General features: G+C 40.9%; 1 long non-coding RNA gene across 1 annotated transcript; it reads left to right on the forward strand.

Moving 5' to 3' along the window:
* The first annotated feature begins 48,177 nt into the window (after positions 1–48,177).
* Positions 48,178–54,185, forward strand: LOC111934663 (uncharacterized). The gene is made up of 2 exons (XR_015275359.1): positions 48,178–52,899; positions 53,830–54,185. It is a non-coding gene; the product is annotated as an uncharacterized LOC111934663 (long non-coding RNA).
* Positions 54,186–72,089: the final 17,904 nt, after the last annotated feature.

Genomic DNA, 72,089 nt, shown 5'->3' on the forward strand with positions numbered 1-72,089 from the left:
TGTAAAAAATTTTACTACTGTAATTACGGCAAAAGGCTACCTGTCAAGAAAATAAATGCAAGTAATCAAACATAGCTAGGAATCTGGCTTTGAACTGGGAGAGCCATTCGAGCGTGCAGGGAGGAGGCAGAGAGAGCTCCCAGTGACGTCAGGGGCTGATGCCAGAGCACAACTGGGCTGTGAACCAAAGCCACCACATCAGAACCAGATCCTCTGGAGTTTAACTACAGCTCTCAGCCTATGCAGCAGTGGGAATTTAGGCCTGCACGTTGTGCTACTCCTCTCTGAGTGTTTCCAAGTGAATTTAGAAAGGTAGGTGAATATATATATAGATATATATATCTCAGAATAGAGGAAGATTTTTGAATGAGTGATGAGGAAATACAGAGAACATGGAAAATGCTGAATGCAGATCTGACCAAGGAAGGTGCCTCCCACTACGAGTCTCACTTTGAGATGGCTTACCCAGACCTTCCAGAATCTGATTGGAGAAACTATAGATGTAAAATCACAAATGAAGCTTGGGTGGTTTCTTTTGTCACCCCTGCTAGAGCCATTCACTTGGTTACAGCTGCAGCAAGTATGGTCTATATGTGCACGTAGGCATTTTCATTTTTCACCTGCATTTGAGCTTACTGGAATTTGCACCAGCTATATTACCTGTACCAGCAAGAAGAGGCCTGAAGAGGAGCTTGGTGATGAAAACTAAAGCACTGTCATTCCCCTCTTTGGATTAGATCTTAATTTTATTTGTTAAGTTGTAGGGGTTCAATCCTGTGTAACTATTTCTTCTACTCCAAAAATATGACAGCAAAATCATATATAATAGTTTCAGAAAACTGTCAATTTAATAATAATCTTGTAAGAAAATAATACTTTTTTCATATAATCAATTTTCATCTATTGATTTGAGTGCTTTAAAGATATAGTCTCCATTTTACAAATGGTAAACTGAATTTTTGAACTCTGTAAGTAGTGTATCTGCCATTGGGAGAACACAATAGCTCTCAATTTCTCATGTGCTATTTTAATAAAAAGAACCATTCAAGATTAACAAAGAGCATCAGTTTATATGTATCATTTTAACACCCCCTGAAGAAGTACATTTTATATCTTGGTTATTTATCTGGGCAGGTAAGAGAGAGCAGGGAGAGGGGAGGATCAGTGTTTGCCCCACAGTGCCCCAAAATTCCAGTCTTTTCCAGGTCCCAGCGCACTGCTGCTGTGGTCAGACCCTTTGTACAGGGGTGGAAACTCCTAGACAAGGCAGGAATGGGTAATCTAAAGACATTTCTGTGGTCAGAAGCTCAAAGTTAAGCAAATGCCTGACTTCCCTTAGAAGTTAGGAATCCAAAAGTCTGGAAGGATTTAGGTCTTGGTGATTTGGTGTTAGGAGTGAGGATGGAATTAATTCATGATTTGTAACCCTGTGCTCCAGCAAACCTGTATTATGGAATCATTGCAGCTGTGCTAAAGAGATCTTTGCCCAGACCCATTGCTGCTGATCCCCTCTATTAGAGCTACCTGGATAAAGAAAATCCCCCTCAGATCAATGGGGATCTCCAGCCTGCTCATGGCTCCTGAAGATTTATGAAGTGAGCTTTGAAGAGCTTCTGTGATGGTTGGATGCTGGCACTGTGTCCCACAGTTTGACAGGATACTTGGCGCTCTTCAGGGGATTCCAGATAATTCTCGGAATGTTGCTTTTTGGATGAAACCTGCTCTTAGTCATTTCCAAAAAGATATTGCCAAAACATTCCCAAGATAATTGGCTTTTATCAAAAATGGACTGTTTCATTTCTGTTCTGCTGCATTTTATGTTTATGCTGTCTGACAGTTCTGTCTGTACCCAATATCCCATCTGAGTCCTTGACTGGTATTCATGATGAACTGATGCTCAAGTTTCTGAAATATTTAAATGCCCTGTTGGTCCTGTAAGGGCTTTTGGAGCCCACCAAAGAGTGAGGCACTTGCAGAAATCTCCTTCACTCTTATACTTTCCTATTTTCCTACTCAGTTTTGAATACTTGAAAGCACCTGGGCTGGAATGGTGCAAATAAATGACATCTGATCCTAAAAGCTGGAAAACATTAAGTTCACTTGAGAGGAACAAATTTCCTGCAGTGTTCAGCAGAACTCCTCATGATGTTCAATAGAAGCCCCCATAACTCCTGGACTTGTTGGAGGCACTCAAACTATTTTCCTGTAGTTGGGGGTTGAGATCAGGGTTACAGGAAGCTTTTTGAACTGAGAAATGATTTTGACAGGGTAGTCAAAATGTTCCATCTCAAAACCTTGGGCTTATTACTGAGAAATAAAGAATTTCTTCATCCCATTTCTTTTTTTTTTTTGCTTCTTTGCCCTGCTGCTAACTCTGATCAGTTGGTTCCCTGTGACCTCTCAGAAATTCCTTGTCTTTCATGTGTGCAGGGAGCTGTTTGCAAAGCAGTCCTGCACCAAACAATTTTACTTTTTTGTGGTCTATATTGCAGTAAACCTATTTATAAATCAGAATTTTAACTTAAAGTAAAAGTAGGATTTTGTGACTAAATCATTATTGTATAGCTTCAGAATAATAAATCAGTCACTTGTATCCTAAGTGGAAAGTGAAGATTAATAAATCAAAGCATTTTATTTAGGAATTTCTCAGAGTGATTTGTAAATCTGCTGTAGAATTTGTAAATCCAGATTGGGGTATGTAAATCCATTTCATGACTTATAAAGCAGTTGAATGTTTTAGCTAAATCTAATGTTTAAAATAATGATTTCTGAATCAAAACTTTCTGCTAAAGATTTACTGGTGAGTTTTATAAATCAGAGGCAAGATATATAACTCAAACAGTGAGAAGTGCAGATTTATAAATCCAACTTGTAAATCAAGGGAAAAAAACATCATGTTTTACACTAAATAATATTTTACAAATGGCACCTCATACATCATGCAATTGCCACAAATCTTCTGCATGGGAGTCAGGGTACATAATGTGTGACTGGATCAAAGGGAGGAGCTGAGGGAGAGGCAGCACACTGGGTTAAATGCTCGGCTTGAGCCCTCCAAGGCTCACCTTGTGTTCCCTGCGAGCCAGGATCAGCCACGGCGACCCAGCCCGTAGTGGACATTTGTCCAAATCAATACACCATGGCATAATTCATAACCTTGGCAACTGCAGCATAGGGGAGGCCCCACACAGGAGTAGCAGGGGTGTTGTAGATCATGATTGAAAAGCATTGGCAGAGTTATGTAGGGAACCTTATGCAGCACCTGTCTGCAATGCACCTGTTATAGCAGGCTGTCCCTTCTCAAGGAGCCAAAATCCACAAGGAAAAAAAAAAAAAATATTAAAAAAAGCCCTAAAACCTCCTCAAACCCAAAAGACTTAACCCCATAATCTAACAGACCTTTCCCCTAATGTAATGAGATACAGATGAGTGTAATGAATGTAGATGAGGAAAAAAAAATATCCCAACAAAAAGTGATTTTCTAGGTGTATGCAAACATCATTAAAAGGATTTAGGAAAAATCCTCACTTTTCACTTTATAATTTTCAAAGAAATTTTCATTCCCACAGCAGAGCTTAGGTCTAGGGGCAAATATTAGAGAATTAGATTGGTCTGCATTTTCTGTAGGAGCTTCACCTCTGGGTGACTGGAAATTCTAAGGCTGACTTGGAGGCTGTGGGTTTGCATTTCCACAGCTGTGGAAAAGTGGGGTTGTTTTCCCCTTATCACTTATTGAGAACCAAAGATGTGCCTTAGATGGGCAGCTGCCATGGCAGTGCATTCCCTTTTCTTCCACCTTCGGTGCTCACACGAAGCTGCAGGTCTGGGGTGTGGGGTGTGATGTGCCACATCTGCCTCTTCTGGAGCCTTTTCAGCAGGACAGGCAGAGCTGTGGTGGCTCCAGGAGCACAGGATGCAGCAGAGCTCTCCAGGGACACTGCATGGACCTCTGTCTTCTCTAGTGGGCAGATGCACTCCAAAGGGAGGAACCGAGGCTTGGGATCCAAGTCAGAAAACTACTTGTTACAGAGAAAAATGATAGTGGGAGAAGGTATAGCTGTCCTTGCTTCTGACAGTGTTTTTCACCTGGGAACAGGTTCCTGTCACCTACCTGCGAGTGAAAAATATCTTGTGTCTCAAAATATTTTTTTAGAATTCAGCTGTTGGGAGGTTAAAAAATTAACCAGAAGTATCAAGCTGAGATTTCTAGATGAGTGCCACTAATTTTTATAACAGAATCCTTAACTGGCCATTTTTCAGAGTTCAGTTCAGGAACACAAGGGGCTCTGTATGTGCCCTAATGAAAACATTGAGCTAAAATAGATTTGAAATTGAGAGTGAATTTTTGGTAACTTGGGGGTAAAGGAAAAAAAGAGGGTGTTGTAATTATCCCTAAACCAACAAAGACACAGAGACACAAAGAAACTTAAAATAAAGACAAACATGTTAAAGTAGGGAAATACCTAATTAAGCCAAGTAAACAACCTTCACTGTGCCTTGTAGTGATGTCATACAGTAATTATAGAGTGATACATTTCATTGTCCACTGGAACTGATTTTTGATCCTTTGAATTTTATATTTCTGCCTTCCTGTGCAGCGTCACTACCTGAGAGGGAGCTCAGGATGTGCTGAGGGAGGAGTGAGCTGGGATGGGGAGGGTGGCTCTGAGAGGAGCAGCAGGCAGCAGCGAGGGTGTGAGGGGAGGAGGAAGAGTCATTTAGGGACAAAGGAGTATAAGGGACAATTGTGCATAACAGGGAGAAACCAGGGCTGGGAAAGTTGGCTTTTTGAGTCTTTTTTGACATTTTTAAGCAGCAGAGAGGAGCTGGGCATGGGTTCTTTTTAAAGCCAGACTACAGAGTGAGTGAGCAGCAGTGCTAAAGTGGGACCTTGGGCCTGTCAATGGGGTGGGAATGTTTCAAACAGGTTTTGCTCACCAGGGAAGATTTCTGCAAAGCTGCACCAAGAGCCATAAAGTCCCTTTTCCTGATTTGTTGCTTCCTATGTCCCTGCTCCAGAGCCATCATCTGCTGGGCTGCAGTACCCCATGGAGCCAGAGCTGCTTTCCAGGGGCCATGCAGCTACACAGACTTTGTTTGGTGGCCAAGCCTTCCACAGGGGGAACTGCCCAACATGAATCAAAGAGTTCTGATGCTTCCGCTTGCTACAATTATTAAGACTGCACCGCCAAAATTAGGCACTGATTGGGCATTCCCGTAGCCTTTAGACAATTAAATAGCACAACCTTTGCTAGATTTCTCAATAACTAGAGCATCACCACAGTCCACAGCAAACTGTAACTACCTGGAATGTTTTGAGAGTTTTTGATGCTACTGTTAAAGCCTTTAAACCAGTGGAAGGTACATCGTGTGTTAAAATGCTAAAATATTTTAAATTTGTTTGTTTGTTTGTTTGTTTTGTTGGGTTTTGTTTGTTTGTTTGTTTGTTTTTGTTAATCAAAGCATTGCTGGACAAATCATTCCAAGTTATAAACTAGGACAGGATATGGTGCAGTTTTCAAACATTACAGAGAGGTCATCCCTCCCTGTTAAGTGCTTAAGCTTATCTCAAAAGCCTTCAATTGCATTTTTCAGTTTCCTATCTCCCTTTGGATTTACAGTCCAGCAGAGATATAATCTTTCCCCTGACCCCCTTCCAACACTTGCATTTCTTTAACAAAGAAGTTCTCTTGCAATTTTTCTTTTGCAAATGCTAGACAAATGTTTTTGTTTTATCTTCTCATATTCCAAATAGGCGTTGAGTGAGTTGCAGTCAGTCCCTCAGAGAAAAACCTCTGACTGAATTTCTTCGTTGGGAAACAATGTGAAACTGTGTGGGCCTGCAACTGACCTAGCAGTTGTCTAAATGCATTAGGATAAACTGCTTTAAAAGGCAAGGTTGTGTCTGATTCCTCTGAAGTGGCTGCAGTTTCCTCAGCCAGCCTTCCCTGTTCTCCAGCAAGGTCTGGAATCCAGGGGCAATGCTCAGAAAAATCTGGGCTTTATTCCAGGAGGAGTAACAAAAAAGCAGAAATTTAAGTGGTTTTGAATGCAGAGAGCCCTATTCAAAGACATTTCAAATATTACTCTACTATTTGTCATGGATTTTTGTTTTATAAAATTTTGGTTCTGAATAGGAGACAAAGTTGAGTGGCAATAAAGTAATATCCCTTAAGCTATATGGCAATACTTGGGAAGCCTTGTGTTGAAAGTGGAGCTGTATCTTATGCCATGATGAGGAATTTCTGATAACACTAACCTCTTTAGCTCCTGCAGAGAGTGAAATCCTGAGCTAGATATGGCAGTAGGAAAGGAGGGGACGGGAGGGTCACACTGGTGAATGCAAGCATTATCAGGAAATCCAAATTATGATCCTAATGCCAAACTAAACACCTCAGCAGGGTGTGCTTCGGTGGCTGCAATCACCAGAAGAAACTGTAAATATTTCCCTTGCACCAAAACCCACACCTCAGAAAACCCATGTGCAGTTGCATGGTTGCCTAATTTATGGGCATGTGTACCAGAGTTAATTGCAGTTTTCATACCCTGGTGATTTGCTTCCAAATCACAGAAATTGGTTGAAGAATTCCATCACCCCCTCTTCTTCTGGAGGTGTATTCTGAGAATGAGAAATAAAAATACTGAGGTAAAAAAGAGAGGTAGATTAGATGCATGAAATGCATGAAAGATACTTTCCAGTTGTATGGAAATATAACATCGTATTAATACCCGCATCTTCTGGCACTGCTATTCATATAGGGAGCTGAAATTTATCTGTGAAAATACATAAATGCTACTCCAGCCTTGCATGTAGAAGAATGCATCACACAATTTACAAGAATCATATCTAATTTAGTCAAATCCATGTTCCACAGAGGTTGGGTGTTAAGACTGGGTATTCAAGCCCAAAACATTGGATTTTAAATAGGACTTTTGCTCAACTTGCAGCTCAGAATTCCCAGCAGTAAGAAGACCATGAGAATGAGTTACCAAACCGTGGTGTCCATGCCAGAAGGAGCAGGAAGCCCTTCTTCCTCTTGGGTCCCCGTCTCAGACACCTTCAGCATGGTGACAGGGCAATACCTCTGTGGTGCCCAGCTCAGCTGTCCACAGTGAAGTGGCACAGGAGAGGGGACCACTCTGCAGGGCAATAAGAAGAGAAAATGTATAAAAACTGCTGTCTTGCTCCAGAGGAAGCCATGCCATCCTGTAGCACAGCAGACAAAGCTGGTGGCAGGAGGCTGTGTCACTTTTCCAGCTCTGCACTGCTGCCCTCATGCCCTGTGCAGCCCTGGACACAGCTCTGCTCTTTGCATGATGTCACCAGCACTGGCACAGAGGGGTGTGAAGTCTGATTTCTTTCACAATCTCTGGAATATAAAGATACAGAGTCTGCTGAAGCACCAGCTCAGATTTCCCAGCTGTGGTTGCTGGTAATACTGATGCTAATGATGAGCAGTAATAAGCAGTACTGATACTTAAACTCTTGCTAACATCTTTAGTCATCTTCCTGACCTTTTCCCCTTTCCTGGCTTGCAATATTCATTTAAAAGGAATATATCATTATATAATCATGGAAGATGACTTTCCTTGTGTTTGCACTTCTTCATACTATTAGCGAATCAAATTTTTTTCCTTTTTTTTTTTTTTTTTTTTTTTTTTTGGCAGTGAATGGATTTGCAAACTTTTCATATCAGAGATTTAATAAAAAATTATTCATCATCTTCTTGAAGCTTTTGTGTGCAAGCACTTCTCATCAAGTCTTTCTCCATTTGTAACAAACAAAACTCATAAACTTTGTCTGACAAGGGAAAGTAGCTTTTTCTTCTGCTAATAACTCTTATATTTCAGATTCAGAAAAAGAGAAAAAAAAATACCAAACTGGAAAAACAGGGAACTCTAAATGCTACCATTGATTTTGCAACCATTCCTCCATCCAAATTTTAGGAATGATTTCTACCTTGTAAGGTCTGGCCTTCAAACTAGTAATTCAAGTGAAAGGTACAGATCTTCCTCAGAGAGCAATGGCTGGTAACTGGTAAAGTGCTGTACGGGTTTCTAATGCCATTACCCTCAGAGGGAAAGTCTGGTTATTCTGGGTTGCAGTCTCCTAATGTGTGTCCTCTGTCTTTGCTTGACAACTTAAATGTCCCTAGCTCCCATTGCAGGGTGATTTTTAGCATAAGTACCTGCCTTGATCCATGTTGCAGTGTGCTCCTTGCTGCTTGAGGGGCAGGAGTTAAGCTGGATGTACAGAGACATGAGTTACAATCCACTCATAGATTACAGCCCAGAAAACAGTGAAACACAAGACCAGGGGATGTGCTATTCTACCAGGGAGGAAAAAAACAAAACTGTTTTGTGAGATTGGCACAAGACTGACCCACAAAGCCATCTGCCTTGGAAAAAAGCTTTTTGTGTTAACATTTTTAGGTAAGCACATAAGAGTATATGATGTCATTTTGGCTCAAAAATCAGCTTTTTTTAGTATAAGGAACTATCTTGTACTTTTAAAGATTTAAGGACAAATGCCCTAGGGATGGACAAATGCCCTAGGGATGACTTGGTTATTGATGAAAGGTAAAATAATTGCTAAAGCAAACAGAGAAAATGATGCCTCTTGTGTTCTCCAGCAGAGAAACTCAGCAGGATGCAAAGGGAGGGTCCTGTTCCTTTCCTGGCATTTCCAACATGTTTTTACATCCAAGGGCCTTGGAAGACCCTAAACTTCTCTCACAGCTAGTCAGAGCTCCTTCAGGCTGACATAAACTCTGCATGTATTTTAATTCTTAAAATATACAGGACAGGGTCCCACACCAAACAAGTTTCTCCATCTTTTTGTTACCATTTCCAAGCATTTTCTCTGGTGCAGCATATGTAAAACTTGCAGCTAATTTGTCCAAGGAAAGGAGTGCTTTGGGAGGCGCTTGCTTGGATTCATCCCAGGCAAGGCAGGAGGTGTGCAGGTGCTCTCCTGGAATGTTTTCCATGTGCCCTGGGATCTGGAAATCCAGGTCCCAGGCTGGAGGGATCTGTGGGGCTGGGAAGCCACAGGCCACAGTGAAAACCAGAGCTGGTGGCTGCCTATTCAGACATAAAATAAATAAAATGAATAGATAATATTTTAAATTAAATAGATAAAAATAAATAAAATAAATTAAAGCAATAAATTAAAATAATAAATAAATAAATAAAAATAAATAAATAAATAAATAAAATTAATAAATAAAATGAAATCTCCATGGATGAAGATTCTCCATCCTCTCTAAGAAAACTTTCCCTGTGTGTAAATAGTCTTTCTGTGACCTTTTTTTTTTGTCCCTTTAGCCCACTTAGATTTCCTCTTCTGCAACTTGTGATTGTCTGTGGCCATTGCTTCTTGTTCTTTTTCCGAGACAAATCTCTCTTATAACCTTGCCTTAGCTGGTATAAAACAGCAGTTAGATTATCCCAAACCTCTCCTTCTCCAGGGTAAACCAATTTAGTACCCTCAAATTCTCCTCTCATGTCTCCAGTCCATTGGAATCTCCATTCCAACTGAACTGTGACTACATCTATAGCTATAAAAATTAGTAATTTTATCATTAAGATGACTGGCCTGTGGGATACTTGTAGCTCTGAATAAATACACAACCATGCTTTTCCCTTTCATAAAATTACCCAAAACTGTTTGTGTAATAAGGATGCTAAAATAATCTTGATTATACTTGTTTATATCAATTCTCATCAGACATGATAAATATTAATATAAGAATGAGTGTTAAGTAAATCGAGATGATCACAAAACAGCAATTTAAAACAGCATTATCATCCAGTGGATCACCCTGTCTACAAAGGATGGCAATAAAATGTATCAGTTGACCTCATAATTTGCTTTCATTTGTCTGTATTCCTTATGAAACTTGGAAACTGATATGAAATGTGGAATCAAGGCTTTGATTTATTAAGGTAGAATGGTTTCACCAAGTGCTATAAAGACCATTTGATTCTGATAGTTAAATTTTGTTTGTGTCAGACTATCCAGGACAGCATGTGGCACTCTGCTAACAATGTGTGTTTTTTGATTTTAACAAGACAGTCAGGGAAAATTGAGATGAGGGAAACTGACAATTAGAAGGAGTTTAATGTAAAAAAAAACCAACAAACCCACAAACCCAAAAGGAGGTTGTACAGAATTCCAGCAGTAAGAACTGCCTGAGTAACATCAGCTGTTCTGGCAAGATCTAAGGAAGGAAAGGGAGCTTGGGAACTTGAGGAAGTGAATGTGGATGGGTCTGCTAGCTGCATGAACTGACCCTTGGTGACAGAGCTGCTGAGGCTCCAGCAAGGACTCTGTGTGTGCACTGGGCTTAAGTTTCTTCCTGTTTGTTTTGTTGTTGGGTAGTTTTTGGTTTGTTTTTTTTTAAAATTTAGTTCCTTGCATGTGGATTGTATGCAGTGGGGTAAAACCCTGTGTTCTGGCTGTTTAACTGTGCTCTGAGAGGGGCTTCACTCCATCTCTTGAGAGGCTGAGCCTAAGCCTGAGCCATCCTGCAGAGTCCCAGGGCTTTGTGCCTGCTGAGCTGCAGAGAGGGACGGGGCAGCTGCAGCCCCAGTGCTGAGCTTTGGGTAACCTCCAGTGCCCACTGGACTGCCTGTGCCAGCCAAGGGAGAGCCAAGCACGTGAAAGGGGAAAACATGAAAGGGGCCTGGGGTTATACCTTGGCAGGGCCTTGAAGGCTGTGTGTGCTGCAGTGGTGAGTGCTGCAGTGGTGAGTGCTGCAGGGTGAGTGCTGCAGTGGTGTGTGCTGCAGTGGTGAGTGCTGCAGTGGTGAGTGCTGCAGTGGTGAGTGGTGCAGTGTGCAGTGGTGTGTGCTGCAGTGTGAGTGCTGCAGTGGTGAGTGCTGCAGTGGTGAGTGCTGCAGTGTGTGTGCTGCAGTGTGAGTGCTGCAGTGAGTGCTGCAGTGGTGAGTGCTGCAGTGTGAGTGCTGCAGTGTGAGTGCTGCAGTGTGCAGTGGTGTGTGCTGCAGTGTGAGTGCTGCAGTGTGAGTGCTGCAGTGTGCAGTGTGAGTGCTGCAGTGGTGAGTGCTGCAGTGGTGTGTGCTGCAGTGTGAGTGCTGCAGTGAGTGCTGCAGTGGTTTGTGCTGCAGTGTGCAGTGTGAGTGCTGCAGTGGTGTGTGCTGCAGTGGTGAGTGCTGCAGTGTGAGTGCTGCAGTGTGAGTGCTGCAGTGGTGTGTGCTGCAGTGTGCAGTGGTGTGTGCTGCAGTGGTGTGTGCTGCAGTGTGAGTGCTGCAGTGTGAGTGCTGCAGTGGTGAGTGCTGCAGTGTGAGTGCTGCAGTGTGAGTGCTGCAGTGGTGAGTGCTGCAGTGTGAGTGCTGCAGTGGTGTGAGTGCTGCAGTGGTGTGTGCTGCAGTGTGAGTGCTGCAGTGAGTGCTGCAGTGGTTTGTGCTGCAGTGTGCAGTGTGAGTGCTGCAGTGGTGTGTGCTGCAGTGAGTGCTGCAGTGTGAGTGCTGCAGTGAGTGCTGCAGTGGTTTGTGCTGCTGTGTGCAGTGTGAGTGCTGCAGTGTGAGTGCTGCAGTGAGTGCTGCAGTGGTTTGTGCTGCAGTGTGCAGTGTGAGTGCTGCAGTGGTGTGTGCTGCAGTGAGTGCTGCAGTGTGAGTGCTGCAGTGAGTGCTGCAGTGGTTTGTGCTGCTGTGTGCAGTGTGAGTGCTGCAGTGTGAGTGCTGCAGTGAGTGCTGCAGTGGTTTGTGCTGCAGTGTGCAGTGTGAGTGCTGCAGTGGTGTGTGCTGCAGTGGTGAGTGCTGCAGTGGTGAGTGCTGCAGTCGTGAGTGCTGCAGTGGTGTGTGGTGCAGTGGTGAGTGCTGCAGTGAGTGCTGCAGTGGTTTGTGCTGCTGTGTGCAGTGTGAGTGCTGCAGTGGTGAGTGCTGCAGTGTGAGTGCTGCAGTGGTGATGCTCTGGATGCATGGCTGGCACCAGAGCCTGCAGCTCCTGGCATCTTTCTGCTTGTACAAATACAGATTCCTGTACAAATGCAGCAGATGAGAAGCTTTAGTGTTTCTTTCACGTGCTTTTTCTCTGCTGTTTTTTTCATTTCCTTGCAATCACTGATAGGTTTTCTGGGCCATGCCCAGATGATTAACTGCAGTTTAGCTCAAGGCTTCATAAAATGTGGCTTTCAAATGAGTTAGTGATAGATGAGTTAGATCAGAGTGGTGTATGCAGAGCTTGGAATGACAGCTCTTGCTACTACTTAGGATTGTATTAAAAAGAGAGCTGGAAATTTCTAATTTAGAGAGATTTAATTTAAGAGATTGTGTTTATTACCCTGGCTGTGGGAAGCGTGTTTCTTATTCCATCATCCTGGATCAGTCAGGCTACTTCCCCTTTAAGTTGGTGGCCAAACTGCTGATTGATAATGAGGGAGGACAGGTGCTATTGTGTGAAAGCAGGCAAACAAGTGCTGCTGGGATGAGGGCCCTGGGGATCCTCCAGGAGCAGCCAGGGCTCCCCAGGGGTGCTGCGCTTCTGAGCTTCCTCTTGTGTCTAACACCAGGAGCCTGGGCTTGGCAAGTCATGCCATGGGTACTGTGGAAAACACTTTTAAAATGAATTCTTTTAATGAACACCGAATATTACCCGATTTTATTTTTTTTCTTGCCATGTGGTTCTCTTCCTCAATCCCTGCCCTGGTGATAATGTTTCTGTACAGCAGTGAGAAGCATGGACATCTTGGTTAAGCTGTTAGCTGCCTGTATATGCTAGGAAGTGAATAGGATTTGAAACCCTTCTAATCTTGAAAACAAATGATAAACATTGTGGTAGATGAAGAAATGGCATAACTCTTTATGCATGAAGAAAAATCAGAAGGATTTGAATTTCCCCATGTCAGAAGTTTGATAACAATAATTGTATTAAAAATAAAATTCCTCATTGGACGTGTTCAGGCTTGTTGGGCTTTGTTCTAGTCTTTTTTAAAACATGCTAATTGTGGTAGTAAAGTGTTGCTGAAAGTTTTTGTGTATGTTTGTGGATTTATGATCATGAGGAACACATATTCCATGAAAAATAGGAGGACTCTCTATAGTCTGATACTGGATTAACTTGGTCAAAATTTTGTGGAAAAATGATTCAAGTGAGGATTCAAAATTATTTCTTAGTTAGTGAATTCCAAGCACTTGATGTCTTTTTCTACCTTAGACTGTAAAAACAAGACTGGTTATGCTGTTAGATGGACTTTGAAAATGCAAATAATTATGTAATTAAGAATGTGCTTCAGTCCTACTACCCTACCCATAAAATTCCACAATCTTAAAAACAACATGTTTTAAAATATTTTACTAAATATAATTCATGTAACCAAATTTTATAGCCTACCAAGTTGTGCAATTAAATAGTACATTACTATTTCTTACAATTAAAGATTGCAAGGATCTTCCTACATACAATATGATATATTTAACAACTTTTTATGCTAAATAGTTGATATAGTTAATATTGTAGTCACTTAATTCAATTTTAATTAGCCAAACACTAGTTTGAAAATGTGAGCTTTTCATTAACTGACATTGCTCATATTTTTGCTGCTTGTTTTCCTCATAGTTCTTTCAAATTACGTATGTATAATATGTTAATGTTCATGAAATGCATTTATCATTGAAGGCAATGCTAAAATTAGTGCAGAGTGAAGAAAAATATACTTGTGTTTTTTGACAAGTGTAGCTTGAACCTGAGATGATTAAAAAAAAATTAGAAAACAATTTCTAAGTATTATGCAAGTACCTCTCCTGCAGAAAACTCTTCTGTTTTGGTTTTATCTTGGGCCTTTTGACAATCACAGGTGTCTGGACTGAGATTCTGTCACTGAGTAGCCTTGAAATACATAGAAACCAGGAAAACTCTGTGGAAAGGGATTTACACCCTGAGCATGGATTCAGGAGAAGTATTTCATGAGGGACAGTTTCTAAAAGACTTCTATAATTTATTGTTTGATTCTGAATTATAAAACTGGGAAAAGGTGATATTAATTTGACTTTGTTATAATACTTGCTTTGCACTGTTAATCCTACTATCTATATAGCTGGGGAAAAGATACCAGCTGGTTATAGGCTAGAAATTACCATATTAATGTTTTATTTGTGTGGGAATATAGTTGTGTTAATTAATGTTTTGATGTGGTTACCAGCACTTAGTGGTCTCTGAACATCCCCTGCTGACTTAGGGAAATTAGAAATATTCAGGTATGAATGTGGTGGGGCCAGTTATACCATCTCTGCCCAGGTACTTGGGGAGGAATCCCACTTTATGAAGGGTGGTGGTGGTGAGGAGCTGTGCCATCAGGGAGAAACCTGCTGGTGAAGGGTGGCTGGGGAAAGGGAGATGTGGGAGGTGTGAAGCAGAAAGAGGGGATTTCAGCTGATGTGCAGCTTGGCTCCAGCCAGGGCTGGCTGTCTCTCAGCCCTGATAAGAATTACCTCACTACATGAGAAGTTCTCTAGTGTCTGTCTTGATGCAGAAATATATTTACAATTCCCAGTTTAAAAGATGCTTATTTTTGTTTAGTCACATTTGATTCAAATATTTGTTTCTTAAAACTGCTGAGGCTTTTGTTTCATTTTTTATGCCAAGATTGGAGTTGGGACAGAAGCTCCCAAAATACAATGAAGGGATATGTTTGAAGAAAATAGAATGTTAGTCTTGATCCTTCCCTTCCCTTCCCTTCCCTTCCCTTCCCTTCCCTTCCCTTCCCTTCCCTTCCCTTCCCTTCCCTTCCCTTCCCTTCCCTTCCCTTCCCTTCCCTTCCCTTCCCTTCCCTTCCCTTCCCTTCCCTTCCCTTCCCTTCCCTTCCCTTCCCTTCCCTTCCCTTCCCTTCCCTTCCCTTCCCTTCCCTTCCCTTCCCTTCCCTTCCCTTCCCTTCCCTTCCCTTCCCTTCCCTTCCCTTCCCTTCCCTTCCCTTCCCTTCCCTTCCCTTCCCTTCCCTTCCCTTCCCTTCCCCTGTTCTCAGTCTGCAGATCTGAAAGAGTTAAATGTACCAGCACTCCATAACCTAGATAAAAAATATGCATTTTAATTTATAATAAAAAAAAAATCAAGCAGGTATGAATAGCAGTAAAATTACTCAAAATGTTTAAATTGAAGGAAAACAATTGAAAATGGATTTAGAAATATAATGTTTAGTTAAGCAAGCTATAATGTTCTGTTATTTTAATCAGTATTGTGAAGCAATTTAAAGTATGCTGGGAGAGAATTCTTATGTTTTAACCTATAATTCTCTGCCTCTCCCAAAGAGTCACCAAAAAGTCTTTAATGTTTCAGTCATATTTTATAGTCCTTGGCAATAGCAGCCTCTTCGTGCAAAGGTTTTCAGTTTTTGATCTGTTTGCTGGCTGGCCCTAGTGCAGCCAGCCCTGGACAGAGCAGCCAAGTGCTCCTCCAGGCTGTCACATGAACAAACAAGATGCTTTACATAAGACCTGGAACAACAAATAAACAGAAGATCCACTAGCAGAATTAGCATCTGGAGAGAGATGCAGAGTGTTGGCTGTGCGGGAGGAGTCTTGATTCAGCATTTCCTCTGTGCCTGCCCGCCTTGGTGGGTAACTGGGGTGCATTGCTGTGCAGGGAACAAGGGCTGAAGCCTCAGCTCTGCTGCTCTGCAGACACCTGGAGGAAAATCAGGACTTGAGAAAGGAAGAGGGGGATTGGCAATTTCTCCAGTTCCCTCCAGCCCTGGTTCTCTGATGGCCCTGACCAGCTGACAGTCCAGCTCTTCTCTTCTGCATAACCAAATCTTTGGGATGTTTAAGCTTGTGTGAATTGGTTCATAGGGATCAAATATGTAGGTGTGTTTCCAGCCACGATTATGATTTTTTGTGATGTTTCTTGATTTTTCCACTTGCAGTGAGTGAAGTGGGTCTTGCCAGTTTTCTATGCAGCTTCTTCATGGGACTTTAACAAAACTTGTTACTTTGTCCTCCTTCTACTTTGGCTTGTAGACTTGACACTGCTGGCTGTACCTCTCTGAGAACAGCTCGAAACTCCTGATTTTTTAGCACAAATATTTGCACTCTTCCCTCGACAGCAGAAAAGAAGCATTTGCTCATGTAGATTTAGAAGTTTATCTTCTCCCTCTCTTTCAGAGAGCCTCAGGTCTCGGAGGAGCCGGGGTGTCTGAGCTCAGCCAGTCTGGGGACACTGCTCTGGCGTGGGCACTGGGTCTGTCCTGCCCAGGGGCCCTTCTGGAGGAGCTGCTGTCTGTGCCAGGTTGTGTCCAGCAGCTGCTGTGTGTGGTGAGGGCCAGGACGCCGTGCTGGCCCGGAGGGATGGCTGTGCACCATGCTCTCCCCTCCGCGGCCTCCTCCTCCTCCTCCCTCCATATGGGACTGCGGGCAAAGAAGCCTCTCATGCTGACCCCAGCTTTACCCCACAATTGTTTCTGTCTGTTCATTTAAATTCCAAAAGAAGTGCAGAGAAAAGAGAAGATGCTGCCCTGTGTGTGTGGAGCACCAGCCCAGCAGCCCTTGGTTTTGCTTGGATCCTGCGGTACCGCTCCAAAAGGATTCCTCAGGAGAGAAGCCACATCGGTGATAAATCACCGTGCCTGAGGCTGCTGAAGAAGGAAAGAGGGGGAGAAGGGAAGCACTTTGCCCTGCCTTTTATTTTCAGGGTGGCTGCGTCTGTGGGCTGAGATCTGTGGGTTGCACAGGGACGTTTCTCCCCTTAATCATCCAATTCTCCTACCAGGGATCTTCGTGCCGCGGACACTTCCAGGCACAAACGGCACACTCGGGGACACCTTGGTGCTCTGCGTGCAGCCCTGGCCACTTCTAAACAAGCTTTTTTAGTATTTAGAAGGTGTTTATTAAAGAAGATTTGGGCTTTAGAATAGGTACTAAATCTCTGCAATGTGCTGAATTCCCATTCTGTGAGACTCCAGTGCAAGCGCTGAACTGAGGGGAGGCGGGTGAACTTAAATTAACCCAGGAGAGGAGGGTGAATGCTGCTTTCAAGCAGCAGATGCTGCAGCACCAAATAAGCATATTGCACAATAAATAGCAGTCATGGCTTTAATTAGGAATTCAATTGAAGTTGGAAACCACTTGCCTACAGTAAAATTGTCCTATTTAACATTTCTATCAACATATTTTTTATCATTGGCATTGTTGCTTTTAATTTAACTTTCAATTTTAACTTTCAATGTAATAGATAAAATCTTTTTTAAACACTGCATTAATAGCTCTTTCGCATGCATCTATCTTGATCTTGTATTTAAATCACAGACACTGAACAATTCGGAAAGCTCAGGGCAAAAAAAAATAGACACATCTTTCAACTAACTGTCCAAAATCTGGAATACCTGTGCTTTTGGATCACTAGATCTATTTGGAGCTCCAGGAATGTGTGCTTAGCACACACACTCATACAAAATGTTCTCTCTGAGAGCTCTGGTCGGGTGGATTGGAAAGCAGTTGAAAGGTGACAACCTGTCAATATGTGCTCAGAACGAGAAGAATTCGGATTTCACTTCCAAACAGCAAACACAGGCTAACTTTAGGTATTGAGCTTCCAAAAATGTAAGAGTTCAAGGAGGAAAACTGTGAGTGCTTTGTTACAGCAGTGTGCTTGTAGTTTATCTGCAGCAACTGTAATTGCTGGTTAACTTGGAGGATTAGCTCTTTATTGTGCTGGCAGACTGCAGAAGGATTTCTGCATTTTTAGTTAGAGTTTTGTGTATGATGGGTGATTCCTGGTGCTCATGCAAGCACTTTGTGATAATGGTGTTGTGTGTGAGGTGGGGCAGATGATCTGCTGGTGACAATCTCTGCATCTGCCCATGGAAATATTCAAGTGGGAGGGACAAAACAACGTCCCCCCTGTGCACCTCCTCACTCCCAAAACCACAGTGTACTTGCTGACAAATAATTACATATCAATTTTGTAAATATACCTCTAAGATAATCATAAAACCTTTACTATCAGAATAGTGCCACAGTTTTGAAAGGTGGAAATATTAAAAGGAAGAACTTCTGAAGCACTTGCAGGTAAAAGAGGAAAACAATCTTATGAGGTAAATCAATCCTCACAGTACAGAACAGACTAACTTTTACTAGCCCCAAGTTCCTTGTTATTTCGCTCAGGGGAATTCTTTCCTGGTACAAGACCTGGGATTTGCACTAATCCTGGGAATGTATGCAGGAGACACCAATCAAACTTTTGTGAGAGTTTAATACCAACCATAATACCAGTGTTAATACCTTTATCCTCCCATCAGATGTGGGCAGTCTGTATTGTAACAGAGGGAAGAGGAAAACCAAACCAAACCCACTGAACTCTGCAAAGTAGTTTTTCCCTACCCCAAATTTATGGGGGTAAGCAGAAACTGTGCAGAGAATAGGGGCTGTATCTGGGCCTTGTTAGCTGGGTTGAAATTTCAGACTAATAAAAGTCTGCTAAGCTGTAGACATTCATTTATTCCTACTTGGTTTAGGAAATAACTTTCCAAAGACTAGATTACACAAGCACTGTTTGTGCTAAGCTGAAATTCATCCAACATGGAGCTGGATGGAAATTGCTCAAAACTGCCCTGGAAAAAAAAATATATATATATATATTAGTAAATATATTTTAAAAAAGAAAATAGAATTGAAGAATTTGCCTGCTAGTGTAAGTTCAAATATTGTTGAAAAAATACAGTAAGATAAAAAGAAGCAAAAAATTCCTCCTGTTCTAATGGACTCTGAAATTTTTACTAAATTATGGGCAGTTAGGCTTCAGGAGGCAGCCTCTCTGTCCAAAGTTTGACATACAAGGTTCCTCAAGCTTTCTTAAACTTTAATACAGCTTAAATTCACTCATCAGAAGTGGAGAAAGCAGTGGTTTTCCAAATCTGTGTAATCTCAAGCAATGAGTCATAATCAATAAACTATTCCCAGAACTATAGTAAGGAAGAGAATAAAAACAAAGTGAAATCACACAGGAAGTAAGGAAATAACTTTAAAAAGAACTTTAGCTGACAGGATATTGGCTATTCATCCTGTATCCACTTATTTAGGTAAACAATGTGTGGAGTTTGGTTTGCTTTGAGTAAGTATAAATTGCTTTCCAATGGAAACAAGCTTAGGTTTTGTTGGTTTTTTTCCATTTGAGATTTTGGTGTGATTAATTTTTCTCCAATTTCTTTTGAAAACACAAATTCTGATTTCATGTTTTGCCAAAGGAATTTTTTTCCCAGAGAAATTGTTCTCTTTCTGTGTGGAAGTGATGTGGGGAAAAAAAAAATAAAAAAAATTGAAGACATTTATGGAGCAAGTAGTTTCTGGAGGGGTTTCTGACCCTAATTTTGTGAATTTTTGCAAGGTACTTTGAGATTTAGATACTGCAATATATTTGTTTTTTAGTGACTGTGGTTTTTTTGCATAACTGGAATTGATTTCCCTGCAAGGCATATCCACAGACTAAGAGGTGGCTATGGTGAGATTGTGAATGGAGAGAAAGCTGACCAGAGTATGGGACAAATTCTGCTAAAATGTATGTGGTATGTGTAGTCTTGCAAATAAAACCAAATCAAATTCAGTTCCTGAATGACATCTGTCACGCAGGTTAGAATCAGGAGATATCACTTTTCCCAGTTTCTTCTTGGTGGGTGATTTTGGATTTTGTCATTTTAAAAATCTCAAGGAGACTGCTTTGGATGTGATCTCTTTATACCCTCTGTATTCCATTTTAACTATGACCAGGATTAATATAACATATGCAAACTAAATCCAGGCTATTGCATTTACCAACACTGAATTTTTATGAAGATAGGGTAGCTCTTTGATAATCCTCCCTGGCTTTTATTTGCTTTCCTTTTTAATATTTCAATGAAAAAAAAAAATTTGTTGCCATTTGTTATTTTGCAATTTATTTTTGTAAAAGTCTATTTGTGTTGCTTTTGGCCAGAGAGTTTCTGTAACTTGCTCCAAATTGCTGTCCTCCTGGAGCAATCCATGGAAATGTGTTGCTATTGTGTTAGTACCAAACTATTTCATATCTAGAAGACTGAAATCACAGGGACAAATGCAATATTTTTCTTTGCTCGACTTCTGTCTAATGAGCTCTGCTGTTGGGCAATTGGAGATCTTCATTCTAGCCCTCTTTCTTGCTAGTTCCTGTGTGACTGAGTGCATGAATTCTTAATATTCCCATTTCCCCATCTGTAAAATGGGAATTTTTATACTTTCCAGCTCTATAAAATTTATAATGCAATTAATAGGATATTGACAGAGCAGTCTGAGACCTCAGGTGGTAGGCACTATATGTAAACATTTTGACAGTTTTATTATTTCTTCCAGCTTAAAAATAGAAAGGTTTAGGAATCACATTTGGAAGAGGCTAAGAGAGTTTTGTGGCTGTTGCCAATAGAAGTATTTGGACCATCTCTTTTCCTATTTCAAAAAGTTGCCTTGACATGCAACAATTTAAAATATAGTCCCCTTTCACATAACCTTTTCTGCAAGCTCTTTTTCTTAAAATAAAATAATAGAAAAGTCATTATTTCTTACAGAAACAAAATAAAAGGGAAAATAATTTTTTGGGGTATAGACCTAATATTTCTGCAGCATCTACCCATTAAAGTTGAGTGCAATGCCCTATATTTGTTGGGAATAGCAGTGGCTTGCCCAAAGGATCAGAACTAAGAATAATGTTTCTCACTATTCTTTTCAGCTGACCTTTTCCTTAGCTGTGAGCTGAGGTCATTTTCACTCTTGGCTGGGCTTCCTTGACAGCTAAGATGGCTTCTTTATGAAGATACTGAGATAAACTGGGGCCGTGCATTCATTCACATTGCTAAAACCACTTCATCAAATACTGCTTCTATATAAAATACTCCCGATCTAATCAAGAAAACATCAAAATCCTGCAAAGTGCCCTTGTTAATCCTGTCACTTACCACCTAGACCATTTTTCAAGATGATTTAATTAGCAAAGTAAAAGAACGTGCTATTCTTTCAGCATTATTCACACAAGTTAAAATGTACGCTTTGCTTTAAGATATAAATAACTTGCATAAACTAGTAGAAAATACATGCAAATGTAGCACTGACATTTAAAAGCAAAGATATATCCTACAGTCAGACGTGTTCTGATTTTCTGCCAGTATCACCAGAGCCCCAAAGCCACAGTAAGAGGTTTACCTTTGCTAATTTTCAACCAGAGTTGGAGCGAAAAAGATCTGCCACTGGAAAGAGCCACACACAGAAAAGCACAGTTAGGTCTTTATTTTTACCAGATCCAAAATGGCTTTCTAGTACCAAGAACTCTAAATGTTCCAGAGAAAAGGAAAAAGCTAGAGGAGACAAACACATGCCAAAAATAAGGAGAAGTGCAGGTGTTGTGTGCTCTATACATATATGCTAACCCATAAAAATTGGCTTAGCAAAGGCAAACCAAAAATAGCAGCAAGAACCCATGATGCTACTCTAGATTAACCCTAGAAGCAATTCCCCCTCTTCAATAAAGTGTAGACTTACTGGAGGTAATTGTCAGCATATTCTTTATTACTACTTCGTAGTTATAATATCAGAGTGCTCCTAAGGTATAATTAAAGATTTACCTAGATTTATGAGACTTTATCTTCACCAACAGGGTTAAAGAATGCCAGGGAGAGCCATTGTGTGAGGGTTTTGCTCAGCAGTTTCCACAGCAGTGAGGGTATTGTGGAATTACTTTAGTGCTTCAGGAAAGCTTGACTGCTTGGCACTAATGTAAGGGGCATTATTAGAGAGGGGACGGGAACTGCGTGCTAGGCCAACTCTGCACCTTCCCTTGTCTGGAAAGGAGAAAAGTGGGGAGAAGAAAAGAGGAATGAGAAGCCAACAGAAAGGGATAGGTGTACTCTGAAGAGTGGAAATTAAGTAGGAAGTAACAGTTATCATTTATAATGATGATAATAATGATATGCTGGAAAGTTGTCAGTGTCCACACAGCCCTCTCCATTTCCTTAATACTGATTTCCTTGGTGATGGATCAGTGTTCTCTCCCACCTGAATTCTACACAGCCCACACTTTTAAATGTTAACTAAACAGTGCTGAATGTCGTAGGCTTCCAGATGTTACCATATTTATTACATAACCATTCGCTGAATGTATTTAGCAAGCATGGATGATAGGATGAGCCTGGAAATCCTGGAAGGGATAGGAACAATCTGTGGTGGTATTTTAAGACATTATGGTACCTTATCTTCCAGTTTACTATGTACAGGATCTAGCTGCAAAGCCAAACCTGACTTTGATTAGAACTTTATTCTTCAAAGGGTATCTGAGGCTGAGCAAGCAGGAATCACTGTTAAGGGTTCACAGTTTGACTTTCTCTTAGCTGCATTTAGGCATACTAAAAAGTGATAAGTCCTTGGAGTAGAAACGTGGTTCCTATATTAAAGGCAAATTCTTCGATGATGAATTGTATCTGAATTTGCCTATGGTTCCATAGATAGATCTTGTTAGAAATTGCTCACTTCTCCCACATTCACAGTCTGTGTTGCTGTGGGAGTTTATAGAGGGCAAAGGATGAAATTTGTAGCTGAGTTAAATATAATACTCAGTTCTGCACCTGGTCTGGAAACACTAATTGGTTATCTTGCCCTCTAATATTAGTCTTTTGCAGTGTGAATCTTTGATCCTTTGGGCAAACATTTCAGTTTCTGTTTGCTAAGGAAAGGTTTCATTCTGTGCATACAGTACATGGGTGCCTACTTCTTATCACACTCACTGCCACAGTGTAGAAAAGCTAATATTCGTGGCACATGAATTGCTTCTCTTATTGCAACTTTCACATCCTGTCCCTTCCTGCTTTGCAAATTCAGAGCTGAAGCTGTAATAGAAATTTCAGTCATGTGAAAAGGATCTAAGGTAGAAAAAGAACATCTCTTGTGGGACGGATTGCCGTTTTGAAAAATGAGATAAGGGAAATCAGAAGAAAGTATAAAACAATAAGATTGTTATTTTGTGCTGCTTTCCTAGAAAAAACTTAGCTTTAAAACTGCTTTAATTAAAGAATCTGTAGGACTTTGAGCACATAACAGGCTCCTGTAAGACCATTGCACTGTATGTAAACACTCGGCTTTTAGAAAATGCTGGAAGATTTTTAAACTACTCATTCAATCTGTACTTTGTTGGTGTTGCCTGGCACGTATGTGATTTTTTTAGCTCCCTGATCATGTAATACCATTTTTCTTTTTTTTCCTGTTGGGATTTTGCCCCACCCCCCTTCTTCCAGAGTGCAGCATGAACTGTTTTCTGGACATAAACTGAGACACAATGCCAGGTAATTGTTGACAAGGCAGTTATCCTTGTTTTAGTAGCTCTGATAGTTGGAAGTTAACAATATCACTTGTTACTGCGAGGAAGGAAAAGACATGGCTAAAACATGAGAGCAAATGACATGCAAGAATCACAAATCCTTCTGCTCAGTATGGAACATACAGGGCCTGAATAGCAGAATTCCCAGGCTCTTACAAGGGTGGATCAAGTAAATCAGGCAGTGATATTACATGTGCAGATCTGGAAGCTGGAGCATGTGGCCAGGAGGCAACAGGCTTTAACTTCTGCCCCAGACTTACTCAGGGACTTTGCTTTTTTGCAAAATGGAATAAATAGTACTGTCCTTTGCCTGTGGAGAAACACCATTAGTAATTTTGAGGCATGCAGGTACTCTGGCAATAGATGTCAAAGCAATTCAGCATTTCTTGGAGCAAAATCATCAGAGGCAGAAAGTGAAACAGAGAGCTGAAAGGGTATTCTTGGAATAGCTCCTCTTTCCCTGAGTTGTGGTGCCCCCCATGTACTGCATGATGCAGGGCTTGTGTGGAGAACAGTAATAATATAATTAAAGACAGTTTATGTTACACTTAAAAAGAAAGCAGATTTGAAGTCATATGGACCACCTAATTTTAGTATTTCCTATCTTGAAAGTGCTTAACTTTCATAAAATAAATCGCAATCTCTCAATAGTCTTAGTGTAATTTCCTGGGAATTTTTTTTGTTGTTGTTTGAGAAGGAGGGAATGAAATAATTCTATTTTGTGCAGCCTTAACAGCTCCCATCAGGCATGTGATTTGACTCTGATTTCTCAGGACAGATTTAAACTATTTGAATGACATGACTTTTTAAGTTACTGGCAGCAGGAAAAGGTTCTTGTCTTGGAAAGGGTGGGCTGTGGCAGCTCTGCACTGAGCCAGGGAACCAGGGCCAGACTGTGTATGCAAGCTCATGCTCTCTTGGCTGTGTGTGCTCCCTCATGCTGGAGGACACAGGGCTGGAGGATGTGGGAGAAAGTCCTATTAAATACAGGCTTTGTTCCCCTGCAGGACATGTGTGTATTACTGCTCTATTGGCTGTGGGGTGATTTGGACTTTTAAAATGTTAATTTTCCAGCAGTACTGGGAATTCTGTGAAAATCCAGTAGATAGTTGAGAGTGGGAGGCAAACTGTTTGTAGAAGGGACAGAGTTAAGTGTAAGCTGCAACCAGTTCTTTCCCCCTGCACTAAAGAAATAGTGGAAGAGCTTCCTTAGCTCCAGCAACTTCTCCATGTCATACTTTGAAAACTGAATGGAAAGAAATTGTTTTTAAGAGTGTTTCTAAAGTCAAGGCAAAAGAGTCTTTTAAAAAAAGAAGTGGAAACTGAAAGGGTCTTCCTCACTGCCTTTGATAGAAAAAATCACAACTCTATTAGGTAGAAGTCTGAATTTTCAGAGTTTGAACTCAAACCAACAACTTGTTCTATTATTTTTATTTTCATGTGGATTTTTTTTCAAGATTTTCAAAGTGTTCTAAGAAGATTTTTCAATTCTAAATGTGTTCATTCTATAACAATAAAAAAATGATTTTGACCTGTATTGCTAAGGAAGCAGAAGGCAGAAAGGCTTAGACTCCTAAATGTATCCTGGTCCATAATTTTCACTGATTTAATAGATGGTAAGATTTCAGTTGAGGTTATAAACCTGAATACTTTCCTCCTACAGACTTTCTGCATGCTGTGCCTCCTGCACTGGAAAACCTTGGTTTCATGGTGCTATTTCTTCTGCCCAGTGATGGGGAATCATTTTAGAGGAAAATCTATGACAATAATGCTGGAGAAGCTTATTTCATCTATTTTTTTTTCTTGTTTGTTTGTTAATAACATTTTGTTAGGTAACTTGAAGCCTTTGGGCTTGCAACAGTCCCTGGCTTTGTTTCTTGTGTCCTGTGTTATCATACTCCTGTTTTCATGTTAGTATGGGTTACCACTGGGAGATGTGTTGGTATGGCCTGCCAAGTGCTTTGAAGGGGTCTGTTCTGTGCTCAGCAAATAAATGGTTCATCAGTCCTGATATAAAGACTTGAAATCCATATCAGAAGTACCTTTTAACACTTGCAGGTGTTCTCTTAGCAATAAAATGCCTCAACAATGAAGTATGCATCAAAACTTAAGCCATGTCATTCCCCTGAGCAAGCAGAACTCAACAAGGACAGTTCCCCAGAAGGGAACAGCGACTTCTATCAAGTAATCCATTTGTATATCAACACTTTTGTAGTATAATCAACCTAAACTAAAACTGGTCATCTTTTAGCCTAATTTCTTCTGGAACAGAACACACAGAGTCACACAGCCTGTTTGGTGTGTGAGGCCTTCCATGCTCAAGTATCTGTGACACTGGGGTTCAAAAGCCAACAGATGGATCCTGACTTCAGGGTATTCATTTCTCATGAGCTCCAGGTAATCAGATAGGTCACCACAGGAAAATAAAATAGATAGTATTGATAATTTATTTTAGAGAAGAACATTTACATGAGAAGTCCTGCTAAATATCCCAGCAGAGGAAAAGCCTCGGATGGGCCTTGTGGCTCCATAGATTTCATAGTTAAAACTCCAAGGCCCAAATCTACTGGAAAGAGTATTCTGGAACTATTTGTTTACTTTGAAATGTGAAACTATGGTTTTCTATGACCTGTCCAGAGAATGCTACTGGACATATGGTTGACATTGCACATTTCTCCGTGTGTGTGTTTCATAATGATGTGATGTTCTTGTCTCTCTGGTGTCTAAATTACCATTTTCCCAAGTTGAAAAGGGTTGTTTTATCAGGACTTACCTGCTACAGCAGTATTTCCAGGAAGGGATCCTAAGAAAAATGTTTTTGAAGCAGAATACTGAGTTGTTATCAAAGTGATTTTTCAGCCACCTGCTGTTATACACTGTCTCCCAGGGCTCCTGGATTCAGAGATGCCATGTGCTTCCCTGTGCTCCATCTGCACCACCAGTGGGAATTCAGCTTTGAGGAGAAACCTTTCCTCTGGCAGCACATGACTGAGTGGCAGCTGGGGAAGGGCAGCTGAAGACAGTTTAGATCCTTCAAAAATGATCTGTAGGAAGGAGAAGTGGCCACCAGAACCTGGAACGTAAAGATGAAGGTGAGATGAGATCAGCAAGGAGATTTAAGGAGATCATGGCCTGGACAGAGCTGGGGCACAGGAAACAATTTTAGCAACTGTCTATAAAAATGTTTGTGATAATTAATACTCTATTATCATCCACAGTAGGAACAGTAAAACATAAGGGCTCGGGCAAGGAGGACTAACCTACTGCTGAAATACTCCATTCCTTAAATGCTGATAAGTGTTTTTAATTCTGTTCCAGCCAGGCTAGTTATAAGCTCAGTGATATCCAGCTGTATAGGAACACGTGGCCAGTCCTGTCATCTCTCACCTTAATGAGCACTGAAAGCCAATAACTAGAAATTCTACCCAGTGCTCAGCATAGCAGTTCATTATATAAGTTCTACATATAGTTAAATTAGTAGCTTAGTTGACAAGAAGGTGACATAGCTCAACTTATTTTTTAAATTGCTTAGCTTTATCACTCTATTGAACAGATTGTTCAAGTATTTATAGAATACTGTGCTACAGCCAATGTGATCTGCAATTAAGGCAAAAATGGTCAAGTAAAATGACATGATCAAGCAGTTTAAAATGAATTGACCTCTGATTGCCATCAAACAACCAGAGGTTGAGGCTTGAACCACAAAATTGCAGTCTTTAATTCTTTAAGGAAATTGGGTGCTGGGACTGAAATATGTTTTGACTGAAACTTTAGGAAGGGAAAAAAAAAAAAAGTGATGTTATCAGACCAGGAACTTTGTTACTTTCCATTGTGGTTTAACATGTTGCTGAGTTTCAGTGAGATGACCTTCTGGAAAAAGCTGTAAACCTTACAGAAATTACAGTTGTTGAAGTACTAAGCCACAGACCTTGCCACCTTGAAGGGGTCATGTTCCTGAAATGTACAGGGTTTAAATTTTGGTTTAAAGGGAGAAAGTACTTCATGGAAAATTAATGGAAATTCATGGGGTCCAACTGAATGGTCTAAGACTTTGTCCCTAGGACTTTTGGTCTTCCAAGATTTTCATTTCAGCCCTGAAGGAATGTGGAAGTTGTGTTTCCTTCTGTCCAGGCCTGACTCAGAGTACATGATTTCAGAAAAAAAACCAAAAGAAAACTGAGCAAACAGAAAGCAAATACATTTCTTTAGCAAAATGATTTTTGTATATTTTCATTTTATGTGGAGCTAAACAATCTCTTGCTTTTGGAACCACAGTTGAAAACAAATATGAAATAATAGTATATTAAGGAATAAAGCTCAGCTTCAGAAAACTGAAATACTTCAGGTTCTACTAAACCTCTTCTAAAACACTTACTTTTAGAACTATGACCAGAACATCTAAAGTGGCTTTTTTCCCCCCTTTCCTTTCAGGAAACTTGTTTAAATCCACAGTGTGATTATTGTTTGTTTGGCTTTTTTTCTTCTAATTTCCCTTTCACAAAGATGCTTTATTTGGAAAAGGAATTCTTCCTTAACAGTTATTTTATTGACTCTGGTAAGCAATTGTGTTGGGGGAGCCGTGCCCATCATCACCTTTGGCAAACTTTTGGTTCTAGGAAGAAGAGCTGCAAAAATGATACAGAACTAGAGAAAAGAAACAAAAACATAGAGATTAAAGAATGCACGTTCAGAGGAACCTTTGAACAGCAAAAACAGAAACTTTCCCAGAGAGAACCTCACCCAAGAAGTGACTTAGCTGCCACTGATAACTTAGGCTAGAGAGCTCCTGGCTGGGGAGGTTTCGTATCACAGGAATCAGCTGGACACTGTGGTTGGAATGCTCTCACCCTCTAGAGCAGCTTTCACATCTCAGTCATGTCTGTACTCTGCTCTCAGTTATGCTGATGGTGAAAGTTCCTGTGATTTAGAAATCAGCTCTATATGTCAAAGCTGGTCAAATATTCCCTCAGCCTGAGAAACACCTGGACATTATTATCCAAGGCTTGATTTAAAGAATTAGCAATATGTCATGTTTCAGATAGAAAGTTCAACTGTTTCAAGCAAGCTTTATTCCACAAGCTGCATTGTTTTAATTCACTTGGAGGTTCCTCAGGCTTTTTGTGTTCTTAGTGTAGTTTAAAAGTTCTTGAAAAAGAAGTCTAGTACTGCTCACACTTCCCTCTAGCACAGCAGACTATATCTTGTTTCCCAATAACTACAGATTCTGAGGTTGCCAGGAAATATTTCCAGCAGATTTTGTAATAGAGGGTGTCCACTGGAGATGGGAAACAAAGATACAGGAATATCTGACATCAGTCTTGGCCAGAGCATCCGGTTCTGTTTTTAACTGGCTGCTGCTGGCTGGAGCAGAATTCATCAGCACAAGATGAAATGCTACAGAGCAGGATTTGGACAGCGTGTGGTGCTTGCTACTATACACCAAATGTACACTCAGCTCACATCCCCATGCTCGTCTCAGTGCCTTGGCTTGCTCTTCTTTCCAGTGGTATTTTGAGGTGGAATGTGAGGAGGGAGAAGTGTTCCACACATTCTTCTACTTCTCTCAGCAAAATAGCTGATTTTATCATTGGGTGTCTTGGTTTGCAGCTGAAGCTAATAGCACTGCATGAATCCTTGCAGCTCTCCTCACTGATTACCCCTGCCTGGCACCCAGGAGCCTTTGAAAGGCTTTTTGTGTTGCTTTTTGACAGGGGAAGGAGAACTTTTTGCTGCCAGGGGGTGGCAGGGCAAATTTAGCTTAGCAGCTCACCTTAATTGAGTCTGCTGGTGCCTGCCGTGCACTAAAACTTCAAATTTGATCTGGTCAGCATGGCTGCAGAGGTGGTTTGAAGTTGGATTTATCCAGCCATGGGAACTGTCTCCACCAATGAAAGGAACAGTCTGTGAGCCTAGTGGTCTGTGACAGCCTGGAACTCCAAATTGAAATGGGTGTGTTGGCAAGGGATGAGCAGCTGATCCTCAGAGCAGTTAATTCTGCTTCTGCTGCCCCCCTCTTTCTCCACACAAGTCTAAATAGGGAGTAGAAACAATATAGGTCTTATCCACTGCCCACCCCCTCCCTTTTCTTTTTTTTTTTTCTTTTTTTACCTGTAAGCTCCCTTCCCCTTTTATATTTTTGTGGTCAGTTGAGTTTGCAAAGCCAACCTTCCTGACTCGCTGTTCAAGCAAGATAAAAATTTTAGAAGTGGAAGTTCAATGCTGCAATGTGATTTAACTGTACCTGTCTAAACCTCCTAAGCTTGACATGTCAGTATCAGAATGTGACATGTCCTCATCAGAATGATGTGTGAAGCCTGGGGCGCTTCAGGAGTGCTGTTTAACCACACTAGAACATTTACTCTTAAAAAATGCTCTTTTAATTTTTCAGGTTCTGATACCCCTGATCTAGTTCAAGGTCTGTGTGTAGCTGTTTACTAAACAGGTAATCACGAAGAATGTAGCCAGGCAAACAGTGGGATTGATGTATGGGTGTTTTAAAGGAGGCAGGAAGGAGGCTCAAGAAAGGAAGACTTTGCACGTGTTCCCCCATGCTCTGGGTGCTCAGGGCTGATGGGCAAGTGTTAGTGTGCATTCACACTCAGTTTGCTTGTCAGTCCCATCCAGGAAGGCCTGGAAATCTGAGCCTCACCAACAATCACTGTCTTATTTTTCCTTTTCCACTTTTCAAGCAGGGGAACCCTGATTTCCCCCCTGCCATTTTCCCTTGTTTTCATTTGTGTGACAGAATTCCTAAGCAGTTTAGCCCCTCCAAAGGGGGCATTCTGTGCCAGGCACCACAGCCTGGGGATCCTCTCCTTGGATGTCCAGTCCTGCTGGGAATGGTGGCACACAGGCAGCTCAGAAGTGACTTCTGTCATCAGGAGATTGTTGCAGCCAAATTTTATTGCCTAAAGACAAGATGTTTAATTTCTGACACAATTTGTCTTTGGTTAACCCTAAACATTTTTTAAGACCTTTCCACAAGATTTGATGGCCAATATCATGTCAAAGAGGGGATTTTTTTCATTTGCTTCTGTTCTCCCCTAAGGTCTCCTTCATTAACTTCAGCTGCCACAGCAGAGGGTGGGAGAAATGCTTTTGTGTTTGGGCTAGAAAATGGTAATTTTTCAAGACTGTTTTAAAACATCAGATGGGAACAGAAGTTCACAAAAGTATTTCTGCTTTTTTTCTTTTTTTCTTTTTTTTTTTTTTTAACAAACTGTTTCATAGCATATGTACCACTTAATATGGCATATGTTAACTTCAGTGTTTTAATTGATTAGCAAAGTAAATAGAGGTATATAATGGGAATAATCTGTCAGCAGCATCATGAGGCTCCAGCAAGGTGAATTCTTTCTTAAGAATGTAGTTTTGTAGTTTGGGGGTTTTTGTTGCCCGTGATTTAAAATAAATTTGTCTACTGTACATTTTGCTTTCACCCCTGCAAGCTGTACTGTCTGACAGCATGCAAATGAGAGATGGCTGTACATACAGAGGGATGGAAAGGAAGGGATTAGGTGGACTGCTAAATACACAGTGTGGAATATTGTCAATGTTCCCTGGTGACCTTGGGAACAGACCTTGGCCGAGAAGAAAATGGACTGTAATTAATAACTCAAAGACCCAGGCAAGCAGGCCTTTGTTTCTCCAGGTAAGAGAAGGAAACCATTTAATTGCTGTTATCAAAAATTCTGGAGAGAACTCTGTTAAGGGGCAGGTTGGAAAAGCTGGCTTCCATGAGCTTTTCTGCAGGCTTTTCATGGCTGCTTTGTCTGAAAGAGGTTTTGCTCCTGGATAGGCTCATGGGAAGTGAAGGTGCCAAAGCACTAAGATTATAGCAAGGATTGAGAACTATTACTTGCCCACTTGCATAAGCTGAATTTCAGTTTATTAAATGTCTTTGTCATGTGATCTATTGGGTAATAAAATCCAGGCTGTAGCATAAGTGTCTTTTTCAGTAGTTAAGTCGGTCCCATGAACGTTCCTACAAACTGTAACTCCATCCTGGATTTTCAGACTTGTTTTACTGTAACTGATTTTCATTGGAAAAATTCAGCTCAGACAGCACTGTCAAATGCTCTGAGCAATCCCATTTCTGTAGGCAAGCTCGCAGACTTTGAGCTGCTCTGCAGGTGGGCCTCTCAAACCTGGGCATAACTCTTAAAACACAAGTGTTATTCTTAGTTACTGCTCTATGGACAGCTTTCCTGAGAGACACAGTCCAAACAACTTCTCTAATATCAATCATTCTATCTAGAGTATTGCAAAAACATCTATGACAGCCTTAGATTATTTTAGATGCAGGAGATAAGCGCAGTTGTTTTTTAGCTTGTACATGGGATGTAGTTTTTTCCACAGTTTTGATAACCTCCGTGCACACAGCAGTTAACAGCCGAAAAACATTTCTTTGGTTAAAGCATATCAGCAAAATACAAAAGCATACATTGAGTAGGACAAAGGCTTTGGGGACCAGGACCTCTTGTTGCTGTTCTCTGCATGCAGCTGACCTTGTCTGTACTCTATAATGGAAGTTACTTCATCATCCAGCCTTGGGCCTCTCCTGAGCAAACGCTGCCAATCACACTGAATGGTGCCAAAAGCCTCACCAGCCACGTCGTGCTGTTCTCTGCTCACTGTGGGCTCAGATGAGACCACCAACCCTTAACCCCAGCAGAACGGAGAATTTGTTTTGTTTCAGAGAAGCAAAAAGCACACAGGTCTGCAGTGTGCTTTTGTTTTTACATTAGCTGTTGGTGGTTTTCTAGGGATTACATACAGGACTAAGAAAAGAGGAAAAAAGGGAGGTTTATTGGTTCTCTGTGTAAAACCTAGTGGCATTCAATACTTGATATTCAAACTGATGTGGAATATAAGCTTCAAAAGATTTGCCTGTTAATTTTGCTTGGTTATTTTTGCTTTGTCTGTAGTTTCATTTTGCACATTTATCTTAAAAACATGAGATATGTTTGTTACAACAGTATGATACCCCAAGACCTTATAACATACAAAGCTGTTCAAAGTTCAAGTTGCAGTGTAGGTAATGGCCCCAGTTTAATGTGGGAAGTTTTCAAACATCCTACTGCATAATATTTTAGTGCTTTGTTAATTTTTGCAGCAATTGTTCAGACACAAAGTACCATTTTAGCCTTTTCCCCTAACTACCTTCATCAGCCACAGATCTTAGGACACTGAGGATCTTGGCTAACAAAACTGGGAAAAAATTATTTAGCTGACAATGACTGCAAGCAAATTTCGAAGACCCAGGCCAGTAACAAATCATATTCTCCCATTATTCAAAAATCAAGACAGTATTTTACCTCTACCAGAGGTTTCTAAGCCTTATTAGCATTCCAGATTTGCTGCAGCAAGATGCTCCTCTGTCCCCACAGGAAAAATACAAATTGATTTCTCAAGGTATGGTCCATTATCTTCCTTGAGCCTCAGAGCCACATTTGTCCTCCAATCTGAGAACTTTGCTGAGCTTCAGTCCTGGTGGCCATCTGACCATTAATCCTTTGGTTGTAGTGTGGGATAAACTGATGTTTGCTCATCACCAGGAGCCACCATTAGCCTGTGCCTCACCTGCTCTGGCCTGCTGAGGATTTCATGTCCTTCACCTTTGTCTCTTGGCACCTCAGCCAGGACCTTCAGTTTTAAAAGTTTCTATAAAAAATCAGGGACAGGGTGTGAGCACAGATCTTAGGGCCAAACTGTACTCCTAAAGTGCCAGAGAAAGCTGTGCATGATGATTTTTCTGTTCAAAACTGGGTTCACTGTACTGCAGTGAAATGTGGAATGTAAAGAATTAGTTTTAAAAGTCACTACAGAAATGGTGAAAAAGCTTCCTATATCATACTCCTCAAAATTGCTTAGGAGTGTTTCTCATCACAATCTCTGGCTCCTTTCAAAAGCCAAGTTGCATAAAACTCTTCTTTTTTTAATGTGCCCATTATGAGAATGGAAGATCAGTGACGTGGCAAAAAGGCCAAATGCAATCTTAGAATGGTGTCAGTGTCTTCACACTGGTGAAGCTGTCAGTTTATTGCAGAACTAATAGATCCTGTGCATTTTGATACCTTTGCAGCTCATGAATGTTTTTCAGTTTTCATGTCACACTTGAGTCACTTCTCTAAAGGACTTTTCCTCTGCACAACTCCTAGATTTCTCTATTGACATATTTCAATGTAATTGAACTGATTGCTGAAAAAGACATAATTCTTCTTTTAATAAGGCAATTTACATACTGGGTAACTTTAGATTTGCTTCCTGAAGGACTGTTTGAAAGTTTATTTGTAAGTTCTTTCTCTTTAGTGTTCTGAGAGTCTCTCATCTTGGTTCTATTATCAAGCCACTGAATTTGTTCAAAATAAAAGACAGTTTCTGTATTTTTCTTATTTAGCAGATTATAGTGAAGGCCTTGATTTGAACTTCAGTAGCATAAAGGTATTTTATTGTTTATTTAAAGGTCCTAAGAAAGTATCATGTGATCCCCAAAGCCCCCACAATCCAAATGGAAAGACTGTATTACAAGAGTAATCCAGCAGTGAAATTTAATATATGATAGAACTAAACAACATTCTAGGCAACATTTTAACATTGACAAATTTTAACATTGACCAAAATTCTGTTTTGGGCTCATACTTGAAATTTGATTTTAAAACATAGACTTCAACTTGATTTCTTGTGAATATTTTTGTTAAATGCCAACAGGTTTGTTTCCTGTCACCAATAAACCCTAAATTCTAGTTGTAGGTAAAGATATGCAGCAGTCCCATAATGGGATGTCCTTTTATCTTTTTATGCCAGTTCTGCAGATCTTCTGATCATTTTTGTGCTTATTATGCACAATTTAGTTCTTCCTTGGTTTGCAAATGAGCCACAAAAAGAGATTGATTTTTACAGATGTTTGCTATTCAATATTGGTTGATAAATGTTTTAGATGTGGTGTAGAGCTCATAATTAAGGGTTTATATTCCATAGACCAAAAATTCTTAATATAAAACATTTATTAGTTAATATGTACCACAGATGCTGATAGGTGCAGTGCTATTGGAAACTTCCTATATATGTGTTGATCACTGAGATCAAGTTACTGTTTCTGCTTCCCTGGTTCCCTGAGTAAAAGGCTTACATGCAGGAGGAAGGTCTGTGTAAGCTATTTGCTTGTTACAGGAGATTGAACTTTACTACAAATACATTTTCTCATGCATATGGATGGCTTGCGGGAGAACTGACATGGGTATGGCTTTTGATTTTCATTTTGAGCCTTCCTGCCAGTTCCATCCCTTTGAATAGGAGTAGCAGAAGACTCATGCTTCAGCTCATGGAATTAAAACAGATTTAAGTGGGGTAAAGGCTTCTTCATAGCCCTTGGCTAAGTGACCACCTAGAAATGCTTCCTAAGTGCAAGATGAAATCACATGAATTCAGTCATGTGAAATCTTCTTTCAGTGAAAACCTACAGGGTTGAAAGTCAGAGGCTAATAAATTTTAACAGAATATGGAGATTATATCCGAGGAACTGAATGAATGCTATCAAGGAGTCATTTGCCATTTTTAAAGTTCTTGCAATGAAATGAGAGGACAAAAATGATAGTGATGGAATTTTATTTTCCTGCCTGTTTTACTTGCCTGACCCCTAGTTAGCTATGTCTTCATTAAAAGAACAAAACTCAGAATTTCACACCCATTTAACACCAAGTTAAGTATCACTTAACCCCTTGGTACTGACCAAATGTATCCCCATTAAGCAGAGTTTTTGTTAGTACCATCCCAATTAAACAGCAGTCACAGCTATTCACTAACATTATACCAAATTAGTTTCCTGGGAGGTATCTTAATAAAGCAACCATCCCAATTAAGCCTGTCCTCATTAGATGGAGGATACAGTATTACTATTTTATTGTAATTGAAGAAAGGCTCATGGTCCCATTTCATATAGTTTAGCAACAGAATTATTAATAAACAACAGTCCCAACAAATATATTAGTGCTGACTCAGAGTATAATAACATTGACCTATTAAATATGGCATTTGCATGTAATCAGTGGCTTCTGGCTGTAGTTTTCTGAGCCACTGGAAAACACAAAGATTTTGTCTTCTTGTGATGTCCTTGCTCCTCTTTGTTGACATCATCACATTTAGTCTGTACAAAAGAAGTGTTGAAAAACATAGAAACTGCTGACTTAGGCTCCTTGGAGCTTTTGGAGGTGATGACTGTGATAAGCTGGAAATCTTTTGAGCTTATGGTGTTTGCAGTTTCCCAAATGTAATTCAGATACTTTGCTAGCTCTAATTTTTAGCTTTAGCTCCAGTTGTTTTCTAATACAATCCTGAAAGGGTGAATTTGGACAATCTCATCTTGGCCATTTTGAGCACATATGCTAGAACTAAGTCTTTTTGGCTCAGCTGTAGCTTGAATCTAATGAAAATGACAGATAATGCAGAGCGCTGTGTGCCTGCCAAAAAAGAGGATATTTCCCATGAGATAGCACCTGGTGATGCAGAAATAGACACTATAGATTTGTGATTGGCTGGTACTTACCAGTATTCATATCTAGTCAGTATTATCAACCACACAAGATCACATCTTGGATAATAACAGCAACAATGGCATGCATAAAAAATTACTGCAGCAAAAAAGGGAAAAAAATAGATCAATTATGTCAATTATATGGTAGCACTTTTTTTCTCCTCACAGTTTCAACACTGAGAAAAGGTGGCATCTATCTCTGATCTAATTATTCACATGCTTATTCATTTTTTTCTTTCACTTTTCTCTTTTTCACACACTTAAAGCATTTTCCCTTTAAAAAACAGTGTAGAATCAAGCATGCATACATTCTGTATGTGACTTACATTTTAGCAGCTGAGTAGTTGGCTACTTGAAAATAAAAAAGCATAAAAAGATTCTTGTGTTGGCTTTCTCTAAACAGATATATATTGGGATGACCTTACCTGAGAGCAAAAATGCCATCAGCCAGAAAACTGCTATAAATTAAAGTGCTATTTAAGCCCTGATTCTAGTAAAAGGGTCCAAATTTCCAAGGTGCCCCTAATGGGTCTCTGTTTGATGGTAATGGAGCTTTCCTCTGAGGGAGTATATTCACAAAAAAAAAAAAAAAGAAAAAAAGAGGGGGAAAAAAAAAAAAGGAAAAAAATCACAAACACAATGTCAAAGGAAAAAATATCATCCTCCCTTTATTTGGAATTGTTGTATGCAAACTCCAGCCTGCTAGGGAGAGTACAGCTCTGCTGAATCCAGCTTACCTAAGGTGAGATAATGAACAAGGTGATTCTGAAAAAGAAATACAAAATCATTAAGCAGATCTGTAAATTTTATAATGAATCATTTCAATTAGATTCAGGCAGCAGCAGATGTTAACTCATTTTGGCACGCCCAAGCTTTGAGGTTCTTAGGCTGAATTACTTTTTTTTTTTTTTAGGTGGAAACTTGATGAATCTCACATTTAGAACTGTGCATGAAAAAAATGTGTTATGTAAAAACAGAGCAAATGGGCCCTTCATTTGCTGATTAATGGGTCAGGCCTCTCTTCTTATACCACGAGGGGCTTTTAATGTGAGAAAGTGATAATAGGTTCACAGAGACAACAAGCTGGGGCTTAATGCTGCTGGTGAACCCAACAGTATTTCTGTGGTTTTTCTTGAGATTTCCTTGCAGTGGTCCAGCTGTGCCATGGAGGGACAGGCATTCCCCTCAGGTCACAGGATGTGTTTGCAAGCAAAGGAAAACATTTGCTCTTTTCAGTGGATTTGTTGGGCAGTCTCTGGGCAGTTGCATTCATGTGGTACGCTGAGAAAGGTTTTCCTTTTTAATATGAAGGAGGGATCCCATGAAATGCCCACCTGTGTTTGCATAGAGATTTTAATGTTCACATTTTAAAAGTCCTTGTGTTAACCTAAACAGAGACTGTCACTACATAGGATTTAATAGTCTTCTCTCTTCCCCCTTTGCTTTCTGCCTCGACTACCTGAATGGTCTAAGGCATCTGATTTTTGTCTTGCTCGCTCTTAACCTTGTCTGCTGTGATGAGAAGGGTGGTGTTTGGTTTACACTGAGCAGCTAAGCAGATGTCTCCGTGATGGCACTGTCTGCCTTTGTACTGGGAGGGAATTTCTGCTGGCTCATAGCGCTTCCTGAAAGAGCTGTCTCTTTAAGGACTTATCTCATATTTTCAGAAATTGACTGTGAAAATTCTAAGTAATGGTGTGACATGATCACACTCACTTTCCGTAGTTAATCCTTCACTAGGGGTCAGGCGCTTTCCCTGCTCAATGAGTCATTTGATTGTCATCTACCTTGCACAAAAAAACTACGAAGCCCCAAGCAGTGTCTGGTAAGGATGACAGGCAGTCACAGTGCTGAGCTCTGTGCAGGAATAACTGAGTTAGAAAAAAGCTGCTGGCACTGTAATAAAGCGTTTAATGGACAGACAGCCTCTTTTACCTTCCTTGGGGTAACACTAAATCCCTTTTTATTGTAGTTTGCACAGATGTTAGTGAGTTATCCATTTCTCTAATCATACTAGAAGTTGGCACATCCATCTTGAGTAAGAAGACCAGCCCACTCTGTTTTTGAGAGTCCTTTTTCTAATAAACTTGTGTCACTTTCAGGTCAGTTTCACCAATACAAATAAAATTCAAACAAATAAAAAGTATATTGTCTCATGATGAGATGTATGTAATTATGTCCCTTAGGTCAGTTTAAATTTACAGTGGGAGTTACACTGTGTATAACCCTTCCTGCAATCTAGATTTTCCTGCTGCTTTAAAAAATAAAACAAACCCACCACAATATTTAACCAATATATTGTAGCTGTGTGGTAGTCTCGGTTTTGGAGCTGAATGTTCCATATGATTCATTTTATTTTGCAATTATTTGTATATAAATGCATCATTGTGTCCTGCGAACAATATCTCCCCTCCTCCCTCCGATAAATCTCTGTGAATGGAATCCACTTGTTTTGTTTATCTCCTCTACAAAGTGATGCTAACTGGCTCCCTAAATGCAGAATATTTACATTTGTTTCTATTCTTTTGCGCGGTGCTGCACAATCGCATCCTCCCGTTGAGGAGTTTATTTCCCTTCACGCGGTTATTCCTGAACGCAACGCCTTTATTGATGGAACGAAATAAAATCTGGGGTTTGGGGCTGAGTGGGGAGAGAGAAAAACCCCCAGCCTTGATCGTCCCCGCCAAGGTGCTGCATGCTTCAACTGCTAGCGTGCTTACAAAGGTCAGCTAAAGTTCAGGAAGGGATAAATGATTGCTACTTTGAGGGGGTCCGTGGTAAGCCTTGTTCTTTTTTGCACTGAGTTGATGGGTTCACAGCGGTAGCTGAATTTTGATAGATTGGCAGACACTGAAAGGAAATGCTAAATCTGCCACAGGGACTCTAACTAACTTCATTTTCTAGGGGCAAAGGGTAAAAAGACAAGGGGTACTGTTCAAGGGCAGGACATCATATGACCTGGTCAACAAAGCTACCAGTGTTGTTTGTTTGGATCCTTGCCTTGTTGTACCTGGCGTCTTAACAAAAGGCCTTACCAGCAGGGTGGGCTATCAAAATAAACATTAAAGGTTCAGGGGTTGATGCTAGTCCTTTGTGTATGTAAATTTACTGCTCTCTGGGGTCTCACTGTAAATGAGAAGGCCTGTCTCTGTTGTGTTTCCTGGTAAAATACTTTTAATAAATAAATCAAAGACTATGGAACATTAACTATTTCTCACCAAAATGGAAAAAGACTGTGAGTTTGTTTTTGTTTTGTTTTTTTTAAACAGTTTCCATACTTTGCTATAAAAAAAGAAAACCTCTGTCAGCTTCCAAACACCTACAACAAGTTACACTGACAGTCTTGCAAAACAAAAACCCAATCTCCCAGGATGGCTGTTGAGTTTTACACCGAGCTGATGTGCTGAATATATCTGACTTTTTATACATGCCCTGAAATAGATAAAACAATTGATTAGGCTGAAGGCCACGTTTTGCTAAGGTCAGTTTTACCATAGGTTATGTACAGTCTAGGCACATCTGACATCCGGTTAGGACACGCAATTGTAAAGACTTTATTCACAAACTGGGTAATTGTGCACATAAATGCTTAATTAAGTGCATTTGTCCGGGTCATTAAGCTGGTTGTATACACAGTTGTGAAAACTCTACGTTTCTACCTTTTTCTTCTTTTTAATCCTAAGTTTCCTTTGTGATCTCCTAACACATTCTAGAATGAATGAAAGAATTTATGCTCTGAGAGAATGGGGAGTTTGAAATGTTTGCAAGGGAATCTGAAACCATGTGAAACCAGCTAATGTTTCAGATTTCATCAGAAACTCAAAACGCATCAGCGATTCTCCAGGTTTACAAACCATATGGTGAACCTGAGTCTAACTTTCAATGACCAGAGCCTGATTTATAGTTTTCCATGGCAATTGGTCAAAAACTGTGATTTTTCCCAGGCTTCAAAGAAAAACTAGACAAGCTTAAGTGATTTGACTGAGAGCTGGGTTTGGTCTGAAATCACCATTCACAAGTTGACTGGAGGTTGGTATTTACATGGCTTCTAAACTGCTCAACTACATTATCAGTATGCAAAAATTAATACTGCCTGTTTCACTGGTCAAATATTTTTAGAACCATTGGCTACATCTCATTGTTTATCTTCTAAGACCACTAGGGGAAGAATAGAAAGATCTCATTTGGAGTTTTTTTATTTTTTTTCCTTTTTTTTTTTGTCAGTGTTTAACAAGAACAGAGCTCACACAGCCTTCAGGAACCAACCTCTTGACCAGCACAGGTTAATTTAGCTTTGTTTCCACTTCTGGGAACTGGACAGCACATATTGCAGTGATTTTTTTTTTTTTTTTTCCTTTTGCCTAACAAGGAGCAGGTCTCAAAGCACTTTACCTCACCCAAAACAGCTCTGTGAGAGCTTTCTTCAAATGCAACACGCATTTTGTGCTCAGTAACCCAAGTAAGGACACAAAAGAGTCAGCATCTATTTATTGGGATAAATGAGAGCTGGGGAGGATTAGAAGGTGATTCGGATTGAGTTCTACAAGAAGCACATAAATGACTGTACAAGGCTTGAAAGCAGGTTGATTTTTTTCTGGGTTTATTTGGGGGGGGGAGTTTGTTTTTGGTTTTTTTAACAGGAGAGCGAGAGGGTTTTTTTCATCCTTTAGTGAGATTTCTGTTTAATGCTGGAGCTGAACACCATACCTAAATGAAACAGGAAAAATGACTTCATTGTACATGCTTCTGTGCTGAAGGTTGAAATTCTGCTCAAGCTAGTGATTTTAATGAATTTTAGATGGAAATTCTAAATAAATTATATAGGGGGAATTTCAGAGGTTATTCTAATTTGGCATATTTTGGTTTAGTTTAATTTAAAATTCAGAAGCTGGGATGGAGTTGAACTGAATGAACATTCTATACAGCCAGTTCAGCTGCTGTATTTACTAAAGTTGTTGATGTTGTTGCTTGATTTCTGTATTATTTGGATGAACTACGATCTCCTATATCAGTTTGGGGGTTTTTTTGGTTGCTTTTTTTTGTTGTTTTTTATCAAGAAGGGCACACCAAGATTGCCATATTTAATTGAAACATTTTGTGGCTAGGATATAAGCCCTGTCATGTGCAATGCAATCAGATGTTATAATCTCCCATCATTACAAAATGAGGCTTCTTTAGTGAAGAGTGCAATAAATAAGTGATATGTAGCATTCTGGATTCACAGAGGCAGAGGGTAATTTTGTCCAGCTAAATTCTCCCTGATGTTGCAGCTCAAGGTGTGGTCTTGAGAGATCACTGGTTTACAGCATCCTGGAATGTGCTTTCACATCTGTTTCTCACAAAAATAAAAGCATCTTTCTCTTGATAAATACATCAGTGGTTAATGGCGTGTCTTTGGGGAGGTGAGCCTCGCCTGTCTGCAGGCAGATGTGAGGAAGCTGCAGATGCTGGGACTGTGAGGAGCACTGAGCTCCAGGTAAGGGATCCTGTTCAGGGCTGCTGCTATGCCTGCCTCCTCCTTAGAGCCCCTGGGCAAGGAGGGGAGGGCATGGGGAGCTGACCAGGGCTTGCAAAACCCCCTGAAAAGCTGTTTGATCTCTGCAAAGAGTGATCAAACCCCTAAATCGCCCACAGTTCAGTTATTGTGCGAAGGAAAGCATCACCATTGGGGCAATGTGGGGATGGTTGTGACCTTCAAAGCCTGATGGAGAAAATATGTCTGTAAGAGATCAAGAATAGACATTTATTTGTCTTTAAAAACACCAGAGTCATACAGGAGGAGCATGCAGGTTGTAGATGCCCCAGGATAAACACAAACCATAGAGCTGCTGGTGTTCTCTCCTCAAGATGTTCTCAGTAGTATTGAATCTTTTCCTTCCTGTCCTCCACTTCTACTCATCCTGAGGTTTTCCTCAACATTTCCTTCCTCTGAGAGCCAGAGAGGAAAGGAGCTGCTGCTTGATAGCATGATAATCTTTGAGTTTATTTAGTTCATCTCTTAAACTATCATTATGGTTTCAGCAGCTCCCAATGAGCATCGCTTGCAAAACCGTGAATTTTGTCTTGTCCTGTGAATTTTATAAACAGTCACAGGGCACTGAGCTTGGTATTGCTAAAAGCAGCAGTGTTTGAGTATAAAGAAACAGATGTTTGGCTCCAGAACGTGGGCACACCTTCTAACAGAGGTGCTTCCCTAAACACAGATCCAAAGCTCAGGGTGTCTCTCCTCGCCTCCAGCGTGCTGATGGACAAGCAGATCCTGAGGTGGTTGCATTGTCTGGCTCTATTATACACAGAATGTTTGCTCATTCCAAGAAGATTCAATACTGAATTGTGTGACTCTGATAAGCTTGACAAAAGGAAGGCTCTTGTGTTTGCTGGAAGAACAAATGCACTGGCTTTCATGGTAATATGAATCCAGCAGGAGAAAAAGGCGTAATTAATTGCACTTGAGCCAGTTCAGAGCAGGAATGTAATGTCTCCCACATTTCCATCGTTGCTCTGCAACCACTCAAGACTTGAGGGGGCCTCCCAAGAGCACCCTCAGGGATGTGTGAGCACAAAACGTGGGTGTCAATTATGCATGCTTAAGTCAAATGGGTAGTTTGGCCTGACCTCGCTTTCAGCTGGCCTTGCTTAGAAACAAAACTCCTATAGAACAAAGTTCTTGCAAAAGGTAGCATTCTTCATAATCTTAACCTTTCCACCAACTCAGCTGCTATTTTATGGGTGTAACAGGGTGCAGTCACACTGGGTTTTTTTCCTTAGTGTTTCTGTCTTGAGGGGAGGAACATTTCTTTGAAAATAGAGACTGTCATAGCTCTTTATGGTGGAGGTCACCATGAAATCTTTAATTGGTCTTAAATCTGTCTTTTAAAACCCGTCTTTTAAAATGTGATCTTAGCAGAGAGAAAGACTAGCCAGACTGGGCCAATGGATCAGGCTACCAGCATATTTTCCCTTCAGGTTTTCAGGCACAGCGTTGGAGAAAACAGTAAATCAAAGAGTTGGCTGAAAATAGATACTGCATATTATTACAGAGTTCTAATTCTCTGTGTGACAGACATTTTTGAGAGGTTTTATTGAGTGATAACTGAGGAACATCTCCACATTCCCAATCAGGAAATGTAGTATGAAATTGCTGGCTATTTGGGTGCCTAAGCTTGTCCAGTGCCAGGAGAACAAAATGTACAAAATACATCATTGTAACAGAAGAATTAGTTGAACAGAATGAATCATTAGTGCTTACTCAATAGGTGGTTCTTTGGAATCATTTTATATTTAAATGCACTACAATTATAATTTTCTTGGGTACTCACAGTCTTTGAGTCAAACTGATATCCCCTTTGATTTTCTGTTAGAACACTGGAAACAAAGGTCCCCTTACAAAGCACTCTTGACTACATTTAATCTAGATTTAGTTTAGGATATTGATGGACTCAAGACACTCAAATCTATTCAGAAGTTGGTGTTCAAGTAGGTTTTGAGCACCATTTTCCAGCTTATCACAGGCAGTAATTTTGTTCTCTGCCCACAGTATTTCCTGTTATTCAACAAAGGCCTTGGTGGAAGGTTTGGAAATAGCCTGGGCAATATTGAGGCCCATTGTTTGAGGACTCTGACTCAGTTTTTGACCAAGTGGCCCTACTGCTATCTATTGCTAGTAAAGCCAGTTCTCCTCCCAAACAACAACAACAAAAAAATAAAATTAAAGCTAAGAATTCCTTTCCTGCATTGCTGCTGAAGAAGATACTTCCGTAGCAAATTGACTTGTATCCACAAAAACAGTGTGGCAAGATACCATATGTGGTAATTGTATGCAATGCTCAAAATATTTTAAATGAACTTGTTCTTTCAAAGAAATAAGTTATGAAGTTAACTTTTATATGTGTGTGAATAATTAAACTATTGTCACTACTCTAAATTATCATCTATTGTTAACTTACATCATTAAATCTTGCTTCTTTGCTAAAGAATAATGAAAAATACACTTAATTAACAGTTATTGCAAGCTTGAGGCCATTGATAACACAGTTCTCAGACTGAATTTCACAAGTGTGTTTTGTACTTGACTTGAAATTGCTGCTTTATTCTAAAGCCCTGCACAGTGATGTGGGCATAACAAATTTTCGTATCACAAGAACGAACTCCCTTAGTAAATTATGTCACTGTTGGTTAAGATTAGGTTGCTACAAGCAAACAACTCGAGTGTTATTTTTTTTTTTTTTCCAGTGCAGAGGGAGGAGTTATGGCTTGAGCCTGCTGTTTTAGTTGCTTTTAACAAATTTATGAAAGGCTTTTGCTGTGCTCCAAATCTGAGAAAGCCCCACCCCCTTTGCCTCGCAGATTCACCGTGCCAATCCATCAGAAGATTTTGGGGGGCTCTGTAACAGTTCCCTGAGGAAAGGGGCTCTGGTTAATTTCCTTGTTGTTTCGATTACAGAGGTGATAGGGCTTTTTTTCCTTGGATATTGTTAAAGAGGCTTGCCAGCACTGTAAAGAATGTGCTGCATTCTTCAGATGAAATAAGGCCAATCAGTGGAATAATGAGGAAAGTAATATCTCCCTAGAGAGTCTGATTGGGTTTTCATCAAATCAGCCAACCTTTTCCAGTCATTTACACCAACGTTCACTCCATGCAGGGTGTTAGGCTGTCTCAGATTCTTTCCTCCTTTTAAATCCCTTGTGATTATTACTGATAACTAAATAATTGGGATGAGGCAAATTTATGTATATTGTATATATTCTTCTTTTTAAAATTAATTATTTTGCTCTTATTTTTTCAGATATATTTTAAACAACTCTGCTACCCTGGAAGCTATTCCAAAGAAAAGAAGCATATGCAAGAGCTGGAAGATTTATTCCTTTGTGACACTGAATGCCCTTTTATTTTTAATATGTGGGGTAGTCTCCTATGAATGGAAGGTTACCTACTGCTAAGAGTACAATCCCATGACAAGATGCCCAATTCTTGTTGTTAATTATAGCTTGACACATTTATTTTTATTTATTCATTAATTTTCCTTTCCAAGATAAACCTCTAAAATGAGCCTTTTAATTTATTGGGGAGTGAGGAGAACAATGGTTCCCATGATCTTCCCTTATTTCCTGTTCTTTTCTCTGTCAAGAGCACAGCACTAAATGCACGAGGAACATCCAGCTACTGAGACAGAAACTCTTCTTCCCCTTCACTCACACAGAATTCAAGCTTAGAAAAGGTTTGCACACAGCTTCTGCAGGTGGCTTCTTGCTGTACCAACAGACATCAATAATCTGTTCTGAAATATAAAAAGATTGCAGTGTTGGGCCAGATCCTCCCATGGTGTAAATCAGTTTGGTTCTACTGACACCAGTAGCTGTCACCCAGCGTGAGTCCCTTCAGACACACATGGCAAGTTATTGGCTCACCAGGGCTACTGCTCATACATCATTAAGTAGCCCTTTCCTATGAAACCAGTACCTTTTTGCCATGGAATGAGAGGCAGGCAGGAGCACAAAGGATGCAGAGCACTGCAGAGCCGTGCTACTCCAGTGTTTGCAGACTAAATCTTGCAGTCAGCCTGTGCTGGCAGCTGCATACATGACTATACAGTACCTAAAATATGGGGGGGTGGTTCTGATTCCCTTCTGTGCTGTGCACTGCTCTGTTCTGGAGCACAGACAAAAAGAAATCTGGGCTCCTGTGCAAGTTATCCTCCTTCAGTGGCAGGGAGATTCAGAAACAGTGCAGCTTCGTTATACACGAACACATTTATGGCATCTTTGACAAGCTCCTGGACCACATCAGCCATGATCTGATTACATCACTAAAATTAATGTGGTCTTTGGATGTTTTACACAACAATCTGGGAGGCATTTATTTCCTGCACTTGGCGGGGGGGGAGGTGGGGAGCATGTTTAGCATGTGAAAGTTTTCAAAATTAACTGAGTTCCATTCACACCAGTCCTCCCACACCGCTCAGCAAATGATTCAAAGCCTTCAGCGTGATTTCATCTGTGCAGACTCTAATCCACTTACTTAATGAAATACATAATTAACATATTATAATTGCAGTAAAGATGGTTTTGACAGAAATCATTTCCCGTATCTAATACCGTGGTAATTTAATCTGTTCCCCACTCCCTAACACGACCCTCCGTGATTAAGTTTCATAAGAATTTTTTTGATTGATTGATTCATCTGACGTGCCTGGGCCCTGCTAAAGGAGTGTCTGTCAGTTTACAGAGCTACGTGATGTTGTGGCAGATGGTTGTGGAGAGGCTCTTTGCGCTGTCTCCCTGTGTGGTCTTTTTTTCTTTTTCCCCTAAATGCCCTGATAATCCAAATACAGCAACCCTGATCCACTAAATCGCTACATGTTTTTATATGCTGTCTTTTAGTTGTGTGTATAGTTATTAAACTAGGGAAGGCAGGATGTGTTAAACTAGGAGGTCTAAATCCTAATGCTGTCATTCACTTCCACAATAAAACAACCCACACAGATACTTTTTATTTGATTTCTCTTTCTGTTTGTTTTCAACACAATCTCTCTAGTCTGTCATTCACTCTCAGGCAGTTACTTGAGTTAAAAGGGCCAGCAAGCCAAGTTATGCAGACCTTCTCAGTTAAATATCACTTGTTACCTGCAGGAATATATGGGGAACATTACCAACCACTCGCTTTTCAAGTCAGACTCAAACGGCTGCTCTCTTGATATGGGTCATGACTCATGAGATAATATCCAGTAAAAGGTCTGTGGCAAATGATTACTTCCTTTTCATAGACTGGAGCCCTATAATTTTTTTAATGCTGTCAGTCTCCAGGAAACTGTGTCTTAGTGACATTGTGAAAAAAACCAACAAATCTCAAAGGAAGTGATGCTGGATGCCTTCCTTTCAGACAAACCAACCTTTTGGCAATAAAAGGAATCCTCCTCTCACCTTAATTCCTGTCCCTCACACCATCCTATTCTCCAATATAACTTTTTCCATCTCTGCTTTGCCTCTCCTACAGTAGGAGTTAAGCAATACTGCTCAGTTCTGTACTGCATTTTCCTTTGTCCATGGCTTCTGTGCAGCTGGTCTCCAGCATCTCCAGAGAAAAATAGGTAACTGTCTGTGTTTGGGGCAGATGACAGACAAAGACCTGGCCCTGTCAAGTCATGGATTCATTGTCAGACCTTGCTCAGCTTGGTAAAACAGACCATCCTATTGCAGGTTTGGGCACTGGTACCTGCAGACATGGTTATCCAGAGCTAGGAGGTTCTCTGACACCCTGAGCAGCACCCACCACTGGCAACATTTCCTCTTTGTGGCTTCACTGTTCACAAAATGGGCTGCACAATGAGGTGCAGTATGTGAGAGGGTGCAGGGCTGTGGTGTCTGGTTCTGTGGGGGCCAGGCAGGAGGGGGACAAGGAGCTTGTCATGTGTGAGCTGCTTTGCCCCAGGGACAAGGTGAGCATGGATTTTCCAGAGTTTCTCTTCTGGAAGAGAGCAGGTTACAAGTGTTTTAACTCTTCTAAGTCCCTTGGTTTTTGAAGGTCTGTCTCATGGGGCGAGACAGCACCAGAGTGAGATAATGGTAGTGGAAGCTCAGTCTGTCTTTGCAGCCAGGATGCAGCAGCACGGCCATCCCAGCAGCAGGACAATCCCTTAGGGGCCAATTTTGCTCTGCTGCTGTGTTAGTTTGTGACACTGGCACCAGTGTGGCACTGGGAGGAATATGGCACAAGGAGCAGCGTGGCACTAGGAGCAGTGAATGTGACACAAGGAGCAGTGTGACACGAGGAGCAGTGTGACATAAGGAGCAGTGTGACACAAGGAGCAGTGTGACACGAGGAGCAGTGTGACACGAGGAGCAGTGTGACACGAGGAGCAGTGTGACACGAGGAGCAGTGTGACACAAGGAGCAGTGTGACACATGGAGCAGTGAGTGTGACATGAGGAGCAGTGTGACACAAGGAGCAGTGTGACACAAGGAGCAGTGAATGTGACACGAGGAGCAGTGTGACACGAGGAGCAGTGTGACACGAGGAGCAGTGTGACACGAGGAGCAGTGTGACACAAGGAGCAGTGTGACACGAGGAGCAGTGAGTGTGACACGAGGAGCAGTGTGACACAAGGAGCAGTGTGACACGAGGAGCAGTGTGACACATGGAGCAGTGAGTGTGACATGAGGAGCAGTGTGACACAAGGAGCAGTGTGACACATGGAGCAGTGAGTGTGACACGAGGAGCAGTGTGACACAAGGAGCAGTGTGACACGAGGAGCAGTGAATGTGACACGAGGAGCAGTGTGACACAAGGAGCAGTGTGACACGAGGAGCAGTGTGACATGAGGAGCAGTGTGACACGAGGAGCAGTGTGACACAAGGAGCAGTGAGTGTGACACAAGGAGCAGTGTGACACAAAGAGCAGTGTGACACGAGGAGCAGTGAGTGTGACACAAGGAGCAGTGTGACACAAGGAGCAGTGTGACACAAGGAGCATTATTACAGGCCAGTCCCCAGCCTGCTAGTGTAAGGGATGCTGACATTAGTGGTTTATGGCTTGTAAGAGCTGAGGTGTGCTGCAGGCTCAGAGACCACAGTCAGCTTCTGTGTGCTGTCATGCCCCAGCTGCTGGAAATGTTTTGAGTAGCAGTCCCTTGGCTCTGTTGGTCAAAAGGTGGATGAAGGTGGTGAAGTTGTGAACAGTGAGCAAATCTTTGCTTCCTGTCAGCCTGAGCCTTAATTTTTGGCTTTCCCATAACTGAAATAGTCTCAAAGGGTCTGGTGGACAATGCTGCTTATATGTCACAGGGCAGAGACCTTGGTCTTAAAGAAATTGCTGGACAGAGTTGCAAATTGCAACATTCATTCTGTTTTACACCTGGAATGTCCAAGTGGGTGTATTCACTGACAAGGAGGGTAAAGACAGTAGAAAATAACAGAAAATAATTTACAGCCTGTCTTTGCTCTGCTTTGTTGTTTCACTTGATAGCAAGTCAAAGGTGACTCAGGCTCCAGCCTCTGTGATGGTCGTAATGCACAAAAGGGACTGGAGGCAGAGCTGCCTCACCTGTCCTGCTGCCTCACATCCTCTGAACATTAGATCTTGGGCAAGTGCTTCTGACAGAAGCCTCTGTTCATGAAAGGCTCAGTCCTCATCCTAGTAGGAGGATGCGTGAATCATTTCTGATGATGTGAAGCTACATTTAATTGTGTCATCTTTCATAAACTGAGTGTGTACCAGTGCTTGAAAACATACTGGGTGTGTGGGGCTTTGTTAGTGATGTGAAATACAGCCTGTTCATCCATTTCAGCAGTGTTTTAAAGACTAGTAGAGGTTTAGGTGCCTAATTTCTGTTGATGAGCTGGTGCATTAGTTAGGGTTTATTTGCCTACCAGTTCTCACTGACCTGTGTAGTACTGTCATGTTAGCATTTAAAGTTATGCCAAGATTATCCTAGAGCAAGCAAAGACTTTACATGGTGCTTCTAAATCTGCCACCCCTCCCAGTGACAGATTGTAAATGCTCTGATCAACAAAAGCTCTTCTTTTCCCATTGAGTTGTGAAACACTTACCTGGGAACAGCTTGAGCACAGAATGCGAGATGAATTGAGAGTCATTTATGCTAAGGGAGGGCAGAGATTTTGAAAACAGAATCTGAAAAACAGAATTCAGATGGTCAGCTTTTTAAAACCCTGGCACAAAATCAGAAGCATGGACAACACAGGCTCCCACCCCAGCCCCACAGGCAAACCCACAGTGAGTTCAAGGAGGCCACTCAGAATGATGCACACCAGCTCCCACATCCGAGTCAGTGAACTCATTGAACTTGACTGAAATTCCTGTCGGAGCATTTTCTTTTTCCTGTGAGTGTGGAGGGAGGGGGAGGCTCCTTTGTGAGTGGCAAGTGTACATGAACACCACCACATCAACTGCCAATATGTTATGAGGCCTTGGTAACAATCTGGAGTCTCTGGGGAGCTCTGCTGCAGTTCAAGTGAGTATCAGACAGAGAGAAAACAATTTCTGGTGCCAATAATGCAGCACAGATGAAAAATGTTTTAATATTTGAAGCTGCTTTATGGCAGAAGCAATGACAGTGATGGAGTCAATGTCAGCTTTTTTCCTTTAAATGTCATCTTTCGTCTATGAGTTTTTTCTGCTCTGGAGGCATGCAAGCCTGATGCTGACTGTTTGCAACCATTGATCATTGATTTTATTCTAAATGGAAAGCTTGCCAGAAGACTAGAAATTCTGGAATTTATTAGGATTTCTTTAAGAGGCACTTTAGCTCAACAGTTCTCATTACTGTCTTTACAATGTTACTTATTTTTCTTTTTATGTCATATGATTTGTAAAGGGTTAGTACTCAGAGAACAATATACGATTAAACCACTGTGCATGCTGGAGTTGCAAGCTTAGAGGGGAAAAAAAGGATTCTTAGGAAGGCTAAGCACATATCTGAGTGTTAAACAACTAATGTCTCTTCAGAACCAAAAGCTCTATTTTGAAATCTGTGAACATGATTTTTATTAAACAGCAGTTTTGATTAAATAAGGTCACTCTTAAATTAATAACTCTTAAATACATAAATAAAAGGGCTAAACCATCTTTATATTCTGACATTTAGTGCATAAACAACGTACTGTATGTACCAAGTGTCAGAATATAATGAAAGTTTGTCCTGTTAAACTAGTACTACTGATGGGCAAAAATGTCTTGGACTCTAAAACCTCTTCAGTGCATTTATTTACAGTGACATTATTCTGAACATGCCAACTAGGAGTGGTTTAGGGCTTTATTATATATTAACCTTTAGCATATTTGTGTGCTTATATATAAGTGATTATTCTTCATTTGGTTAAAAAGAATCCATTTACAATTATACAGTGAGCTAAATGTTTTCAGTTTGTGAGATGTTTCCATTGGCACAGGACTAGTTCAAACAGGTATGTTAGCTCTTGGCTGACACGCCTGACATTCAAGCTTTATTATGGAACAGCGTACCCAGGGAATGTGAATTATAGAGAGTATCAGCCCTGGCCTGCTGAAAGCATCATTCAGCCTGGTTGATTATGGAATTTACTCCAGAGTTTGAGTCTAGAGATCCATCTACTGAGCTGATGCTGTTTATTTGTTTAGTCACAAATATGTTGCAGACCAGACAAAGGGAGGAGGGTGGAGGGAAACAGGCAGCTTGGATAGCACTGACCAGTGAAAAGCAAAGTCTTTCAGGGTAAGGGGCCAGTGGTAAAGTTTACTGCCACTGTTTAGATAAAGATAATTTTGGCAAATCCTTTAGTAAACCCCCAAGTGCAGCACTTGAAGGGTAAAAGGAAACTTTCCAGCAAATAAAACATCCATCTGCAGCGTCATCTTGGATGCTGTAAACAGAGTTCCTGGAGCAGTGGGTCTGTTGTACCCCATTGATCAAATTGCCTTTAGTATTTACAGTAATGGACTATCCTGATTCTCAGTGCCACATGTCATACAATGGTTGTATTGTAACTGGGGTGGAGGAACAGCAAAATATTTTCTGCTTATCTCAGCCTCATCTACTCTGCACTGGCCATGTCCCCACATATTCATTCTCATACTTGTTAACAGGCAGGTTTCTCTGTCAGCAGCAGTGAAACTCACCTGATAAAAATGGCATATTTTCCCTTTAGTGTTGGATATCCTTCCTCTGCTTCCTTCTGCATAGATTGCCACCAAAAGGGCTTGTTTAGATTTGTTCTATGCCAAATGATCTGTTATTTCAGTCAAGGTTTTAATGATTCTCTGATGAGACCAGACTTTTTGACTAAATGCAAAAGTTGGGAAATAGTGAATACTATTCAATAGCCACTTCTTGAGAGTACCATTTAAAAGTCACTGGTGCTAGGAATATCTGCATCCATGGAGTGCAGCACCATTTGCATGAATCATTTGTGTACTTTTGGAAGGTGAATCTTCAGAGATGCTCCCTTACAGCTTAAAATTCTAACAAACATTTGCAAAATAACCATGAATTTGCCCTAGTAGGAACAGCTGGAAGCCTCTCTGAGAGTTTTGGTGTATGACTGTGAAAAAGGGAATCCAAAACAATATTTAAATATGAAGTGGTTTATGTGCATTATGCTCCCATGGTGCAGAGATCCTCCTTATCATTATTAATTTGTGTTGTAGCAGAATCTAGAGGCTGCAGGGGATTTAAGGGTCCCATCAGGTTAGTACTGCACACATGCATCACAGATACTTCTTGCACTTAGGAACTTGGTTTCAAAAGAATGGGATAGCTCAGGCAGGGGCAGGAAGTCATAGGTTGGAGAGGATCTTAGAGATCTTAGAGATCCAGTCCCAGCCCCTTTGCCATGGGACAAGGATACCTTCCACCACACCAGGTTGCTCTGTTATCCATCTGGCCTGGTCTTGGAAACTTCCAGGGATGGAGCAGCCACAGCTTCTCTGGGAACCTGTACCAGGGCCTCCCCACCCTCACAGTAAAGAATTATTTCCAGTATCCAATCTAAACCTCCTCCCTGCCAGTGTCAAGCCATTTCCCCGTCAATAGTCAATAGTCCCTCTCCACCTTTAGGTTTTCTTCAGGCACTGAAAGGCCACATTGTGGTCACCCCAAAGCTTTTCCAGGCTGAACAATCCCAGCTCTTCCAGCCTTTCCTGCCAGCAGAGCTGCTCCATCCCTCTGCTCATCCTGGAGCCTCCTCTGGGCTCTGCAGCAGCTCCAGCTCCTTGCTGTGCTGGGCCCAGGCTGGGGCAGCTCTGCAGGTGGGGTGAGGTAGAGGGACAGAATCACTGCCCTTAATCTGCTGCCCGAGCTGCTTTTGAATATGAGATGTGTTATTGATACTCAGAATCATGTGATTTGGGGGTGAAATTGAGATTTAGTAGGTTTTAGTTCACTCTTGCTAAGTACATTGCTTTAGAGCTTCCAAGAGCACCATGTTTTTTCTGCATTACATTTACTGTACAGGCTTCTGCTTGGACAAATTATGAGTTGTGTACAGGTCTCTCATCCAATCAGGAAGTGACTGCCAAAGGAAAGCACCACAAAATGTGATCTGAAAAAAATTAAGTCAAGGTAATCCACAAAGAAAAAAATTACATTTTTTTTCCTTTGTTGGGAAAACATTTTTATGGAAAAGTAAATCTAACTTTTCCATTCCTAAGTGGATTGCTGCTAAGTGGCAGCAGAGGACTGCAGAGGTAGTGGCAAGTGTGTTGAGAACACTGATATTAAAAAGAATATAATTTTCCAGAGAAAACAATTTCAGCTGAAAATCTTTGAGTAGCTCTAGTAAGGATGTTGCTCCTTTACACTGGGAATCAGTGCCTTTAGCATTCCTGTGCTCAGCAATTCACTGCTTTTTGCATTTATCCATCTTTCTTTACAAATAACCAGCTAACATCAGTGAAAGGAGTCCATTCCTTCACTGTGAGGAGCTTAGCCTTGCAAGAAACCTCCTGCTAATCCATATTCAGAGAAGTCCTGAGGGAGCTATCAAGACTATTCTGAGAGTAAATTATCCACCCAGGAAAGGATTACAAGATCCTGGCTCTGCTCAAGATCCCTAGCTAGACTGTGTCAGTATTTGACAAAGATTTGTGTCACTTGTGTGTTCCATGTGCTGATGCCCTCTGGACCACTTCTTAGAGACCTCTGAGTTAAGAGAATGAAAAGCAAAGGCTTTATTTTGGAGTTGAGGAAAGCAGCAGTCACTGGTGAATTCCAACAGGGAAGCATCAAGCTCCCAGTACCTTTCTGAGTGATGAACACATGAGCAGGAACAGAGGGCTGAGGGTGTCCTGTGGTGCTTGGAATGATTTCTGCAGGTCCTCTTCTGACAGAAAGGGGTGGGTGCCCCAAGGCAGCCTCCTGGCTCCTCTGATGGGAGCTGCAATAGCTCACATCAGCTCAGCTGGGCTGCCTCAGGGTGTGGGAACACATTTACTCTGTGGGGTCAGTCAGGATGCTGGTGCTGTGCCCCACATCATCCTTCTCTTCTTCCAGGTCATGAAAAGATGTGAAGGAGTCTCCTGCCTTGCCACTCCTGCTGACACCAGGTTGGAACACCAGCTGGGATCATCCTGTCACAGTCTGCACCTCTGTGACTAAGGAGAAAAGTTCAGCTGCCAAGATGTTCAATCTGGAACTCCTCATTAAAAAAAATTCCATTAGAAGTTATATCTTTTATAAATGGCCTATATATTATGACATAATTTAATTTAGTGCTCTGAATATATTATGGCCACCATAATAGTTTTACATTTATAGATTTCATAGTTTTACTTCTATAAAACAACTACAATCTGTACCCCTTCTAGCTAATCACAATAAAATGCTTCAATTCACATTTACAATGTAAACTAAGGGCAGAGGCGTGTGAATTCTGACTCGGGTTTATGCTTCACAGGCTGCTGAGAATGCCTAGGCTTAGCCTCCCCTGACTGAGGTGTTTTCTGGGGTCAGCTCTTGCTGGAGACCTGCCAGGACAAAGCTATGCCCACTGCTAGGAGATCCTGGGGTTACTGCTGAGGCACCACGTTTGTGGGGCTGGGTGAATATTGAGGAAATGAAAGAAGTTGGGAGTAGATACTCAAGTAGGCTGAGCTGGAGAAAAGAGAGTAACAGATCCAAGTATGATAGGAGTCACTGGGAAAAAGAGAGGAAATCAGCTACTGGGAATGCAGATTGAGCAGGGTGAGGGGAACGAAGATTTGGAATTTAAATGACAGATTCAAAAATGGTTGCATGCATTTGAGAAAGGCCTGGAATCATAGAATCACAGGACGGTGTAGGTTGGAAAAAAGATCATCTCATTCCGCCCCCTGCAATGGACAGGGACACCTTCCACTAGACCAGGGGTCAGGGAGGGCCCCGTTCAGCCCCATCCCTGTGCCATGGATGGGGCATCCATAACTTCTCTGGGCAAAGTGTTCCAGCTCCTCACCATCCTCACAGTAAATAATGTCTTCCTGATATCGAAATTTAATTTCTGTCAACTTTCACCCATTACTCCTTGTCCTGTCACTACAGTTCCTGGTGAAGAATCTCTCTGCGGCTTCCCTGTAGCTCCTTCAGATACTGTGAGGTCCACACAGAGAAGGAGAACCTTCTCTTCTCCAGGCTGAACAGCCCCAACCTTCTCAGCCTGTTTTGGTAGGGCAGGTGTTCCAACTTTACAATTTCACGGCCTCCTCTGGACTTGCTCAGCAGTTCTGTGTCCTTCTTATCTTGGGAGTACCAGAATTGCACACAGAGAGGATGCAAATGCAAAACAAGACAAGTTATAATGAGCTTCATTTTCCTATTGTGGTGTAATGTATTTACTCAAGAGCTGCTTGTGTACAGAAGACCTGCTAAAAGCAATGCTTATTTTATTTTTTTTTTTTAATTAAAACATACAATCACAGGTCCCCAGTGACTATGGAAAAAGAAAGCAAAATCCTTTCTCATTTCAAAATCCCCAATCTTAAAATAGGCTTGTGTCAAGAAAAGCAATATATTCTGAGTTAACAATAATAGAACATAACACTTAATGGACTTTCTCTGCTTATTAATTAGCAGATAGATTTCCCATATCTGCACAAATCAGCCAAAAATGAGCTACCACCTGCTTTTGATACCCTATTTGTTTAGCTTTTCACCAAGCTCTGTGTACTCAGCATGTAAGAGTCTCTAAGAGCAGCCAACAACAAGGACTTTTGTTCCTGTGAAAATCCTTACTCTGGAACCCAAATTCTTACTAAGTTCAATAGAGATGAGTCATTCCTGATTTTCAGTCATGGCCAAGTTTTTTTGAGCTTATAGTCAGCCTTCCTTTGTAATCAAAATGCTCTAAAGAGCTCAAGCTGTTTCTAGAATGCAGCTTGGTAAAATAGTTTTATGATCCCTTCCCAAATTTCCTGATTTTGTGAGGCTCTCCTCTTTAAGGAGACAAAATGTTACATTTAAATGGTTCAGATGTGGCCACTGTTTGTATCAGCAGCCACAACTGACACTGCAATTCCAGTAAGACAAATGCACATAAGAATTTCCATTTGTACATGTGATAAAAATACATCTGATTCCACATCCACACAGCAGCCCCAGTATCCCTGGGGTTTGGTGCTTTACAGGGTGGCCCCAGGTCTAATAACCTTCTTCTGCAGATGCTGTTTTTGTATGTTTTTAATCACAAATCATTCCTTATCTATTAACCAATCATATTTGCTAACTGGATTGCTTGTGAAGACCTCTTATTGTAATTAGCATGCTTCAGCTGAAGAGTAAACAAATATTCTAACAAACTACTGTGACATAAGTTGATTTTCTGTTCTCAATCACTACCATTGTGGATACAGCAAGTTTTGAATTAAACACCTCTCCAAGATGTAATGATCTCAGTCAAGAACGTTTTAATTAAATTAAGGGATTGAAACTTTTGTTTTTGACAGGGCATGAATAAATCAGCAAGAGGTGAATCTGGTTCAGTGAAAAGCTTGATCCAGAGAAATAGTCTGGCAAATAATTAAAATTGTGTTGATCAACACAACAGTGCTCAAATGGAACAGTAAATATTTTGTCAGGGGATGCTAAAACATAATGTACTACACAGATTTCAAAGTATTGTTATAAGGAGATGGGTGTTTGCCTGTGGAACAAGAGTCTCTGATGAGGAGGTCACGTATTCCACTGGCACCAGACCTTGGTTCTGTCACCCTGTGTTTGAGCTGACAGATGAGAATGTTGAGGTATTTCATCAACTGTATTAGCAACATTTTGGGAGGGCTAGATGCACTGGGGGTCTGTCTGATAGGACTGGTACAGGGTTTGTTGTCTGCAGCTTGCTGCAATATACTACATTTACTATTGCCTTTTGTTTAACTGGCAGAATAAACAGGACTGGACATCAATCCACAGCAACAGATTTATGTGTATAAAAACTTTATGATCAACATACTCAAATCAACCAAAAAGCATCTGTCTGGCTCCCTGATTTTAAGTTAGTACCTTGTTTTGAAACACACGTGCACAAACACACGTGTCTGGATAGTTAATCAGTCAAATTACCTAGGAAGTAGATTTTGAGTATTGAATATATTATGAGCTTCCAAGAAATATGTTTATCCAAAATACCTATCTGGCATCAGTATAAAGTTCTCAAGGTTAAAGTGACTTAAGGATCCAAACTGCAGGAGCTCACTTATACACTAGACAATATCTCTTTTCATATTCTTTAAACCACTGCACACCACTCTACTAATCTTAATAGTGCTCTGGAGAGTGTGGAATGGCCAAAACATGAAACAGAATAAACCAAATATACAGAAAACTGTTACATTTGCATTGCAAAACCTTGGCCTGGGTTTGAGAATAATGGAATGACAGTCTGTCCTCTAAACAGTGTCCAACCTTCTTAACCTTTAAGTGTCATCTGCCTAGGCAGCCCTTAATGCTTGTTTTTACAGATGAAAATAGGGCCCATAGGACTTAAGACAGATCAAATAACTGGGCAATAACCACTGGGCTTGCTCTTAAAATAGAAGATCAAAAAAAAGGCAAACCAAAATAGAAGAGGTCTGATTAAGAAATGGGTTTATTTGGGTACACTGAAAGCTGCAGGACATATGAAGAGATAGAAAAAAGAGTGACCTAGTGGAATGAAAAAAAGGCTAACAAAGAAGGGAACTCCCCTAAACCATGCTGTGGAAATCTTTCCTTGGTCATGTCCTGGAGGCACTAAAACAAATGCAAATGTTCTTCCAAACTCTTTCACATTCAGCTCTGTGTAGATCTGTCAGATCTCCTGCAGAATATATGAGAACTTGTACATCTCCTTGTTTTCTTCTGGCTTGCCTCCTCTTCCTCCAGGAAAGGAGTCAGCTATGTAATATTTCCTTGTGGATGTCCACCTTTCAATTTGAATGCACCATAAGAGAAGCAAAATTCTTAATTTTTCCTCAATTAAGTAAGAAGAATTATTTTTCTTGCTACAAATTATTGCCCTTGCTACAACTCCCCTTACAGACCATATCTAATTTCTCATGCTTATTGTCTCAACCTCTTTCAATTCCAATATATTCTTTCCAATTCTTGCAGCTAAATCTCTTTAGCAAGCCATCATAGTTTCATGTCACAAGTACTACAAGCTTCTCCACAGCCTTTTTAACCCCCACTGCCCCCTGAGAAATCAAATGACACCAAAAGAAACGTCTAAACAGGGGTTTCAATATGTTGTGTCAGAAAAAGTGGTGATTTTAGTCTGTAATATGACACTATAGAGAAAGGAGGGGGCTTTTTTAGGATATTTGTCCAGTTTTGTTGAAATAGTCAGCATTGGCCATGGAAATATTTTTGCATCTTCATGGTGGGAAGATGTCTTTGTTCTCTCAATAAGACTTGTGAACACCAATGAAAAATTTTGTCTTTCTCTTCCAGAACTGGTTTCACTGGCTTTGCCTTCCCTGCTCATGGGATGAAGGGCAAAACACAGCAGGAAACCGAGACAATATTATTAAGTGTGCAAAGGAAAAAATGCCATAAATATTTTGGTTGAAACAGCAGAGACATTAAAGATAAAAGTTAAATGGAAATAAAGGCAGTCAGATGGTTATTATATGTTGCTATAAAATCCAAGAGCTGTTAGAAAAGGTAGATCAGGATTTGCTTTTAAAAAAATGACAGGCCTGTAAGAAAGCAATATTTTTGATTGATAGAGATTTTAATTGCTCTGATATTTATTGGAATGACAGCTATTAGGAATTGAAGCAGTGATAAGGGATTCTCTGAAGCTTGAGGGTATTTGGATAAACACCTCAAATTTGAATGCCTATCAGAAGGTTATTATACTTATTAAAACCTTGAATTTTTCATTTGGGCTAAAAGTCTTTGAAAAGAGGTTTGCTTGGTGAATTTCTTATGAAATGATATAGATTCTGTTAGTGATGACTTTTTCTTTCTCTCCTCTTGAGAAGTATGTGCAAGCTAGGTTAGGCAGGAATTGCTGACATGCATATCTGCAGAGATTATGGTGTTAAGGACAAAAATTCATGTGGGTAAAACATGTTCCAGAAAAATATGTAGCCTTAGAATTAACAAATGGTGTTACTTCCCCTAGCAATTCAGGTTTTATTTTTAAGAGACCTAATCTGCACATGTGCTGTTTTCCATCTATGGCAACTTGTGTTTTTAGAAAGTTAATTACTTGCTTTGGATATGTAATTGGAAAATTTAGTCCTGAATTATTAACAGTTCTCTTCTGAATGCCTGGTTTTTCTGTGGTCCAAAATGATTTTCAGAACTGTTGAGCATCCAAAGGAGGAGGCTCTCAGTGTGTCAGAGACCAGGGGCTGTGAGAGCTCCAAGTGTGGTCATCACATCACAGCTTTGCTGATCTATGCGTCCTTTATTATCCTACAGAGATGAAAAACGAATGGCAAAGTTATTAAAGTGGCCATTCATTATCTTTCATGCATATTTTCTCATTTTTTTAATGTTTTATTTAGTTTTTTCCACATTAAAAAGCAAGAGGGTAGAGCTCTAGTACTATTTAACCTCGTGACACTGGTCATATGAGGGTAGGGTTTTTCTTTCTTTTTTTCCCCCTTCAAATGCCACCCCAGTAACGTGATAGTCATGACCATTCATTATCATTAGCTGAACCAGTTCCCTGGGAGATGTGATAATAAAATGTTGAAATTATAAATTGATTAAGTGCATATGGTATGTACTGATGGTTGGATATAAAGTCTAAAGTACGGGTATGCTTTGGCAGAAACATTTATATGGGTACTTTGAATGAGTGGGATGGCCTATAACTCTAGCAACTCGAATTGTTGTCCCCAGGAATATTGGAAAAGGGTGATGTGAGGGAACTGTGGCTATTTTTGGTACAGTCTAGGGTGATCATATCAGATCACAGATGAAATATAACCGTGCAACAGTAGCACTGTGCTGCTTTGTGGAGCAGCTCACATGGCCAAGGTTTTTTGAGTAGATGTGGTGAAATGCGAGGGAGTGGATCCTTCCAATGTGTGTACATGTTGTGAATCAACAGAGACATAAACTGCTACAGAAAAGGAAAAAAAAAAGGTGTAAAAATCAAGGCAGAAGCACAGGCAGCTGTTGCATGAGTTTGGGAAGTAAATGGAGTTCAAGGGGACATTTGTGAGAGAGAAAGGACTGCCCTGTATTGTAGAGGTGTATGGAAATGTTACAGAATTAGCTAAGAGATGCTGAGAACAGCTAGGCTGAAAAAGTCAGCATTGACAAAAAGCAAGGCTCAGCCCAGAATTTCAAATACATATCTCCTTTAGAAATGTTATTTGCAACACACTTCATTTCGCTCACATGTGGTTTTCTCTTTGTCAGTTTTTATCCAGTCAGCTTTCTTCTCTGCTGTACCCCTTTAAATTTCCTGTATCTTGTCCTCCTTCCCAATCTTTTCCACTTCCTGTCCTCTCCCATTTGGTCCCTCACTGTGGGACTCAATTCATTAATGCTTGCAGTGAAATGCTTCTGAAATTCTGCACTAGAAGGGCAGAGTCTGTCTGCTAAATGCATATGGAAGCCTTCCACAGTTTTTGGTACAAAGCAGATTCCATACAATGTTCTGCATATACATTACACTATTTCAGACTCCTGAATATTTGGGAAACTTTCCTATTTGAATGTTAAACCCAGAACTGTAGCTTTGACTTGATTTCATTCTTCCATGCATGGTGAGGATACACAAGCCAATAATTAAGAATGCGAAAAACAAGCTGCAGTGGAGAGTCAATAATCCAAACACTTCTATATATCAAACCTCCAGATTGTTAGCAAATTTCTTTTTGATAACAGCCTGCTTTCTTCCTCACTGACAAAATGACATGACATAACCCTTGGCATTTGAGAAGAATATGATTGGTTTTTTTCAGATGGATTAGTTCAGGTAAGCAGTTCTGATTCAAATATTTAACAGATTGTCCATAAATCTGACATTCATGGGAAGCTGCTAATTCTGAAGTGATCATAAACACTTCACAAATGCAGAGACTTCAGTTAGCACATAACTCACTGAAGACTAGAAACTGAGATGGTTGCTTCTGACAAATCTTTCATTGATGTGTGTGTCTAACCATCAAGAATGAACAAAGAGTCAGCATGTTTCATAAAATACTCATTGTAATTCTTCTGTAAAAGTATTTGACATCTTTTTAGATTCTTTTTTCTTGGATTTACTTTTTGTTGCAATCAATCTTGATTCAACAAAATGCTCTTACCAAAACATTTTTAATAATGAAACAATGTCAGCAGTAAATTTGCATAACCAATGAGTTCTTTCATTGTTTCTTTTTGCTATAGTATTATTCTTTTCTTTGTTTCAGAGTAGTGTCTGCTAGTCAGCGTGGACCAAAGAAAATAGTTTGGTTGAAATGGATTAAAATTCTTCATTAAGGCTTAAATTTAAAACAGTTTATTGGGTAATTCTTCATAATTGCAAAGCCTCTATAGCTCTGGGTCAAAGCTAGGGGCAGCAGCAGGACTAGGGTGCAGTAGTTGGACTGTTCAGCACCAACTCCACAATTTGGAGAAGAAAAAGGCACGTTGTCTGCCCAATAATAATCCTTCCTGCCACTGACAAATGCAGTGCACTCCTTAATTTTTCCTGCCCATGTAACCATGTCATTGAAGAAACAGTGGGCACTTGGGGCCAGATGTCTCTGTGAGGACCTCCACAGTGATTCTTGCCATGTCCACTGGGATTTTCCTGTTCACTGGTGGAGTAAATCAAGGACCAACCCAAAGATGAGCTACATTTTATTCTGGGGCTGAACTGCAGAGAACAGAGCATGGGTGGCCTCAGCAAGGCCCATCTCTGTGGCTGTCATGCTCTGCTGCTTTGGGACCTGTGTCCAAATCACTTTGCACCTCAGTCCAAGCCAGCAAGGCTGCTTTGGAGGTTTTCAGATCCTCGTGGCCTCCAGTGAAGGCTTAAACAGGGCTGCTGGGGTGGGGTGGGTGTGCTTTGAGCTCCCTCCAGACGGCTGAATTTAATCACTTTGATTGCTTTTCTGCTCTGCCTGGGGTCTTAATACCTTCTAAAGTCATTCTGTCCCCTTCCAAAGTGAGTGGCACTTACAAAGCCAGCCACATCTTGTGTTTAAACATGTCTTGTAGCAAACTCCATGTGGTGTCCAGGGGCTTTCCCAAATTCTGTCAAAATGCTCAAAATTGATTTTTCCCAAATTTGCCCACAGGTATGTGGACAAGGGGACCTGAAAGAAGGCTGGTAATGGCTTCCCCACATATTTTGCAGAAGGCATAAGGATAAATTCCCTCATCTTTTTTTAAAATAGTTTTAACTCTGATTCTCCTACTTATATGACTAGAAGCTTCCTTTATATTGTCCAAAATAGTGGCATTTTTGAAATAATCCAGATCTGTGGGTGCAGCTAATGAGGAGAGTAAAACACAAGATGCAAACTTCAGAAAAAGATTAAAAATATACTATGGAAATAGCCTGTCTAGGTTTTGACAGATGAAATTTGAAGACAAATGATTTGTCTTTCAAGCAAAGGCATTTTTAAAAGAAAATTTAAATGTAATGCATGAGGAAGAGTTGTGCTGATCTGAAAGGAGGATTAACTGATGTGATCTTGATCATAGGGGTCATTATACTTCTGCCTTGGAAAAAAATAAAACAAACAAAAAATGTTAACAGGAGGTCAGGGCAGTGGCTTTTAGCAGCTCAGCCCATGGTGGGGAAAATGTCATGTACAGAACTGCAGAATGTAGGAATGGCCTGATTGTGGGAGATTTATGGGCTTTGTGGGGAGCAGAGGGCTATGTTGCATTTCTAGCACTGTCCTGCCATTCACAGACCTGGTGAAGGAGAGCAGCCAGAAACAGCCTTCCCCAGAAATGTTCCCTGGAATGGGGGCTGGGGTGAAAACTATCTGGATCTCTGGTTTGACTTAACAATCAGGTCATGCTGGAGCTGTGATGTTCCAGTCACTTCTGCAGCAAAAATCTTTGTATGGAATAAAAAAAGAAAGAAAAAAAAAAAAAAGAAAATAGAGGGTTGCTAGATTGATAAAATGTGCTCATCACATAATCTTGTAGCGCTGCTCTGACAGAGAAATGTATAACAATATGTGCAATTTATTGATAAATGTCAGCCTAAATAGTCTGCAAGAGAAGGGGGGAGCAGAAAGCTATACATTTCCCACAAGCACCCCCTCAGGCAGCAGCTTGAGCAAATACAATACATGCAATGCAATAAACTAAGATTATGGGACTTCACTGCAGACAAGTGTGGCCTTCACCGTAGGCTAAGTAGGCAGTCACCTCAGCACTATATTTAAAGGGGCACTGGAATAACAGAGATAACATGGTCATTCTCCAGTACTCCTGTTCAGACCAACTCTGCTACGACTGTTTCAATAACACTTGTCTTTCTGTCTGATGGGATCCCTCTGTCATTTTTATGTAGAACCTCGGGACTGGCACGTCCCGGCGGTGCTCACACGCAGGATTTCCAGCCCTGCTGGGCAGGAGGCTGAGCTTGAGTTACAGCACAGCTAGTAACTGTGCTGTACTCAACTCCCAGCCCCTCCAGCCTGGCCTTGCCTCTCTGGGCTCTCCACGTGGGGTTTGAGCTCAGAGCTGGGGCAGCCTCGGCCACCCCAACCCAAGGTGGGCTCCCCTCGGTCAGGGGGAGCATTTTGGCACAAGGCTCCAGACCAAAGGGATTCACTGCAGGGAGTGGGGCATTAAGGACTGTTTCAGTCTTTCAGCAACACATGACCAAAGACAGGCTGAGGGAGTTTTCAGACAAAGAAATCAGCTGCAGTCTGAGGGTACAAATGCCACTTTCACTGTGGGGATGATGGGGCTTATGCTATTATCTTGGTCCAGTTCAATTCCTTCTTGTTGCAAGGCTGCATTTCAGTAAGTAACACAAAATGACTGCAATCAGACTCTACCTTCCTGCAGGAAAACGAAATTTTGAGGTGACAAAATGACAACATCTGGCCTAAATAACAATTTGAAGGGGATATTCTAAGCTTACGTTGTCAGGCTCCCCAGAAAACATGGATTTTCTCATTGGTTGCATATGTAAGCAGCCAAATACTATAAAACAGATTTCTTTCTTTTCATATGAGGACTCTTGTAGGCAAAAGTCCCTATGAAAACTGCATGAAACTGAAGCACCCCAAGCACTTAAAAAACATCCAGTTATTGGCTACTTATAAGGCAGCTCAGATTTGGAAAGGATCACACTCGTGCATGTGAGATTTGGGGTGCTTTGTAATGACACATGCAACAAATCCCTAAAATAAAGAATTTCAATATAAATAGGTTGTTCTCCTGCTGTTCTGGAGCCTAAGGAGACTTTGTCCATGTAGGCCTGCTAAAATGCGTATGAGCTCAGGTACTTGTTTTTGATACTGAGTAGACAGAGAAGCATAAATCAGTTTTTTCCTCCTTACTGCTGTTTTCCTCAGTCAGCTTTCCCACAATGCCTCTGCAGGAGCTGACAGCTGGATGCAGCACAAGACCCTGCTGGACAACTGTCAGGTTTGTTGAAGGATATTAAAGAGAACTTGATCATGTGTCAGCTCTCTTCAAAATACACTCACATTGGAAAAGTGATATATCTGTCAAAGCAAGGACTTCAGCATTTGGCAGAACAGGCCATTTTCACAAACAAAACTGTCCAATTACATTAGGGGGCATGAACTTCAGGTGTGTATGCCAGGGACAGAAAGATCTGCAGCCACACATCACAGACACTGTCTCCTTAAGCCATATGGTTGGATGTGGGCTGCATCTCAAGCATAGTTTCTTTATGCTTCCTAGATTAGGAATTAATTTAAAATTATCAGAAACATAAATTGCTGCTTTGAACTTCTACATGAACTTTTATTTTTTAATTTTTATTTTTTTTTTATTTCACTGAAGGCTGCCAAGAATTCATTTTAGGAGAGAGAGAGAGAGAGAGTGGAAAATTTATCAAGTTTGATTAGATGATTAAGAACTAAGCTGTGGAACAGAAATACTTCTTTCTTGTTTTGTTTTTTAAATGCTTTTAGGAAGACTAGTGTGAGTTTTGATTAAATAGCATCATTGGTTAGGAAACAAATTGTGCCTGAGAGAATAACAGCAAAGACTTTTTCTTGGAAATATGTTATAGTTGAGTTTAGGTCTTTCTTGGCTCACACAGAAATGCAGACATTTGGTGGGAGTGCGCTTTCAAGTTGAAACCGCTTGTATCACACACAATATCCTGTGTGTGGGGAACTGTTACATCTAAGTTCAAGGAAACCATCAAGATTCAGTGATGAGGATGGAAACTGTCTTGATCACATTGTTCATGCCAAAATGCTCATTTTTTGTGTGTAAGAAATTTCAGGCTTCATCTGTGTGTGGAGGTAAAGCACTGCAGTGTAGTACAAAGTCCTGCCGTGTTAGACAGGCTGAGTTTACAAAGGATGAGCTCAGCTTTGGGAGTGTTTTAGGAGATCCTACAGTGAATTTACCTTTTTTAACTTGATTATGAGTCTACTGAAGAACTGTCAGCATTTGTGCAACCTTTCAAATATAAATCATGATAAGATTTCACAATGAAAATGTGAAAAACATGACATTAAGTTTCTTATTTCAACTAAACATCTGGTCTAAATTTTATGACTTTTACCTTGTGCAATACCACTAAAGGCTCTTCATTAAAATGACAGCTCTCAATATTATTTTTTCCCTTTTCTCTCTAAATTTGCAGAAGCAAAATGCCACTTTCATTAAGAAAATTATTTATTTTGAATGAAAATAGTAAGTCTTCTTTCTTCTTTTCTGGGAAAGGGAATTCTATGTGAACACAGTTCCAGGAGAACAAACATCTCTTCTTTGTGTCCTGGTTACTTTGTGCTTTCTTAGCCAAGTTCAGGAGAGGAAAACTAACAGATATAGGATTTTTAGTCAAATAAATAAATAAACCTGTACATATACAGGCACACACACACATATACACATGTGCACTTATCCATCCTCTCCATTAACAAAATCATCCTTTTCCTTTACTTTGTCTTCACACACAAAAATGGTGCCTTTCAACAGCAAAAGTAGCACACAGCTGCAGAACTACCTGGTTTTAAACCTTTGTGGGGACAAATCTCAGAGTGGTTTGCTGTGAGCTTTTTGTGCGAGGTTGACAGTGTGCCTGTGAGTGCTGGGGCTTGGAGTTCACCAGCTGCTTTGTAGTAACAACTAGAGGCTGTGAATTAGCCATGTGAGCTTGCTGGGTAAGCCACAAAAGTTTTTGGTTCCTTGGTCCATGAAAGCCAATATAGATGAATAGCTCTATACCTTCTTTTTGAGGTTCTCTTCAAATTTAGAAAAGACATTTCTACAGTTGCAGTACTAATTGTATGTTTTCAAGATTGTTTTAATTCACAGCTAGATTTGTCTTTTTTTTTCTTGTAAGATCTCTGGAAAACAATAGAAAGAACCCTCCATTGTCTCCACCTAGTCTTTTGTGTCATTGCCCTGATGGATGTAACCCACATTTTGAGAAATAGGCACTATTCTGTGTTATTACATTTGTTTCAAAATCCTCCTCTAAAAGTAGCTTAATTTCTGTAGAGCTGACATTATGATTGATAGGAATTTCTACATCACAGTCAGTAATCCTTAAGAAACTAAATACCTAAGTGGAAACAGTTGTAGTAAGAGCTTTTAACTGTATGTCCATGATAGCTGCACAGTAATGTGGTGACATGTCACCATGACAATGATGTGACATGTCACCTCACACAATGACATGTGACAGCCACAGAGTAACTCTGGCACTGCGGGATAAATCACAGTTTGTGTGTAACTGCTCTCTGGCTGCTGATCCACTTCTGGGACAGACACAGCACTTCTGAATTCTAATTAGCTCCAAACCTCACTGTTTCAAATCCACTGGCCAACTCACAGTGGGGTGGGTGATGATGTTAAGAGAGATTTGAGGGACTTGAACTTATTTGCATAGAAACCTTCAGCACAGGCCTGGTATAGGGCTTTTCTGCTTGTCTGCAGCTGGGCCTAGGGGAGCTCCTGGTGGGCACCCACATCTGTTAACTGCTGCCCTGTGCAGGCTGGTTAGAGGGCTCAGGAGTGGATCTTTTCTGATCCCTCTTTCCCAGTTCTCCAGCAGGACAGATGAGTTAGAGTGTTGGGTGCAGTGTTGAGGGGCCATGGGCAGCTCTGTTGCTGGATAAGGAGCGGGATTTGGTCCTTGTCCTGCAGGAAGCACAGGTGCTCTGAGCTTTGGGGGGACTGGGGAGCTCCCCAGCCTCACCTCTCTGCTCCTCAGGAGTCAGTCTGCTCTGCTGGCACTATCCAAATCAAACAGCCTTTTCTGCTCGTTTGAAAGCATCCCAACATTATTATGAGTGTTTTGGTAATGTGCTCTGAGAGAAACTTTGCAAACGCAGAGGAACACTGTCTCCAACCTGCCCAGGCTGGCACCTGGGGGAGATGCTGGGCTCTGCATCATCGCCAGGACACAAGCAGTTCTGCCTGTGTGGACACATACACACACAGCTTTTTGGCATCCAAACCACTTGGAAGTCTAAAAGTAACACCCAGCTGAACCTGAATTCAGCAGTGTGTTTAAATTCCATTTGAACCACTTTTTTTTCCCCCAAATTTTCAACTATAGCATTTCAAAATACTTTCTTTAATTGTCAATACAAAATATATTGCATAAATGAATAGCCCCTGAAGTTCTTGTATGTTTATTTTATTGGCATTTATGATAGTTGTGTGGTAGTATTTCCTGTCCACAAATAGCAGAACATATCCAAACTTCGGTGGGAAACTTTAATACCTCTTTTTCTCTTTCCCTCCTCATCTTTCTATATGTATAGGAACCATGACAATAGAGAACTCCACCGCCAGTACAATTTCAGCTTCAGAGTAACCTCAGCTGACATGACGATTTGAGATATTCACGGTTATGGCTATGTCAGGCTCTTCACAAGCTTCAGTTAGTGGAATAGCTCCTCCAGTTGACAGATGACTTGCCAGAAAATACAAGGGGATCTTAAATTTTAGCTCTCCCTCTGCTTTGTTCCATAATTTAATCTCTTAATTGGCATGCAGAGTATGTCCCTTTATTTAATGAGCTGTGTGTGACCTACACTGGGTTTTAGTGAAGAACTTGATGCATTTGATGCTCAGCTCCCAGCCAGAACTAAAGGCTCACCATGTAAGGCTCAACAAGTGCTGGGAGAAGGTGAGTGAAGAACAAAAAAATCAAGGTTAAAAGCAGTAAGACCTTTTACTAAAGTTGAGTTGTTATAGGACCTGCTCTTTTAGTAGTATGAAAAGACTGAAAGGCTCATAGATTTACCTGGGTACCCCTGAGCTGAGGTGGTGTGACGAGAAATGCTGGTCTGTCATCTGCAAGAGTTGAAAGCTCAAATCTTTCAATCCTTCTTTCACCACATTCTGGGTTTGCTCCCCAATATAGTGCACACCTGCTGAATCTCTGTTTCAGACCGCTGTCTCCAGCAGAAGTGGCCTTTTACCTTTAAAGAAACAAGCAGCAGTGTCAGAACATGGGGGTCCTTTGGTCTCCTTGTTGGGCTGGTGGATTCCAGGCTGAAGGGAAGTTTGCAAACAGACAGGTTTGTGGTGGCCCCACCTCGTGCTGCAGAGCTCTGGACAAGCAGAAAATCACTGATGGACTTGTAACAGCCCTCCCAGAGCACCCTGCAGGTCCTTGAGCTGCTGCAGGGCACAGGGGCCCTGGGCACCATGTCCTGGCCCAGGCAGCACTGGCACCCTGGCAGCTGGAGAGTCGAGGGGGTGGTTCTCCCTGTTTGGGCACAAATCTCAGCAAGGAAGCCTGGCAGGGATTTTTGGAACTTTTTTCATTGCTCCAGTCCTCTCCAGGCACAAGGGGTTCCAACAAGGGTGTAAAGACTCTTGAAATGCATATTATATGTGCAAACTCTATGCTTGAAAGCAAAGGGATCATCCAAAGTTTTAGGTGTGAGCCTGTAAAGCTGGGAAATAGTTACCTCCTGAAATGTAGGTAATGATCATTGCTGTGGAAGCTCAGAAAAATCTGCTTGGTAAGCAAGCACTCCAAAAAAGTCAAAGCATTAGGATGGTTTAATTGGCTTAATTTACTTCCTGTTACTTTAAAATATGCCTGTTTGAGCCTTGACATTACAGCCCTTCAAGATGCTCCCTCTCTGATGCTGCATCAAAGCAGTGGTGAAGCAAGACGGGCTGTAGTTTAAAGTGGCAGCTCTAAAAATTACGGTTCTCCTCTTGCCCTCCTTAACTCCCAGCAGCAAAATCCCAGCCTGATTAGCAGACTGATTTATTTTACATAAAAATAGTAATCTCCCTTTTTGCTCGTCTCCTCCCAGTTGGTGAATTCCATTCCTGACATCTGCAATTTCATCTGGATACTGTTTTATTTTTTCTCCACACCCCACCTTCAATGCATATCGAATTGCTGGGTGCTGTTAAGTATCTGCTATATTTCACCACAGAAGTGGGTGCATTTGGATGATGAATTGAATATTTCCTATATATGAATAATCTTCAATATCCTGCTTATATCCTTTGGGCTGAAAAACATTATAGGTCACATTTTAAAACTGTTTAGGTGCTTTGTTCAAATCAGGCATTTAAATAGCTTTGAAAATCTTTCCTTCTGATACTGACTTTTATTTATTATTACCTCGTCACAGTTTCTAATTCAATTAATTAATTTTATGCCACAGTAAAGGAGAAAGATTAAGACACATTTACTATGAAGTCTTCTACCCCTCAGTTCCCCCAAGCTGAAGGCCATCTCAGGGCTGTGTTGGCATGGCCATGGCAGTGTAGAACGCTGTGGGATAGCAGGGAAATGCTAGCAGGGCAGTATTTTCCTCTTTGCATTCCTATGGTGCTCATGAGTAAAGGAAATTGCTTTGCCACGCTTCCTATCAAACAAAGGTCCCTCATTCAAGTTTCAAAGCTGGTGAAAAATCTCACAAGTTTCAAAATGATTTCGTAAAGCCTCCAATTTTTGATGTTCTGATGGAGTGAGGGGATTTGCTTTCTCCTGTCTTCCTGAGCTCTGGTCAGGTGCATGCATCCTGGTGTCTGTCACCAGGCCCTCTCTGGTGGCTCTGAGGGGCAGGAGTTTGCCACCCCCTGGGGGTGGGCAGGGGGGACAGGGAGAAGAGTGGCCCTGGTGCTGTGCTAATTGTTTGCTGCTGCCTCAGGGTGCCCTTTAAAGAGACCATGACTTGGCAGGATGACGTTTTCTTCCTCTTCTCCCACAAAGCTCAAGTAATTTTCCAACGTTGTTTCTATTAAAGCAGAGTTGGCCCTTAAAGTAAAGCAGGGATGAGCATTTTTCTCATCCTGGTTTCTAATAAGCTCAGGTGAACTTGTGGAAAGTGCCTTGAAGACTCTATTGACTGGAAGAGAATCACATTTCATGTTTGCTGAAATACTCTGTCACCCCCTCACGATCAAAATGACATTGGAGATATGAATCAGGTCATCCAACTTGCCAAACATTTTTGAAAAGAGAGTGAAAAATGCTTTCCTTTTCAGAGGATACTTAGAGGTGAAAAGGTGGAGAGCAGCAGCAGCTCTCTCTCCTGGAATCCCTTCATTGTGTTTCAGGAACACAGAGTGAGGGATCTAGACCTGGGGTAGGTGGAAATGCTTTGTGCATCCTCAGAGGAAGAGGAACAGAGGGAGTGAGAGAAAAAGAGAAAGAGGCATTATATCAAAACCAGGTGATCTTTGTTGAGTATTGAGCTGAAAGTTTTGCTCCGCATTAATCATACTAGAAACCAATTTTCATCCTGCTGTATTACAGATTTCAGGAAAAAGGGCATTTGGAAAGAAGAAAAATGCAACGAAACTTGACTGAGGTATTTAATGCTGGGAGTATGTAGTGAAAACCGATCAGTTCTTCCTTTCCATGTTAAGTCCTAATATAGCAACAACCTGTCAGTCACTAAAATTAATGGGAGGTACATTTAGAACAAATGAGAGGATATCTTTCTTCACCCAGCATGTCCCCAGCCTCTGAAATTCACTACCACAGAAGATCATAAGGACCACTAGTATAGCTGGAAAAACTACAGAGGTTTATGTCCAAATACCATCACTTATACTTGCTAAAATAGGAGTGATCTAACCACATCTTATGTTCAGACTCTGCAGTGATCTTTGAACTAACTGCAAAAAAAATTTGGTCCTGTGTGTGCTCCGAGATAGCAGGCAGATCTACTCTTCTCAGATATTTCCAGGGTTTTCTTATTTTTGTGGCTTCTACAGTTGAGTTTCATTTTTTAGTGCATGTTTTCCCTTTGTAAGCCATTGGGTTTTTTTACAAGATGGCTGATATTTGCTGTTAAACTTTCATTTCCCAGGAAGTTTTTTGCTTCATGCTGTAAACACCTGCATGAAAATTGAATATAAGATACTGAAGATTGATAGGCACAACTGATTTCTGCTCCAAATGAGAATACCAAGCACTTAGACACTGAGAGATCAAATTGATGACCTGTAAGAAATAAGTTCTGATTAAGAAATACCAGTTTGAGAGAAATTCCTGAAAGCAAGGAGACAAGGGAAGATGAAATACTTTTGAGAGTGAATGATGAAGTTGCTGGTTATGAGTAATTTTGAATTCCCTTTACAGTCTGTTACAGTACATCAGATCTATGGCTGATCAGAAAAAATCCTGTATTGTGACCAGGGACGTGTCAGCCTTTAGGTGATCAGAAAAAATTTGTATTATGGCTTTTTTGCATAGGCAGGTACAGAATATCTGCACCTTCTCTTTTCCTGACTGCCCCCTCAGCAAAGGACCATCTTTGGACATTCCACATGTTCTTACAGAAAACATTACATTATTGTCTTCCTCAATAGAAGCTCAGGTTATCCAGGACATCTGACTGGGATGCTGTGAAATTTAGAGCATTGCTTCAAAAAGACTCTCTGAGGGGAGCTCAAGGATGTGTTTTGGGGGCTGGTTTCAAGAACCTGACCCTGCAGACACTTTTTGGCCTGAATTGTGAGTGTCTGGCTGGAGCCTCAAAGGCCAGCAGGACTTTCTGCATGACTAAATCTCAAGTAAGAAATTATTTGCAGGGTTGAGTCTTTGGTAGACAGGACTCACCTCTCTCTGGGAGGGCTGTGGGCCCTCTGAAAGCCAGACCAGGGCTCACATTTCCAAAAGCAAAGGCTCTGTCAGTGCACACTCAGGACCTTGTGCCTTCATGAGCTTC

This window comes from Cyanistes caeruleus, chromosome 12, assembly GCF_971803275.1.
Source record: "Cyanistes caeruleus chromosome 12, bCyaCae1.hap1.1, whole genome shotgun sequence".
In the NCBI taxonomy this organism is placed as follows: domain Eukaryota; kingdom Metazoa; phylum Chordata; class Aves; order Passeriformes; family Paridae; genus Cyanistes; species Cyanistes caeruleus.